Source organism: Myripristis murdjan, chromosome 5 (assembly GCF_902150065.1).
Source record: "Myripristis murdjan chromosome 5, fMyrMur1.1, whole genome shotgun sequence".
In the NCBI taxonomy this organism is placed as follows: domain Eukaryota; kingdom Metazoa; phylum Chordata; class Actinopteri; order Holocentriformes; family Holocentridae; genus Myripristis; species Myripristis murdjan.
The window spans coordinates 30,564,076-30,636,164 of NC_043984.1; the positions used below are offsets into that span (position 1 = coordinate 30,564,076).

At 41.1% G+C, this 72,089-nt stretch overlaps 3 protein-coding genes across 6 annotated transcripts in view; 2 read left to right on the forward strand and 1 right to left on the reverse strand.

Moving 5' to 3' along the window:
- Positions 1-1,692, reverse strand: part of barx1 (BARX homeobox 1) — a 3,949-nt gene extending 2,257 nt beyond the window's left edge. For both annotated transcript variants that reach the window (XM_030052111.1, XM_030052110.1), the window contains exon 1: positions 1,189-1,692. In XM_030052111.1, coding sequence (XP_029907971.1) covers positions 1,189-1,390 — 202 coding nt within the window. In that variant the 5' untranslated portion in view covers positions 1,391-1,692. The remainder of the gene's footprint in view (positions 1-1,188) is intronic.
- A 7,635-nt stretch (positions 1,693-9,327) lies between these two features.
- ptpdc1a (protein tyrosine phosphatase domain containing 1a) lies at positions 9,328-24,260 on the forward strand. Its single transcript, XM_030051661.1, has 10 exons — positions 9,328-9,534; positions 13,363-13,458; positions 16,449-16,620; positions 16,995-17,075; positions 17,310-17,428; positions 19,104-19,241; positions 19,341-20,512; positions 21,659-21,844; positions 22,790-22,897; positions 23,024-24,260. The coding sequence occupies exons 2-10, from the start codon at positions 13,371-13,373 to the stop codon at positions 23,135-23,137; spliced, it is 2,178 nt and encodes a 725-aa protein (XP_029907521.1). The 5' UTR covers positions 9,328-9,534; positions 13,363-13,370; the 3' UTR covers positions 23,138-24,260.
- A 1,351-nt stretch (positions 24,261-25,611) lies between these two features.
- wnt7aa (wingless-type MMTV integration site family, member 7Aa) lies at positions 25,612-46,336 on the forward strand. 3 transcript variants are annotated; one of them, XM_030051664.1, is made up of 4 exons: positions 25,612-25,805; positions 33,892-34,118; positions 37,744-38,015; positions 43,978-46,336. In XM_030051664.1, exons 1-4 carry the CDS (start codon positions 25,780-25,782, stop codon positions 44,455-44,457), a joined length of 1,005 nt encoding a protein of 334 aa, XP_029907524.1. In that variant the 5' UTR covers positions 25,612-25,779; the 3' UTR covers positions 44,458-46,336. The 3 variants fall into 3 exon arrangements, 2 of the variants coding, with proteins under 2 accessions (XP_029907524.1, XP_029907522.1); XM_030051662.1 differs by lacking the exon at positions 25,612-25,805 and adding an exon at positions 32,891-33,329; XR_003928241.1 differs by lacking the exons at positions 33,892-34,118; positions 37,744-38,015; positions 43,978-46,336 and adding exons at positions 27,621-27,769; positions 31,096-32,115.
- Positions 46,337-72,089: the final 25,753 nt, after the last annotated feature.

Below are 72,089 nucleotides of genomic sequence, written 5' to 3' on the forward strand. Positions count from 1 at the left end.
ACATCTCCTTGGGGGTTCTTGATATTAACAAGTATGGGATTTTAGCCAATCAGTAACATCCATAAATGTCTTCATAACAAATATGACAGTCCTGTTCGTGGTACAAAAGGTTTTATAATACAATAACAACAATAACAATGACGAGGCCTGGCAGGCTAAACAAGACGGGCAGGTTGGAACAAGATCATTTTATACTAACGCCTGACTGTTGTAAATATTTTAATATGCTTCGATAATTATGTCAGGTAGCCTAATCCTTTCCAATTATGTTTAATTATGTTATGAATTATGTTACCTACTTTGCCCCATAACATGGGATAGGGCCTAACCTGGGCCGCTTTATATAGAAATTGGGCGAGAAAAAAAATCTCATTAACACTGTATTAAATTATTCCTGTGATGAGACAGTCCACATTTTAACTTAAGTGTTTTTTCTAGCTTTGTTAATCCGAAAACTATGATGCGAGTTTTTGCACAATTCTCACAATGTTCGATTGGTTTCAGGGAAGACTTTACCCCAGAAAATAATTATATTTGACAGGATTAGGACATTTTAATTATCTCTCATCAACCTAATCAATAATTTAATCTGAAGAACACCTTGGGAACACTGGCGCGCCTAAACCAGACAGATTGCCATACAAATCTACCCAGAAAATATCTCACATTTATTTAAAAATTGTATTGAGCCTTAAAGTTCATTTTTTTAAACAAGAGGACTCCGCCAATGGGACGAGGTAATTCCACTTGTTTCCAGTACAAACCAACTTATTCCAAGAGTTTCCTTGGATTATGAGAGACATGTTCTTGGTACTGGAGGTGCGATCTGTCGCTCTGCCTTATTTCAAGGCATTACTTCTATACACTTCTGGTTTATTTCAGGATCGTAAAAAGTGCTAAAAAAATCTTCAACCTGCATGTGGACCAAGTGGAAATGTCTCACTTCAATTGGCAGACTTTTTTTCGCCCATGAGGGAAAATGACCTCGGACGCAATAGAAGAAGGATTTCTATTTTTGTAGATTTAAGTTCAAAATGCTCTTTTGTGCATGCATGCGTATAAATAACATTAACCTGCAACCGTGAATCTACTGAGATCCTACAAATTCCACAGCATGTGTTCACTTATGCCGACCTGTTGCTCATAACTTCCCATCGCCAGTTTTTGAGAGAAATCAGCGCCGCTTACCCAGGTGGCTGTGGAAAGGCCGGGCCGACAGGAGAGCTTGTACCCCGAATTTGAGGAGCTCTCCGGTCGGGGCAGACACCTTGTGCTCCGGGTGGTCGGTCAGGATCTCCTCTATCATGAAACTCCTGTACCGATGAGATCTGTGGTCGGGATGAGCCTCGGGAGGATAGTAATGCGCTCCCATGTCCAAGGGATGCTGCATTATCTGATTTCTGCTCACTGTAAAAGACACCAAGCGCTTATACAGATTGCCGCTCTCTCAGTGGCCCAAGTCGGCACTCATATTCCCTGTGCCTCTAGCAGTGCTGCAAAGAAGAACTATCCTCTGGTACTGGATCAAAAATAAATAAATACAAGTCCAGGTAAGTCTTGAATGCTCCGTCTGTGTGTCCTCGTCGGGTTTTGCGCTTGACAGGAGCCCAGATTTAGTTAAATGTGGAGATCAAACGTGGAGCCAAGTGTAAACGTTTGACCGAGAAGTCCACAGCCCAGCCTTGTTCATGCCCAGTGTCTGTGAGTGGTGGAGCTCTGAGCTATTTGTCAGTCGCTGAGCGCGTCACCTTGGCAGTGAATTGAGGAATAAGCTTTGGGTTTTATGAGTCTCCCCGTGTAGCTCCACCTCTTCTCAGGGTTTGTCTACTCGCTTCCCTTCCCAGACACAAAGTTTCATGCAAAGTTGCATTCCTCCTGCATGGATTTGCATGCAAAGTGGAAGGAAAGCAGGGGGACGTTTAAAATTCCCTGCTGGTGATACTGCAAGGGAGTGCAACCACGAGTCTCAGATCACCTCGGTGATGCTGATGAGTTGTTGCAATGCAAAACAGCGAGGGGTGAGAAGAGGCTAAAAATGAAACCTGATATTCTTTTAATTTTTCTCCTTAAGGTCATCAGCAAAGATTTGAAGCTTCACTGCTTCGCTGAATTTTTGTGTGATAACACCTATAGGCCACAGCACAGCCTCAGTCCTGCAAAACATGTAGGATTTCTCATTTAACATAAATACATATTTTCTTAAAAAAAAAAAAAAAAAGAAGAAGAAGAAACAAACATTATTCCACGCATTAGGAGGCGCAAAGCAACCTATTTTCTTCTTCTTCTTCTTCTTAATATTATTATTATTATTGTTGTTGTTGTTGAGGGAGGGAGCCTGAATGCAACAAAATGTAGGCCCACAGATTTGCGCGCTACTGCATAATGCTCAAATGACTGAATGAAAAAGGGGAAATGACATAAAGACTGATGGCTGTTTTGTAACATCCGAATAACATACCTAGGCGTAACACTTTTGATGATGTAGTTAATGCAAACAAAAAATGTCTGTAAGCCATTACAAAACCAAGCAAACATGTTCCACTGAAAACTGTGTGGCCTTTAGGGGAAATGCATCATGCTGGAGGTCACAGGACCAGGAGCACTTCTGCGGTTTTTCCCTTTTAGCTTATTTGGCCACGTCCTTGTGAAATATCTACCACAGCATATTTTCAGCATGTCGCAGGGGCTAATTGTGAAATCAACAATGGGGCAGAGATGTTAAATCTTTTTTTTTTTTTTTTTTTTTTTTACATTTTCTCTTTCTTTCCAACGAAGGGTTAAGAGAAGATTGTAAAAAAGGGATGTGACATGCACCAGCTGTCATGATGCCACCTTTAACCTGCTGAGCAACAGCACTCTTAAAGCTTTTATTTAATCATAAAAAATCATTTCTTACAATCCCAGATGAGCCCTGGATAAGTTACGAATTACACATCCATCTGAAAAAACAAAATCCAAGCTGATAAGAGCTGTATAAAGTATCAGCAACAACTAAATAGAGTATTTGTCCTTACAGGCTGTCAATAGCTTTAAGTCTTTCAAAGAGTTCAGGCTTTCCTTTGCAATTTCATGGCATGTCAGCTTGATTTGGTCATCAGCTGATGAGCATATGATGATAATGCCAAGTACAATATTGTTAAATAGTAGCATGTGTTGGCTGATTCAGGGACGGGAGCCAGAATCGTAAAAAAGTCAAAAAGCCCTTGAGGTTTTATGGGAGCGTATTTCCCCCCCATAAAAGGTTTTGAGAAAATTCTTTTAAATACTCCTACTATTATGACTTTGACTTATTACATTAACACAGCATGAAGGCCCTGGCTTTTAATCTCCAGGAACGCAATAAAAAACAAATTTGTTTTGGTTGCTTGAGCTGTTGACAAAACTGAGAATGTTAAATAATCTCAAGTGTTAAATGTGTTTTGAATCTGTAAAAGACATGCTCATGTATGCAAAACCACGATTCCTGTAAATAATAAGCAATTCAGATTCAGATGAAAGCTTAAATGGCAACTGAAGCTGTAAAACTAATTTGCCTGCAAACTTTCAGAGAATCTCTGTGCACCAGAAGTTAATGCAGTCCACTGAGAGAAAAAAAAATACAAAGGAACAGATTACAATGTTCAATGAAGCTCTTTCAATATCCACATGAGGCCTCTGTAGTCATGGATGAAAGATGAAATCAGTCCAGTGAATTGTTATCAGCTGCCAGTCACATTCTGTCCACTACTTTTTATTTTTTTTCTAGAAAGGACATCCCTTCTAATAATAAACTGCAAATGCAAAGGTAGAGGGAGGTGGCAGCTGTTGCCAGAGGTTTGCAGGCCTCAGTAGCTACTAAATTGGTGTTTCCTCTCCAACTGAGTTAAATGACATTGCTGGACCATATCTGCCTCTGCTGGTGACGCCTGAGACTGCAGGTAGGGTAATCATTCAAAACAGTGGTTCTCAACCCTTTTGGTGTCAAGGACCCCCAAATTAATACACATCAGGGTGCATCCTGTATTTGACAAGATGTTAAGGGATGTCTCAGGGATCCCCATCTGATAAGATTTGGTTATTCCACAAGTGTCTGTACTGTAGATTGGTAGATTAACAGTGAACAGTGTGAAGCCTTTACACATTCTTTCACTGGGATCACTTCTAGTCAGTGAAATAGTAGTGAAATTAAAACATTGCCCATTTTTGGGAACACCCTGGAACTCCCTTAAGGACCCCTGGGGGTCCCCGAAACCCAGATTGAGAAGCACTCCTTTACTATTACCAGATGATGCTAAATTGTCTCTGCCACTGCAATGCAATTGAAAGGAATATGCAAAGTTTAGGGTTAGGGTGATCAAAAATCAAAAAGTAATGTAGAAACCATGCAATTCTTGAAGCGCCTGCAAAGGATGAAATGCACCCCTATCTGCACTGCCAAGCAAATAGTGTTGGTGCACCTTTATTATTTGCACATATTTAAATTAGGTCATATGTATACATGTGGCACAACATTGGTCACTTTCTATGCAAATGAGCCTCACTGCAAAAACAGTACAATTCACAAAGACTGACACTAATATGCACATCCAGCTAAAATTAAATTATTAGCCTCATCAGACAGATGGTGGTAATTGAATTAAGGACATTTATGAGGGGTGTGATATCCAAACATCCTAGTGATCATAGCAGCAGTGATTGTGGCCTGACAAAGGCATCATCATGCCACATGTACTTGAGAGCGGATATTTTGAAGAAGAATGTCACTTTTTGGTTTAACTGAGACCAAAATTATTTACATATCGAAGTCAACATGTCAAACAATTCTTGTTATATTTGATGACATTGAGCCTACTACCCAAAGATGCCCCTCAGTAAGTCTCTGTATTTCACACTATCAAATATATTCTACGACGCAACAGTATTTTAATCAACAACCACCAGGCTGCACCAGAGGACTGAAAATAAAGATAATGCACACTGAACATGGTCTTTTTTATGCTCAGGATCTTTTATGTGCAGCTTAGGTAGACATATGTTGGTGGTAGTGCTGTCAGGGTTAGGGTTAGGCAGAGTTAGGTTTAGGAAAGGGGTCAGCAGACTGAGCAGTTGTCATCATATAGATCTGCAAGACAGCCTTTTCTTGCAATGTAAATTACATCTTAACATACACATACACATCATAATTGCACAAAGCAAACTGTACCTCCACTTGGTATTCACATATTTCTCCATATGGTATTTGGATATGATGAACAATGGAGGATCTAGAGGGTGGCATGGGATGGCAGGCACCACCCCTAAAAAAGTTCTCACTTTTACCACGTGTCGGTGTCACATGGGTAGATTTAGGCAAAAAAAAAAAAAAAAAAAAATAAGGTTAGGGAAAGGTCAGGTTTAGACACCAAAACCTGAAACTGGACACACATGGTCACACACAAATAGTCTTGCGTGAAAAAACCTATCTTGCTTCACTCACTACCTTCCTGCTGGAAGGTCCTGTCCTGTGCCTTATAAGCCCATCAACCACCCCAACCACCTCTCTAAACCCACTTTCTCACTCTTTATACTCCGTAACCACCCTCTGCATCTCACACTGATGCCACATTGTGCCATTGGCTTCTAATGGGTGCCTTAGGTTTCAGTATCACACACCAAAGTGTGCCACTGATGCCGGAATCAGACGCACAAAGGTGTGACAAAGCGTTAGTGTTTGGCATCCTGAGAATGAGAACAGGATGGTGGAAACCTGTGAAAAATTCAGGAGGGATGAGACTATGTGGTGCTGCACTTTTTCTTTGTTTCAGTCATCAGTGGCCTTGGTTGGGTTCTCTCTATATAGACTGTGCATGAACAGATACATTGTGCCATTAGAATGGAAACAAACATGAACTGATACATTTGTATACACACACACAATGGATCAGCTCATTCAAAGCCTATACAGTGAGAAGGTCCAGCTAAGACAGTAAAAAAAAAAAAAAACACACAATACCGTCCTTTGGACATTGAGGGCAGTGCTGAGCACTTGCTAAACAGACTAGAGTATATGGCAGTCAATCAATGCTAAAAAATGATCACCACATTTGCTATGATTTTTTAGCATTTGGCCTTGGCTTGACCACCATATAGTCTACTTTATTTAGCAAGTGCTCAGAGCTGCCCCCAGTGTCCAAAAGACTGTACTGCACTCTTTTTTCCCCTCTCTGCACTCTTTGTCTCTCTCAAATTTTATCCACAGGTTGTCACACCTCATGCTGTGTTCAGCTGACGTCAGACATCAGGGTTTTGGTATTGTAAATTTCACACCAGCAACAACATGTTTTTTTTTGTTTGTTTTTTGTTTTGCCCAAAACTGAGGTGGTAGCTGAGGTGGCAAGGCATTTTTTAGGGTGCCAGCTGCCAGCCCAAGCCACCCCCTTGATCCACCACTGAGTAAACCTCAGAAAGTTTCTTAGACATGACAGATCTAACCCTCTGATGGTCTGTTGTAAATAATGGAAACTCTGGCTCTTAGCTTGCATTGTAGGGGTTTCACTGAACTTGAGAACCTTTTGTGTTGTATTTTTTTTGTCTTCACACAGTTGTTTTCCATTGTTTTCTGTTTGTATCCATTTTGCATGAGTGAAAGTAGTTTTTGCAGCCTCTGACATTTCATCCAGGGTGTATTTAGGCAGCTGAATAAACTGCTTGTGGGCTATATTTACAAAAGCAGCTTCCAGATTCTCTTTTGTTGGGGTGTTTGTTGCACCCATGTAATCCAACAGGTCAAACAGCGCCTCATGTTCCTCACCAAGAAGATCCTCTTGCAAGGCCCTGGCACCAGATCTCTCTCTTGTTGACCGCTGTACAGGAGCAGTGTCTCAAATAGCAAATCAGATGACACTGACTGTTGGCCAAACACTCGTGTTAATGTGAAACCTGGAACAAGATGATAAAGGAAGTTGGCTTTTTCCAGAAAATCCTTGATCAGAATTTGGCCAACTTATCTCCATTGTTCCTCTCTCCATTTTAGAGAGAGTTCAATAATGACATTTGATTTGATATCTTGCCCTTGAGCTGCACAGTCCAAAAAATCTGTCCAAAATGCAGAGTAGACATGTCTGGAAACACCATCTGGATCTGCACCCATATCTACGAGTCTGTCATCTGTGAAACTGAATTTCAAAGGGAACAGTGTGTGAGCAATGCTGGATCTTTGAACTGTGTTATCGTTTCATCCAAAAGTTTTGTCCTGTGAGAGTTTTATGGCAACATGCACAGTTTTAGCATTTGCTGAAAATTACCATTTGTGAAGAAGCCATAGGGGATGCACTGAGATTTGAAGTAGACTCTATAGTGCTCTGCTTAGCAGTCAGAGGACGGTGGGACATTATTTGCACTGTCAGCTGGTTCATTTGTCTCCATTTGTTTGTCTGCTGTATTGATATTCTTTGTAGATTCAAGTTCTCCAGAGCCCTTTGTGCATAAATACATCAGATTGTGCTCCAACTGATGTCTTCATCTAATAAAATGTCTTCCTGATAACTCAAAATATCATGACTGAAGTCTTCCCATCTTCCTGTTTTGGACTGTTATCTTTAGTTACTTCAAAATAAATGAACTGAGTTGTAACCTCTGTTTCCTCCCAATATTTGCCATGGCCTACAAGCTGGTCATGACTATATAAAATGTGATTTTTCTTTGAGGTCTTTGGTAAATCAGTTGTCCGTCTTCGCCTGCTATTTTTCTTGCATCCTGACTCAGCCTTCCAAGTCTTTTTCTCTGCCATTTTGTTGTTCTTTACATTTTTACACATTGTTTTTAGCTGAAAGTGGTTCCTCCATGTCAGAATCTTGTAACTTTTTTTTTTTTTTTTTTTTTTTTTTTTATCAATGCCCATCTTTTCTTCTGAGTTGTTTTTTTTTTTTTTTTTTTTTTTTTGTATGTTTTGTACCTTTTCATTGGAGGTCAGCACAAAATTTTCTCACTGCACACCTGTCATCATATATATGAAGGTAGGTAGACAGGCTGTTGTTATGCATGCATTCTATTACTGTGTGATCAATCTGCAAACATGATTGGAATAACATTAGACAAATAAAAATGCCACTTTTAGACCAAACTCACATAATTTACTAATAATTACATGGATTGTATAATAGCCATTCTTGTAAACTGAGTGTCAGTGCTGCTGGTAGGGCTGGAGGGCAAGTCGGGGCGGTCCAGCACTGTGCAGGAGTATTCCAGTGTGATTCCAGTAGCATCCCAGTAGGACCCCCGAGGTCCTTACAGTATTTCAACCATAAGCATTCAGAAACACCTTTACTGAATTATGCAGTGTTTCAATAATGAGGCCTGAATATACAGAATGTGGGCTATAGAGAATGTAGAATCTTATTATGATTCATACTATGCTATCTGCACACCAAATAAACATGTATGGTGTTACTATTTATTTTCAACTCCCTGTTTTAATTTCAAATAAACCCCATTAAAGCCCCGTTAAAAACATGTGAGCAAATACTGCTGCAAAATAGGGGACGGGGAAGGAAAAAGTAAGAATGAATGAGTGAATGATCACTTCATGAATTTAAATAATGCAATAAGGTTACATTATATTTAATATGTATTGATTCAGATTTGTAGCAGAGATGTGGCACTAAAGGCAGAATTTCACAGTGAGGTGCAGGTTATACAAGGATACTAGGAAGTTTATTGGACATTATACAACAGGTTGTATAATGAAATTAAAATGTGGTTCCCTTTTGACTGATTAATTGATTGTATAAAAAATAAAATTATTAAACATGGAGGAGTGCAGATGGTGCATTTAGTAGTCTCACAGCCTGAGGGAAGAAGCTGCTCTGTAGCCTAGTCTGGTGGTTATTTTCCATAAATAACACCATTGTTTAGTTAGGTAGGTAGGTAGGTAGGTAGATACTTTATTCATCCCGCAGGAAATTCACATTTTTTTCCTGCAGTATCCACAGATTACAGATTAAGTAAAAAAAAAAAAAATAGAAATAAAGAATAAGATCTAAGTATAACAGAATAAAATCTGAGTACAACAGAATAACCTAAGTACAACCCAGTGTGCAAAAAGCAATATGCAACCAAAAAAAAAAAAAAAACAGAAAAAAACGTGTGCATGGGTGTATAAAATGTGCATAGAGGTAGGTCAATGTGAAAATTTAGAAGAAATATACAGTATACACAAGTTAGTTAAAGTGATTTTACTCTGGATTGGCATTTCTCACTGTAAAATAAACACATACGTAAAGACAAAATAAATGCACCGACTGTTAACAGTAGCAGCATTTATCCAGATTGGATAACTGGCCTACAATCTTAACCTCGGGCTGCGGTCACGTGACGCTGGTGCGCCGTTTGAAATGACAACATGTCAGGTTGCTAACTTAGCCAGTGAGCTAGCTTTTCCCAGCTGGCCAAATGATGTGGCTGGAGGAAAAATCTAGCTCGCTGCATGTCAAGCATAAAATGACGATAGCTTCAGCTAGATAAATTAGCCAGATAAACCCCCTACGGGCAGTACCGGACCCAGAGGAGAAGGCTACGGTAAGTTAGGCCTGCTGTACCCGACGAGCTAACGAGCTAACGTTAAGCTAACTAACCTGGATAGATAATGAGCTAACGCGTTAGCATGCAGCAGCATCAGCAGCAGCAGCCTCAGTCCCAGTTTGAGGCTACACTTCATACAGGAAGCAGTCAGTCTCTGCAGCAAGAGCCATCGTTGTGACAGCCGTGCATGTTGGCATCCTGTTAAACCGAACCCAAACCTAGTAAACAAACCGTGAGCTAAGATTACAGCTAAGCTAGGTTAGTTGGCCACTTAAATAACTAGTGCTAATTTAACGAGAGGGCTCACAGTGCGATGAGGGAAAAAAAAAATAAATAAATAAAAATCTGTTTGCAAGCTTAACAGACTGGCCAAATGTTGACTAGTACCTGCCTTTCACACCTGCAGGAAGGAAGTCGGAAAACTACGTAGCATATGTCAACAGCGTTATGAACAAATTGTCTTAGATACACACTGCCACAGATTCATTTGAAGACTGTGCTCTTGTCATCAGGTTTTAGCTTGGCTCATTTATAATTTAAGACAGTGGCATTTCAAGTATTACTGTAGCTCAGTGGCTATAATGCTATTTTGCTAATGATTCATTCATTGAATGGGAGGGGATGATAAAGGTGCAACCATATCCAGCACGAAGCCTCATTTGTTTCACCTGTCACCTCTCAGGGTAAAGCAGTGATTTACGTAACATCAAGTTAAAAGCAGTGAACAAGAAAAAAATATTATCCTATGCTATGGTCAATCTGTGCTTACAAGATCTTGGTTGATGAGTGTTATGATTTTGAATCCTAAAGTAATTGGATGCTGCATCAAGAGAATAAAATGCAGTGAGATTACAATGCGTAACATTGTGGATCTCAATCCTGGTTCTGGCCATCTAATCAGGGATTAAAAGTGAATGCAATTAACTTATTAGGTAGCTATCTTGTAGGAAAAGTAGGACAGGAAATACAGCAGGAAGTACAGCAGTACTATGAGGTCCTGAGGATTAGGCTCGACAACCTCTAGTCCAGTGAACTGCTGTTACTAAGGTGTAACAGCTCTTCAGCCTGTGGTTATCATTCGTCTATGGTTGAAGTTGATTCATTCATTCATTTTCCAAGCTGCTTATTGTAATTAGGGTCTAGAGGAAACTGGAGCTCTCGTTGGAAACCCACGCAGACATGGGGAGAACATGCAAACTCCCAGCTGATCCCTCGTGGCTGAAACCAGAGTTAGTGTCTCTTGGGTGTAAAGCCCTACAGTGCTGTCATGCCTGGTCATAGTGATAAACAGTTTTTGTTGTTGTTGTTGTGTGTGGCATATGGCAAACCTGTGGTCGTGTTAAGGCAGTCCGCTTTGCTGTTTTGCATGCCATCTAATTGGCCTCCCTTCAGACACAATATCATAGACTTCACAGACAAAACATGGTGTGAAAAGCGCCCTCTCATGGGGCATATTTCTTTATTAGCAAGCTCAGTGGAAACGGCTCCCACGCCCCACTCTCATGCTGACTCACTGGCAGCATCTCTGCAGCACAGCTCTCAACCTTCACACAGTCTCTCATATCCACTAACAGATTGACTTCCCAGTGGACACCAGCTTATGGTTCCACTGAGAATGTGTGAAGCATGCTTCTAGTTTGGTTGAGCTGAAGGGATAGTCTTAGTTTCATATTTTAGCCATATTAGTCTTGTTTTATACAGGTAATATTTTATGCCAGCTGGTCTAGAGCCTCCTATCAGCAATGCCAAGTGATGCTTGGCTACAGCTGCACAGACTGAATAGAATTAAATGGATGGTTTTCTTCTGGGTGGTAATGCTGGAGACATTTCAAGAAGTGTCATACTGTTAGTTGATGCCATACAATTTCAAAAGATAAGAGTGTAGATTCTGGTGTAAGTGCAATCAATTTCTGTATCTGTTTCACTCGGTTATACACATTAGACCTACACTCTGCAAGCGCATAACCCGTGCCTGCCTGCTGTCTGCAACACAGATGCCGACCCTTCATAACTATTGGAATAATGGTAATCTGAGCCCGATGGGATTCAGATTGAGACTCGTAAACTCTCAGTCATACAGGTTCCTTAGCCGGTGTGCTGTACGGGCAGACTGCTGTGTAATGGAGATCCAAAAACACTGCTGGAAAGCACACAGGGTCAACCTTTACACCATGAATTATACAAAGACTACAGGAGCCTTGGGTCTTAACTGGATTTGCATTCATTATGTTCTTGTCAGGGATGCATTCGGATTTGGATTCTTGACTCTTAATAGAAAATTAAAAATCAATAGACAAAACAAAACCTTAGGCAAAGTATCGAAAGCCTAGTGACATATAGATTGTGTTCCCTAAGTAATAGGAAACATCCTCCTCGCATGAAGCTACTACATTGTGTGTGCTACTTGATTTTTAGACAGTTATGAGTGTCTGATTATTCTTTTTTTTTTTTTTTTTTCATTTTAATAGATGTCTGAGTAAATGCACAATGAATCTAAGGCAGTGCGACTCTTCTCTCTGACTCTAAAGTCCAGTTACATTTTGATACTTGACAGTGCTGTTTTGTCCTGGCAGGGCTACAAGTGGTACACTGATAAACTAAAATATCCCCTTGCATACATGTACCACTATGCAATAGCAAATGTTGGCACAGCTCTTTAAGATGTAGGCTACAGTTTTTGGTCACTAAAATAGTGGCACTTCTAAGTGCAGTAGGAAAGAACAAATCACCATTATTACTGAAAGCATGAGTATTTGTTTTTTTTAGTTGATCTATTCTCGGTGTGCAAGCCAACTGAATCTTCCCAAGGAATCTAACAAGCTATTTGCCATGACTGAACTCTGTGGAGGCATGAAAATGAAAGTGAAGCTGTGCTGTGCTTGAGCTAGGAAATTGCTGTAAATAATATAACAGGATAAAGGAGGAGTTTGCAGAGGTTTTCTGAGGTAAAATGCATTCAGCCTGCAGATAATTGGCAGCAGTACTCGTATCTAATCAGCATGTGTAATCCTTGACCTTTACCCATCAAAAAAGTTGGCATGTGATGTAGAGTGTGCCTACTCAATTGTTAATGGATCGCTGTGAAGGTGCCGTGTTTCACTCGTCCAACACAGGTCGTACAACAGTGACGGGGTTTATTAGGGCTCTCGGTGTAATGTGAGAAACATTTGGTCCCTGGAGTTAAAATGACACTCATGCTGTGTGACGTCACCCTGATATCGGGCTACATAAACCAGATGTGTAAGTCAAGAAGTGTTTCTTTAAACCAGCACAATAGCCAGCAGATACTGTTGTCACATCAATAATTGATATAAGTAGGATCTTCCTCCTCAAAATGCAGGATGCAATGTCTCAGGTGCAGTTTGAGATACTCTTACTTGTTGTAGTTCACAAGATTAGTAGAGTGAGTGATTCTTCTGTGATTGGTAAAGCTGTTTTGATGTAAGCCCTTTTTAAATGCTCTTCAGTGGCGCCGTGTGAGTGATTTTGGAAATCATTGTGGTTTGTAACTCAGCTCCTTGGATCCTTGGATGCGCACCTGAGTCCCGCTGGGCTCTACAGGCCACGCCCACCTGATCCCAGAGGTGCGGCGGTCACTGACACATGAGCTGGTGACATGGTGGCTCAGTTTGCACATTTCCATCTCTCCCTTGTGTTATCCTGCCAGGCAACGCAGTTCCTGCTCCTCACAGCCTATTTATGTGCACCTTGTGACTGTTTGCTTTATCAGCAGTATCTAAGCTTGGGCTTGCTGGGTTGTATTTTTTTTTTTTTTTTTTTTTTGTATTGTCTGCCTTTGACACAATGTTTATTCACACCTTTCAGCCCCTGCCATGGCAGCTGGTGTTAGCCTGATTAGTGACCTGCCTTACTCCATCAGTGGAGCCTGCAGTGGAGACATCAGCACAGACATGGAGACAGGTGAGAGAGCTCTACAACACACCAACACTACAAGGAGAGCTGCTTGATTTTTACTTTGCAGAGCCAAAGCAGAGAACTGTTAACTCGCAATGATCTAACTCAGCCTGCTGATAGCTTGTCGAAGTCAGAAGTGAATTAGAAATCAGACAAGTTTTTTTTTTTTTTTTTATGTGGGCTTAGCGATTAGTCAGTATCAAGGTCATCTACAGCATCAGAAAATGAACTTGCATATTTTAGACCAGAATGTGTGTGTTTTTGTGTTGTGCTGAGGTTTAAAATGACTACAAAATGGAGTGTATGATGCACAAAAGGGATTTTTTTTTCTCAAGTTATCAGATATGCGTCTTTGCTAGTATATTTAATGATATTTAAAGCTAATCTTTTGAAAGTTAAGAAACAAGAGAAAAGGGTATAAAGTAAGCTTAATATGGAATTCTATTAATCATAGTCAGAACTAATTCCCTTAGCTGACCATCTTCAAAATTAATACTCAGTGAAGGCTAATAATAAAACATTCAGTAAATCTGCTTTCAGATGATTTATTATGTTCATTAATCTAATGTTAATGGATTATCATAACCATACACTATAAAATTGTTTAAAATATAATAGTGTCAGCCATTATTGCTCATAATTTATTGAACTGGGGATCATTGAAATCCGTGTCATTTGTCAACCCCTTTAAAAACGTCTGAAATAAAATTCAATATGTTTGAAGGATGTAAAGTGACCAAAACAAAAGTGGTGGGTAAAATTGTTAGGAAATTAACTGCACATAAATAATTGAGTATTTCACACCATGCTACAAAAGTAAAACACTTGGATGACATGTCCCTGTGACACAAACAGCTCGTGTTCCAGCTCATGTGGGCTTTGCTAAAATGTACCAACTGTGGTCTTCCCCTTGTGCTTATTTGTATCAACCACATCAAACTTAAGGTCAATAATGTGGAAGTTGAATGTGTGTATGAAAATAAATTTTTGGGTATTACAATTGATCATAAACTCAGCTGGAAACCACACATAAATATCTTGCAAACAAAAATATCCAAAGCAATTGCCATAATATATAAAATGAAATATTTCTTAAATAAAAATTCACTAGGCCTATATATTCTGTACTGCTCCCTCGTGCTTCCACACATCAATTACTGTGCGGAGGTATGGGGGAACACACATAGAACTAAAATAAATCCGATCTTCCTCTTACAGAAAAAGGCCATAAGAATTGAAAATCAAAAAGACTATTATGAACCAACAACGTTTCATGATAACCTGCTAACTGGGGCAGAACAGAGGTCAAATCATGAGTGTGACTGATTCCCCGTATTGTTGAGCAAACTTTCTTCATCAAGGGCCTTGTAGTCTTGCAGCCCTCGGTTAATCTCTCTATTAGACGCTCACATTCAGCCTGCCTGTCTGTCCCTCGTGCCAAGTGACCTTAGTTAGTCCACGGTATCAGTTCGCCTTTTGGCTTCAGTTTGATGGTGAACTCGGCACTGAATTGTTGAGCGGATTTTCAGGCCCGTACCAAACGATAGTATTACACTTACAAAGCCTTGTCTTATTTCTGTTCTAAGTGAGTGCAAGTCTTCCCATAGTGGTAGGTGATCTATTAGTGATATCTTTTAATCTTAAGGACAGGTATAGACAATATAATTTACATAACTTTGTAAGTATATGTTATTGTACCATGGTCTGGGGCTATAGCTGTTTCTGCTTTGCTTCATACAATTCACACAAAGGACATTAAGTTTTGAACCAACCTGTGTAACTATGGAAACAAAATGAATCTCAAACTAACTTGTTGGTCTTCATTAGCTACCAAACAATGGTCTGAGCCATTATATTATATTATTATATTCATTTTGCCCATTCTGGCAAATTACCAATGCGCAGTGCACTGGCTCACAGTTGGTAAGGTCTCTTATGTTATCTATACATTACTCCTTACATGACAACTGCAGTAGCAGTAGTTGTAGGCTAGTAAAATGTTAATTTGGGACATTTTTTTTCATATTAATACAGTTCTGTGTGGTATTTAGTTCTTAGAAGAAACGTATTTAAAGTTATAGTATATTTAAGTATGTTATATGTATATGTTTTACTGTCTTATAATTGAAATATTTTTCATTCTAGATCGCTCAGTTGTAGGTTCTAATTTAACCGTCACATCCCTGTGCTCTTTGTGTGATGAAAACCACACCACAAACTTGGCTGTTGTTGGTCATTTATGAAACATATGTGTGGCCTTAAAAGAAGAAATGTTATCATCTTTCAGGAACAAGCCATTGGCCTCAAAGTGCATGTGTGTGTGTCTGTGTCTGTGCCTGTGTCTGTGTGTATGTGTGTGTGTGCGTATTCACAATATTCGCCCCCACCCTCTTCCTACTGACGACTTTGGAGGTGGTTGTCATGGAGACACTTCAAATGCTGCTGATGAACTGATAGGTTGTGTTGGCCTCTCTTGTGCTCTTGTGGGTGATTGTTCTGCGATGATTCACCGTGGGCACAGAGCTGTTGAGCCCAGAGCCTCAGTTATTAGAGAGGTGCCAGCGCTGCAACTGATAACACATCTCAGACTGTAAGATGCACCGTCGAGGCCGGTACTCCCTAGCCGGGGAAATGACGGGCGGCGTCATGAAGCAGGACCGCAGGCACTCTGCCTCGGACATCCTGCTGAAGGTCCTGCAGCGCAGACGGAGCTCCGCCATGGAGATCCTCTCCTCCTCCTCCCAGAGGGTTATGGTGGCCATCAGCGTAAACCAAACTCACCCTCCCACTGAGCGCAAGACCAGGGGATGTAATGACAGCTTCAGCAGAGCTACTGATCGTTTACCACTGGCAAAATAGATAACATAGGGCGTTAAGGGTCTTGACAATGACTTCATTCACAAGACAAAATTATCCTGAAAGTTTTGGCAAAGAACTGATGTACTCTGTCATATTGTTTTGATGCTTAGTGTCCTGTTTTTCTCTCTTCTTCCCAGCCAACGAGAGGGTCCCTACAGCAAAGTACACCAAGATGGGGGAAACACTGAGGCATGTCATCCCTGGTCACATGCAGTGCTCCATGGCGTGCGGGGGCAAGGCCTGTAAATATGAGAACCCATCCCGTTGGAGTGATGAGGAGCAAGCCATCAAAGGAATCTACTCATCCTGGTAAGTTATGCTCTCTTCCCCCTTTTGTTACTTTTTTGTGTAGGGTATCTTTCCCCTCGGTGCTCTGTTAGTACTCACATAGTAGTATAGGCAGGTGGGGTCCTATAAAACTACATCAATACTAACTGCATGAAAAAGTCAATACGTTTGCCTGGCTTTTGGCAATGCCATCCCTTGTCTCGTTAAAATGGAAAAATTTAACAAATCACAAGTTTGTTAACTAGATTTTTTTTTTTTTTTTTTTGCTTGAATGTGTTTACACAACTGTTCTGGTATTTTTAACTTTTCAAGTTGTGGTTTTACTTGGTAATAAAGTAAAACCAATTATTCAAAGCCCTTTTGATGTTCTAACCTTAAATATTCTCCACTTACAGGATTACAGACAACTTGCTAGCTATGGCAAGGCCTTCCACCGACATTATAGAGAAATATAATATTATTGAACAATTTCAAAGGTATAGTAGTTTCTTTTTTTAAAAAAACTTGGATTTCATTGAATATTTATGCAATGGCTCAAAAACAGCTTGAAAAACAGTGAAATGAAGAAGAGTCATTGAATGATTTATTGAGCTCCAGGACTCTTGAATGTCTGTGTCAAAAAGAGCCTTGTGAGTGTTTGCATCCTGGTGTCTTGTGATCTGTCGTCTGGGTTGTTCTGCATGCTGACACGGGCATGTCGCTGTGCTCAGGTGTGGTTTGAGGACGATCATTAACCTGCAGCGCCCTGGAGAGCACGCCAGCTGCGGCAACTCACTGGAGCCAGAGAGTGGTTTCACTTACCGACCTGAAACCTTCATGGAAGCAGGCAGTGAGTGTCTCTCTATCAGCCTCCACCAGCACATGGTCAGACGCAACTATAAGGGGTGAAACACACCAACATGCAGACATGTACTGGTTGTGTGATTTACAGACTAGTGCCTTCTTCCATCTCAGTGAAAGGAGAAGTGCCTGCTTTGCTTTTGCTATCATATTGAGCAAGGTGAAGGATTTTCTAAAACAGAAAGGTTCAAGGCAATTCAAAGTGCTTTATATAAGGCTTGAGAAAACAAGATTTAAAAGACAAATAAATAAAAGAATGAAATTAATTAGATAAAAAAAACTAATAAATAAAAAACTATAGCACATTCCAGTTACGAGGCATAATTTAGTAAAAAGCAGAGGCAGACAGTAGCTTTAAGCTGGGATTTTAACAGAGCTGAGAGGATGAGCAGACCTCAGATCGTGGTGCATAGAAACTAAAAACGGCCTCACAATGTTTTGTTTTGACTCTTGGCACAGTAAGCAAACCTGTCCCAGACAACCTGAGAGGTTTGACCTATTTGTAACTTAGCAGCAAATCAGAAATGTACTTTGTATGAGAAGTGAATGAGGAGACCGGTGAGGGGAGCTGCTTGTCCTCTGGAAGATTCTGGGGCACTGAATCATCCTCCTCCTCTGTCTGAGACCACTGAAAGGAATTGATGGCAGTGTGCAGTGGCCCGATTGACAGATGGGTTTCAAAAGCAAACAGAAAATTTTTCCACTAGTATTATATCTCAGGACCTGTTGGGATGGTGACTATCTGCCCTGAATAGATGTCTCTTAAGTTATCATTGAGGTTTATCCCTCTGGAGCTGCAAGTTTTGGGGAGTCATGAATTCAGTTAGAAGACGATGACGCAGGGTGCAAAAAGATGCAGGATCTGATGGGACGTTAGCAGCTGACAATTTACAACAACTAGAATGAAAATGGAGAACGTAATGGTAGAAAAGTAGTTTTTATTAAATCCCCAAGAAACTCGAATTGCCGGTCAGTATGTTGTGCATCGGCTCTGTTGCTCTGTTTCTTGTAGGTGCCTGAGAGTTAAACTTAAGCATTGTAGCTCGTAGTTATGGAAACAGTATGTGCCATGTAGTCTTTTTCCCCTTTTAGTGATCAAGGCTGCAGTTAATAAAAAAAAACAAAAACAATAATTAAACACTTCATGTGCTTTAGATGTGAAGGCTGAGTGATTTTGAGATTAGCTTTGTAATGTCAAAATGTGCAGTCGTCTTCCATCTTCAACTTTTAAGATGAGATAGGACTCCATTCTGAAATCTTGCCTATTGGGCAACATCTATCAGGCAAAGTCATGAAATGTCTTATGGCACTGACATAATATTCCAGTATTTCTGCCTAGTTTTGTTTGTTTTCCTTGTTACATACCGAGGGATTACACACATTATGTCCTCTGAGGCTCTGAGGCTGGCGATGATTCCTCTTCCTAATAAGCACTCCTGAGATCCCCACCCAATCCGCATATTCAAAGCCTGAACTGCACTTTGAATAGTCTCGTCCTTCGTTTGACACCCAACAATAGGCCTGCAGTGTAAACACGGGGCTTTTTATTCAGCCTTAGGTATTCAGTGGACTGCGTGCACAGTTTTCAAGGTTAAATCCAACAAGCAGAGATCTCTAGGTAGGTAGACACTCAACATTTTTTTTTTTTTCTTTTTCAATTTCAGTTTACTTCTACAACTTTGGTTGGAAGGACTATGGTGTGGCATCTCTAACGACAATCCTTGACATGGTGAAAGTCATGTCATTTGCTGTCCAAGAGGGCAAAATGGCTGTCCACTGCCATGCTGGTCTTGGAAGAACAGGTTTGTAACTCTAGCAGTCATAATGGTTTGAGAATGTTTAATTTCCAAATTAGGTGTAGAAAAGCATCTGTTCCCTTTATTGCATTTTTCTACCTGCAGGTGTTTTGTTAGCTTGCTACTTGGTGTTCACATCCCGGATGAGTGCTGACCAGGCCATTCTGTTTGTGCGAGCCAAGAGACCCAACTCCATCCAGACTAGAGGTCAGCTACTCTGTGTGAGGGAGTTTGCCCAGTTTCTGATTCCTCTCAGGAACGTCTTCTCCTGCGCTGAACCCAAAGCGCATGCAGTCACCTTGTCCCAGTACCTCACCCGGCAGCGCCACCTGCTGCACGGCTACGAGGCAAGGCAGATGAAGAATGTGCCAAAGATCGTTCAGCTGGTGTGCAGGCTCCTCCTGGACATCGCCGCAAACCGGCAGGTGGTGGTCGAGGAGGAGTTCCTGGAGATCCCCGACCTCACAGCCGAGGTGGAGAAAACCGTGTCCCAGCAGGCCCTCCAGCAGCTGGGTAAGGAGATGAGAGGGAAGGGGATCCTTGTGGCTTCACCATGCTCATCTCGTCCTTTCAACCCACCCGCCCTGAAATCTAACACTCTTCACGATCAGCCTCTCGCCAGCGATAACGAGTTGGACCCGCTCTGGAGGCAGCAGAATTTAGATAGCCCTCCGAGATCTCTTTCTGAAAACAGGAGTCTCTGTTTCAGTGAGTCTGCCCTAAACAAGCTAGGACCATGGCGGGATCATTTAGGGAGTCTTCAGAGCAACAAACTACCAATCAAACATCCGATCAAACGCTCCCTATCTCATGACAACCTTGCAACCTTTAATCAACCCAGATGTTGTGACCTCCCTACTCAGGACGCTGTTAGCAGCATTCAGGACCCTCTCTTTGCAACTCCTGGCTCCGATGGCATGCCGAAAACAGAACCAAGCCAAAACACTGGATCCGCCTTCTCACAAAGGCAGCTACACAAGGGGCGCCGTAATTTTTCCTTAGATCTCTCAGAGCAGGGAAGAAAAGCTCACTGTAATGCCACACTACCAGCCTTCTCAGCGAAGATCAGTGTGGTAGCCAGCGAAGAGGACCCAGAAATCAACAAGTCGGTCGTGGGAGAGGCAGACAGAGGGGACAAAACAGAGGGACTCGGCAAGGTTCCCTTCATCACTCTCCAGTCAGAGCCCTCCCCAGAGGCCAGACGCCTGCTGGTGGCCAAAGCACTGGCCATGGACCTGGCTGACAAGGATCTCGGTTCCAAGGTCTCAATGTGGCAGGTATGGCTTCCTCAGTAGAACAAATTCAGGTCACATCTTGCAATATTGAAATGTCCAAACAGCATATATTATGGACTAAGACTCAGACATGATCAACTTAAAGGTGCTACGCGATGTGTAGCATTTTAAAAACAATAAATCCATACTGCATTATTTCTGAGACATTAGTGTAATTACTATAAACTAACCAGACCATCACCAGGGAGACAGGCAACCTCTACTACTCTCTGTGCTGTATTGTGCCACCATGTTGAATTTCTTTGGAAATTTGCTTATGAACACAGAACAGGAAAAGGGCACTGTTCTTCATGTGAAAATAAAGTTTTTTTTGTTGTGGCAGATTGTGAAAGGAGTTAAAGAAACATTAAAGGTAGATTACGACTAGTTTGACATTAGGGTTAGAGGATAGAGGCTAGCAAATGTTATTTATTTGTGGAAATTATACCAAGATATCACAAATGATTTGACTGATACATTGCTGTCTAAAAAAGCCACACACAATGCTTCACATGCTGCCATTCAAATAACAGTTTTTGCAACCTTCATACGGATTTTCTATTCAGATGTGTGACCTTATGGCTCACAAGAGATGGAAGGACTTCATCTCTTACATGGACAGAAATGAGCAACAGCAGAGATTATATTTTATTTGCTTAAATTTGAATTTGACATGTTTATTTTGAACCATTGAAATAACAGCACATATTCTTTGAGTAAATAAATTTTTAAAATTGAATGGCACAGTTTGAAATTAAATCCACTGTCTTGAATTTTAATGTGATTACGCTCATTATTGAATTTCATGCTTCAGTGCGAGTATGACAAATTGGATTTTATGCAGTCTTTGCTGCCACCAATCTCTTTCCATTAGTCCATGCTGTATGAGTGTTTTAGAGCTCCTAATTCTGCTTGCAATCGAAAAAAAAATAGAAAATTTTTGAAAATTCGAATAAAAAAAAAAATCTAACTTGAGACTCTTAGTAGAGCAGCTATTTAGACAATTTTTAACAAACCATATCAGACAGGGCCATAATCACAGCATATTTTTGGATCCCAGTTCAAGTTTTCAAGTTTTTTTTTTTTTTTTTCAATTGTTTGAATGTCAGCGATTGTCTCACTCAGTGTTGAGTTGTTTGTGATCCACAGACAGAGCTGAACTCCAGGGAAGGGGCGTGGGAGAGGATGTGCATGGAGCGAGATCCTCTGGTGCTATCCAGCCTCATGTGGTCGTGGCTCGAGCAGCTCAAAGACCCCATCATCAGCAGTGAGGACGTCAAAGGCCTCAGTGAGAAGAACTACAGCCCGCAGTGTGCCCTGAATTCTCTGGAAAAGGTAGTCTTGTTTTTACTGTCTCTTAATATTGTTGTGATCTTTCATTACAAATGTCAGATAGTAAATCATCTCTACTTTATGACTTTGAGGTGCAGCTACAACCGAAGGCAAACTGCACTGAATTGGCACTAGTTTCTCCAAATAAAACAGGATGATTTATTTTTTTTATTCAGATTCAGAGATTTTCTTCAGTCCATTTTTTCCCACTTTGCTTGTCACTTTGTTTTTATGTCTCTGCAAGGAAGTCAACATACACCGAGCAGACACACTGGGGAAAAAACACTCTAAAAAGTGTCAGCACGGGGATTAAAATAGGTTATGCAGCCTGATGCCACACCACTGTAAAAAATGATGTGTTAAACAGCCGTCGCTATTTCATACATCAGTGGACTAATCTAATCTCCATAGGTCTTTAGTGTGTGTGTGTGTATGTTGGTGTGTGAGTGAGGGAGAAAGAAAGAAAGAGGGAGACCTTTTTATAGTAGTGATATTAAATTTTACTATTTTAATTTGCGCTTTTAAAAAAACAAAACAAAACAAAAAAAAAACAGTTTCTACTGAAAGCCGCATGATGGCAAAGAGAATAATGTGTGTGATAAAGTGAAACGAGCACAGAGAAAACAAGAGCTAAACTCGAGTGGCTTTGGGACTTTATGGTATATTTCCAACACTGTAATCTATTGTATTTGAATAATACAGGAATTTAATTTTTAATTTGAAAAGCACTTGACAGGATAATTGGCTGCCGAGACTCTCCCAGGCTTTGCTCAGCACGGAGCCTATAGCCTTGACAAAAGAGAGACGCCTGGCGGAGATCTGCACTCTTCTAGTTTGATACTTAATCGATGTTTAAAAGACAGCCTTAAAATTAAAGTCATTATGCAAACTCTGAAAATACCGTGGGTGAATTTTACAGTGCCGTCCTGTCTTCACTCCTCTCCACAGGGCCACAGACTCACTCTGCTGTGTATCCTCGACTGTGCAGCTCACCTCGCAATACCTGCAGAAGTGGAGGCCACCTTTCTCAACCAAACAATAAAAGTGTTTACTAAGGTGAGTGCTTAAATACACATTAGGAAACGTCAAGAAACGTCTTCTGTAGGCGCTAAGGCTTTAAAGGCTGTCAGTCTTGAACTTTTTTTGTGTGTGCTTGTGTCTGATATTCCCTTTCCTCTCAAGATTCAGGCCGCCTCAGCCAACACGCAGGCTTTATTCAAGAATCTGAAAGCAATCCTGGCGCCAGTTCTGCATGAGTTGCGGAAGAAGGCCGTGGAGGAAAACGCGACCTCCTGATCCAGCCCCAAAAGGGTTGCACTTACAAGAGTTAAGAGTCGCAAACGAGGTCCCACTCTGATTTTTGGGCATTATGTTAAGCCAGTTCCTCGCATCAGATACTGCCGACCGTTAGTCCTGCAAAATAAACTGTAACACTCGGTGTAATTTGAAGGTCAAACATTTCGTCTTACTTTGAAGCTCTTCATAGACTGTTTTACTACGCACTGCCACTGTTTATGTTTATGTGCCACAATGCTCAGTTTGAAAGCGTTTATTTGTGTCCTGTTCTACTGTGCTATTTGTGAGGAATAATAATATATTGCTTTTATTATCTGTTGGTTACAAACGACTGAGAAACTTATCCTCATGAAGTGAATGCAATGTTGTTTCGCTTATGTAAATGTTTTGCCCAGCCGTCAAAGCTGTTTTGAAAACAAAAAAAGAGGGGAAAAAAATATTAGTTATTTAAACCAAAAGATGTTTTTTTTACACTGTGCAAATGCTACAATGTGTCTTATTTATTTAAATCTTCTCATTTGAAGTGGAGCAATTTGTATTATAACTGTAGTGTAGATGACAAAATACAAGGTTGGCCTGTTTTTAAATAAGAGTAGGATAAAACGTTTACCTGAGAATGAAGTATAAGCTGATGCTACTGTTGTGAGAAATTCGCGGCCCACAGTGTGTTTGCGTTTTTTGTTTAATTTTGTCCTTAAAACAACTACTTGTGCACCAAAAAAAAAAAAAAAAAAAAAATACAATATTTCTGTACTGTACTGTACATGGATTTGTATAACATCAACCTGCCTCCACTCTTGCATATGGCAAAGTGCTGTCTGCCTCAACTTTAATGGCCTATATCTGAACTTACTGTAATACACTGCTGCCTGTAAAGTAGGCCTGCCTGTGTTTATTTGTGTCGCTGTTGGGATGACTCAGTGGCTCTGACCTCATACTGTATGTCTCGTGGATGGACACACGTCGACCTGCTGACACATCGTTGAATGTGGAGCACTGGCAGGTAATCTGCTCAAATCTTTCAGTGGACATGAGACATTGTACTGTGGGGGATTTTCAACAAGCACTATTTTTTCATTGTTACATCGGGCTACTTCTTGAAGAATTAAATGAACTTAACACATGCTGTGTGGCTCGTTTTTTGATTTTTGACGATTGATTTTTCCTTTTGTTTTCCACTTACAGAGAAACATGAGCTGGCTTTAGATCGTCGTGAGACAGGTTTCTTTTGTTGCAACAGTAAATTTAGAAAGTAAAGGCTGAAGGCTACATGACATTTTGCTTTTCATTAGTTTCCCTCAATTTATCGGTGATTGAGTTTCCAGTGGGTGTATTAAACAGACCAGTTATTACCTTCAGCTGCTACTTTGAAACTCAGAAAGCAGGCATACAGCGCCCCCTGGTGATGGTGCAGCAATTCAACATCCAAATGATGACATTCACCAAAATAACTACAATAAATACCTGGTCTAACTAAAACACAACTGAAAGGTGTTCATATATAAATTTGTAGAAATTTGCAATGCTTGGGTAGACCTTTTGTTTGCATATTATTACCCCGTGCTTGAATTAATTTCCCTGCAGGGATTAATAAAGGATAACTTAAAATTAGAAAATGCTTACTAATGTTTCACAACAAGATTGACTTTAAAAATATCAAGGCTACAGGGTGTGCAGTCACAAGTGGAGTGGACATAAAGCAAGACACGTTGAGCAAAATATTAAAATTCTGTCTATCTCTGTGTGTGTATACACTCAGTGGCCACTTTATTAGTTACACCTGCTCAAACTAATCCAATCAAATACACCTGTTGTACCATAAAGTTTCCTTTTCTGCTGCCTATGATGCTCAGGTTTTTGTTTTTGTCACAGTAATAGAGGTTTTTATTCCGTTCTATGTTTGGCTTTGAGCTCATATTTAGTGCTGCTGTTGAACTGGACTGAATTTTACTGAGAGCTGTTTCCAATATTCTGTCCCCCCTAATGTATATAAATAGGGAGGACAAAAAATTAGAAACACTTCTCAATATAATGTAGTCCAGTACAAGACCTCTGCAAACTACAACCTCAATAATAAACACATAATTTGATTGACACATTCTCCACAATGTCAACAAAAACTGAACATTATAAACTTTATTAAAGGGTAGAATTTAGGGGGGAGCTGTTGCACTGAACTGCATTACATTGTACAGGTGGACCTGAGAGAGTGGCCACTGAGTGTACATCGTAAACATAAAAATGTGGATTGGCAAAAATACTCAAACAAAAAACATTTTGAATCTTACTGGGGGCCTGTGGCTCTTGTTAGGATAGATTATCTGTTGGTCTACATAACCGTGTCTTCCCTGATGCTGGGCTGGAAGATTGTGTTCAGGTGCATCCACTTAACCATTACACCGTGCGCTTTAATTACATCCTCTATTCAGTGAAAATGTCAGTAATTCTCTGCTGTGTTTTCCCTCAGTAAATTTGGGTTGCTAACTGGTTGGGACAGTGCTGTCAGATGCTGGGAGCTGCTGTTTCCATTACCTGGGAGCAGGGACAGTCCAGCAGCCCTGCGTCCATCTTACAAGAGCCCGCTGGGCTTCATCTCAGCTGGAGACACACTTTGTGACTCATGCATCCTCACTGCTGCTGTTATGGAAGTGACGGCAGGGCATCTGAGGTGAGGAGGGGTGATGAGATACTGAGACACAAGCGCTGTTATTCAGATTATGGCCTAGGATTTCACATAAATTCATGACGGTGACAAATCTGCAGTGCTTGAGTGTTGATTAATTTGATTTGAATTGTGCTTGAAATGACTCAAATCAACAATTCTCTGTAAAGTAAAAAAAAAAAAAAAAACTCTCTGGGGGTTATGCTTCCTCAGCTGCCCCCAGACCCTGGAGATGAGGCTGGCTGCTGGCAGGGTAATTATTATTAATATCATCAATAATTTATTTTCCCCCTTTTTTCCCCTGCTGCTGCTTCATTTCTAATGCAAAACAACAGCCAACATATATTACTTTGGTTTCATGGTGTAATTTTATGCCTGGCCCAAAGCACTTGTATGAACTGCATTTCAGACTGTGATCACAGGAGGAAGCCTTCACAATAAGGTGACAGTGTACAGAGCAGACTTATTATTGTGCTGTTAGTTTTTTAAAATTTTGTTTCATTTTTAATTTTTGTTTTCAGTTAAGTTTAGTTTCAGTTCCAGAGTGGGTTTGCTTGTTCCAGTTTAGTTTTGATTGTTTAAGAATGTCTACTTTTAGTTTAGTTTTTAATATTTTCAATATTAGTTTTAGTTCGTTTTTTTTTTTTTTTTTTTTTTTCTATGGGCGGTAAGATGAAGTTCAGAACAGGTATTTGCAGCCAGAACAGCTCCCATGCTTCTGGAGCTGCTTTGTGCACTGGGACTCAGTCATGCTGGAGCAGAAAAGGGCCTTCCCCAAACTGTTTCCACAAAGTTGGAAGCAGAGAATTGTCCAAAATGTCCGGGCAAGCTGAAGGCATGAAGATTTCCTTTCACTGGAACTAAGGAGCCGAGGCCATCCCCAGAAAAACAAGCCCATAGCCTAGCATTATCCCTCCTCCACCAAACCTTACAGCTCGTCCATCAGACCTCCAGATAGAAGTGTGATTGGTTGCTCCACAGAACAAGTTTCCAACGCTCCAGAGTCCAGCGGCGGCGTGCTTTACACCGCTCCATCCAACGCTTGGAGTTGTGCTCGGTGATGTAAGGCTTGCATGCGGTTGCTCGGCCATGGAAACCCATGCCATGAAGCTCCCGGCGCTCAGTTTCTGTGCTGATGTTAATGCCAGCTAGGAGGTTTGGAGTTCTGCAGTTATTCAAGGTTCAATTCATTGTTGTAACAAACATGTAAAAAACATGTTGGGAACAAAATCCGTTACCCAGGTCCAGCAGTCAATATTGAGTCAGAGCGTTTGTCACTTATATGCACAATGAGCCTCCACGCTCGGCGACCCGCTCTGTAACTTTACGTGCTCTGCCAATAAAACCACTTACAGCTGATGGTGGAATATCTAGGAGGGAAGAAACTTCACCAGCTGACTTGTTGCAGCGGTGGCATCCTATTACATTCCTATTACAGCACCACGCTGGAACTCAGTGAGCTCTTTAGAACGAGCCATTCTTTCACAAATGTTTGTAAAGGCAGACTGCATGGCTAGCTGCTGGATTTTATACACCTGTGTCAATGGGACTGAATCAAACACCTGAATTCAGTGCCTAAGACAGGGGTGTCAAACTCGTGCCATGGAGGGCCAAGAGGCTGCAGGTTTTCATTCCAACCAACAACTCCACCAGGTGATTTCACTGATCACCCTACCTCGAAACAGAGAGGCGGGACTAATCAGTGAAATCACCTGGTGGAGTTGTTGGTTGGAATGAAAACCTGCAGCCTCTTGGCCCTCCATGGCACGAGTTTGACACCCCTGGCCTAAGATGTGTAGCCCAATACTTTTGTCCATGCAGTGTGCCTCCAGCTACGTTTACAGGCAGCAGAACTCCCACCAGTAGGTGGCGGCAAAGGTCCTCGTCAATCGTTTGCGCCTCGACAGTTCAACCAAACGAGGAAGACGCAGCAGTCAGAGGGTGGAGAAGTGTTACGACATGGCAGACAGGTGGGTAGACAGCATTAGCCAACCAAATTCTAATAATATATCTTAACGCTTGGCCTTTTATTCATCAAAGCCTCATGTAAGAATACACGGTACTGTTGTGTATCAGCAGAGCCAGTTAGCAGACTTTTATCCGACGTTATCTTGCAACCACGCTGGAGCGTGTTGCTAGCTAGCCGCTAGCTAAATGTGTCTAGCTCGTTAACATCAGCCAGCTAGCTAACGCAAGTTGGAAGCAGTAGTTAACTAACAGAGATGGCAGCGTGACATGCAGCGAACCGAGTGGGCTCTGTGTTTCTCTGCAGCCTTAAAAAACAGGTTTCAGGGTGTTTCTCCCACCCAAACCACTCACTTTAATGATTAGTGCTCAGTCACGTTGGCTGGTGTAAAACCAGTGTTAGACTTAGCTAGCTGAGTTAGCTTGCTCTGCCTCCCCTGTTGGATCAGCCGTGTTGCGGAGCCGTCCTGCTCCGGGTTTGAAGCCAAATAGCTGACTTCACAGTGTTATTTACCACAGGTACAAGTACAATCTGTTATTTTTACCCTTGAGGTAGGTTAAACCTGTACCCAATTGCAATAACAGGGGAGCCACGCGGCTATAGCAAAGAAAATTGGTCATTTCTAACTGTGATTCAGCTGAGCAAGAATCATTATTGCTCTGGGCCGTTTGAAGGGCTGCATCGTTTCACCTGGACATCTAAATGTCATCTTCACTATCAGTAAGGTGTCTTATCCAGGGAGTCAAAGGAGATTTAGCCTCAGACAGACATGACTGTACAGTCCCACTGAACAGCAGACTTGTAGCCACCGAGAATGACTGCAGGCTTTACAAGGAGAGGGGTGCTGTCTCTCTGTCGCTTAGCCAGATCATTATTATTTTTCAATACAATATAACTGAAAATGACCAATAGCAGCTGCATTGCTTTCTCAAAACTATTCAAGAGCAGACATGTTCTTCTGATATACATTGTTTAGATCTAAGTCAAATTTTTTTGTCCTCAGTCAAGCAAAAAACCTAATTCTGTGGGGAAAAAAAAGATTGTAGCCCAGTGTAAGCTTAGTGAACTAACTAATCAAAAATGCAGCCTAATGAATTCATAAGTGCAAGAGTAGCAGCTTTTTGGAGCTTTAATTATTTTTGTGCAAATATTTGCCTTTATATCTAAGTACAGAATATGTTGCAGATGTAGCCTGTGCTCACAGCATGAATAAGCCAAGTAGGTGAAGTCAAGAGTTAACAACTTTATGACTAAAACTGTTAATCTGAAGCTCTGCCAATCAGCAATTAAGTGTTCACACTAGATTGACCCCTCAGCTGCCTTATTCCATCAGTCATCATATGGTTCAAACGTTATTAAATTTGTATATATTATAACTGAACCGTTTATATTACACTAATTCACAAAATTTCCATTGTCAGATAGGAATTGGTGTTTGTATCTTGGGCCCAAGTTAAAGCAGTCCTAAATTCATCTCTCAAAATGATCAGTGGGGTGTCGGTGAACATATTCCTGGAGTCAGCTGGTGTTCTCCAATCATGGGCCACTGAGAGCCACGAGTCTGTACATGGCCATTCAGAAACAAACTGCAGCTGGAGACTGGTTGCTCTTGAATGAGTAATTTATCTATTTTTAAATATGAAGTGGTGCTAATCATTTAAATCTGCTGGTGTTGAGATCAGTGGTGTAATGCTGCCGGCTGTTGTCCATGGTCCTGAAGCTGAAGTGAACAGAGAGCAGCCACGCCGGTTGGCACTGTGCCGGACAGTGGCCAAGCCGTTCACTAGGCATTTTCAAAAAGAAGAGGTCAAAAAAAAAAAAAAATACATTGGCTACTATTCATGCCAACATGACAGCTCACACAAGGGCACCTGTTTCACGATCAGACTGCAGTCCTAATGCAGTTGACAGTTGAACAGAAATAATATAGCATGATTAAGCAGTATTCAAAACAGGTAAAAAATATTGTTGCTAATTAAGTGCATTATCTAAGACACACAAGCATTACCTGGTGAAGAACTTTCTCAATTCAACTTGAGAAGCACCCAACCACTCATTTAAAAATAGGCTTTCTAGAAACAGTTTATTAAAACAAACAAACAAACAAAAAAAAATCTATAGTGATCATATGTAATGTTTAGAAAAATGTTCGCTGTACTTGTATCTTTCCATTTGTAGGTTTATCTATCAGACAACGAGATGGGAGTACAGTCTGCCATTTATTGGATGTTGGAGTTTTGTTTTCTCACTGTTGCAAGGTTATTTTTTCCCCCACATATCTGCTCATCTTAAATAATGATTTTATTTCTCCATCAAAATTGGCCCAAGCAAGATACTTTAGAAAAATGCTTCAGACCCAACTAAGACTGCACTACAAATCAGTTTTTTGAGCTTGTAAGAAATTTGGCGTATGTTGATCTAGTATGTGAAGGTTCTTCCTGCCGGCTACTTAACTGTCTTTGTGAGTGTTCTCGCTCATAACATGATGAAGTGAAATACAAGCAAGTTAAAAACATGATAATTGACTTCAGATGGTGGCGTTGGGCTGCGTGTTCGTTACAGTGGCGCAACACCAACTATGTTGTCGGCAGAAATATGAGCCTCAGACACAGCTGGATTGTGTGCAGTTCTAGTTAGCATCAGGATTCCTGTGCTGACAACGTCGTTTTCATGTTTCACATTCTTTGTCAGAAATATTGATGTTACAGGTGCGTTCACAACCAGTTTGTTTTGTTTGGTCTGAGCCGTAGTGGAAAGATTTGTTCATTTTTTTTTTTTTTTTTTTTTTTTTTGTACATAATTCTTTTAAAGTTCACGCTTTGCCATTACAAGCAAAGTGGACCAGTTATTGGACTGTTTTGGAGAGCTGTCATCCTGCCATGGTAGATATTTTAGCAGCAGGGAAGTCACAGTAAATCTGATTGAAGTCCCTCTAACTTAGGGTAAACATAATGGACTTGTCTCTCTTTGCTGTAATTGACCATTTCTGGTATTCCTACAATTTGTTGAATATAAGATTCAGTCTGCACCCTCCCATTGGTTCTTTTTGTTATACCAGACTTTCACACTCATCTTTATAGATTCATCGGCCCTTGCATGTTGGGGTCTTCTGCTGTAAATGATTTGAATTATGGACTGCAACATGCATTTTCAGGCGATTACACGCTGCCACATGAGCTTGAATGGCATTGTCCTCACCAAGCTAAATGCAGTGAAGTAAACACTCATGAAATTGAATAAATCACTGTAAACATGGTGTGAATGCATCCCCGTATTGTGGTTGTTTTAACGCCTGACTCCCAAGCGACTTATATCCACTTCTCTCTGCAGTGTGGGACCTCAGCAGCAGGTGCGAGGAGGTCGAGATTCGCAAAGTGGATTTTGTTTGGTCTTGAGGATTTTCTTCTCAACATGAAACTGGCAAAGGTCCGTTCTCTGACAGCGGCACGATTTTGCTTGCACTGTGGGATGAGGTAGTAGGTTGTATAGTTTTAGTGTCACACCCGCACTGGGAGATAACTATTCAACCTACTGTCTTTCTCAAAGTGACAAAGGACACGTCGTGAGCATCCCTGCTTGGTTTTGAAGGCCTGCTTACCGTCATTAACACTCGACTGGATCAAGGTTCCACATGTTTTGGTATTGATTACATGATTTTACTCAAATTGCTCATGCAGGATGAGGTAGTAGATTGTATAGTTGAAGGGTAGTGATTTTGCCCTGTTTGGAAGATAACTATACAATCTATTGCCTTCCCTGAGGAGTGGTATCTCTTCTGTTTCATTAAAATAATTTACATTTGGTTTTGGATCATTAGTTAACACTACTCTCAGATCAGAGGGGACCCAAAAGTCAGCAATAGATGGGCTTTAATTTTCTGAATTATGTTGTGTTTTTCTACCCCAGATCACTAGAGATATATTTTGGTGGATGAATGTGTCAGACGTGTTTCATAAAAAATGTCAGTGATCAGACCTTTTTTTAGTGGATATTATGATATTTATATTTTGTCTGTGTGAAAGTTGATGCATGCATTGTTTCTGTGAGCGTCATGCAGGAATCTGTTTACATTAAATCTGTTTACATTAAAAGCAAGTGTTGGCTCTCAACATCAGCATCATAATTTGCTTGTCACTTTCTGACCAACCATTTGAAATGTCCAATAATGTCATGATATTTTCCATGTCTGCTCATGCTATTCTCTGTCCTTATTAGCCATTGGGTTACCATGTTCTTGTCCCCTCGTGCTATGGAAGCCCTGAGAAATTGTGTGTTGCTGTAATGAGTTATATAGGAACAACGTGATAATGAATAAACGGTTAGTTAATAAATATTCTAAAAGAAATTGGATTTTTAAAGTTGTTTTGTATTTTGTCATACATACTTTTGTTTGCTTCAATTATAGTAGGCCCTAGAGTGTAACAGCAGAGCAGTCTCTTGAAATAAGAGCTCACCCATTTTTATTTCATTTCATTTTATTTCAATTTAATTATTGATGATAGTTGCACAGTTTTGACAGCAGATGGCATAATTGCAGTGCCTTTGCCATTTCGGCGGATAGACCACCCTGATCGCATATCATAAATAATAACACCAGTTGGATAAACATGATCTGGACCAAGTGTATTTGGGTGGTAAACAAAATATTTTGTGGTACACCGCATGGTGTGAAATAGTTTATTTCCAAAGCATTGCACTGAATTCCAATCCTTTTTTCTCTTCATTTTTCCAAGTTAATTACCAGGTTTTTATTGAGCGGTAATTGGCTGGGGATTGGGTGCATGTCGCATCACAGAAAACAGACTTTGTGAAGAAACGCAGCAGGTCCTCAATGTGTGGGAATGGGGGTGACAAGTAGGCTGAAATAATCAGGGTGGGAGGGGCGTTCAGTGTTGGAAAATAAATAAAAACTGCCGGTAGTTGTCAGACAGCTACTGTTCAGTCGCTGGGTGGACTTGTAAAATTAACACGGATGTCTCAGTCTCAGTGTGCAGCAGCATATACCTGAGAAACGAATTAGACCCAGTGCTGGGTTTGAAATTGGGTGTGATGCAACAAGTGCATGGACCTGAATAGTTTGAGGCCTTTTTTTTTTTTCTTTTGCTGGAGTTGTACTTAACAGCAGTGAGTGTTTGTCAGACCTACAGTAGCCTGTGTGAGGAGATGAGCCTGTACCTACAGGCTGTGTGCGAGCGGCTCAGAGGCAGACGCGCTGCAGAACACGCCCTGGTAGAAAAGGTGCAGAGGCTCACAGGCTGATCATCAGAGGAGCCACTCAGCTTACCTGGAAACAAGGGGTCCAATGCCGCAAGATCTGACACCCGAAACATACCAAATGAAATCAGGAGCAGTTTTACCAGAAACCTGCGTTCGTGCCGAGGAGCTATCCGCGTCTGCAGCTCAAAACACCTGGAGATCCTGCAAAACTTCATAAAATAAATAAATAAATAACCTGGTTGTTGCTACTGATCACAAACCCACCGGCTGAGCACCATGAGCAGGAAAACACGTCGGTGGATTTTCCATTTTTTCCTCTGCCTTGGAATTGTATATTTGAAAATCGGGTGAGTTTTCCAGGATGAGCTTTTTTTCTGCTAAACGCACTGTTTTGTATGAAAGTCCGGAATTAGATGCAGCCCGGTTTCTCATTTGGACTAAGCAAGAAATCTTAATTAGCCTACAACGCGCGCCTCTTATGCACAGTTATTCTATAAAATTTGCATAGATAACAGATTAGATAACAACAGTAGAGTTGTTTAAAGTGTCCCGAAACGATCCTTTCGGGGCTCCCAGGGATTTTCCCAAGAAAATAAGGAACTGTTTATTTCACAGTTTTATGAATTTGAAGTTTGAATGGTGAGGCAAACTCAGTGCCATCACCTCGTCTGCAGTGTATGGGCATTTACAGTTATTTAGGTTTGCACAAAGTCATATTAAACTCTAAAAACCTGAGATAGCCCTAGTCTGCAAGGGAAAAAAAATAATAAATGCGGGCTTTAATAGATTATAACTTCAAGTACAAACAATAGCAATCGCCACAACCTGTTCTAAGACATAATGCATGTCATTTTTTTTTATTTTTATTTTTTATTTTATTTTATTTTTTGCCTCTCATCTTCATCACAGGGGACTTTCTTCCGTCGTTGCATTGGGAGCAAGTATAATCTGTAATAAAATCCCCGGTTTGGCCCCCAGACAGAGGACTATCTGTCAGAGCCGACCGGACGCCATCATAGTGATCGGAGAGGGGGCTCAGATGGGGATCAATGAGTGTCAGTTTCAGTTCAAACACGGACGCTGGAACTGCTCGGCCCTGGGCGAGAGAACCGTGTTTGGAAAAGAACTGAAAGTGGGTATGTTACGCTTTTTATTTCATTTGATCACTTGCAAACCACACTGTACACCTGCAATAATAAGGTTATTGCTGCTGAAAAAACATCCACATGTTCTTGGAGTATTCCTGCAGGGACATGGTGTGTCTGTGGTAGGCTAATAAATACCTTGGCCTTATGCTACTGGTGGTATTTTTTTCAATTTCTGTACTATTCCTGTAAGGAGTTATATTGTCTGTGGTGCTCAGTGTCCAGTTTACAGTGACCTTGTTGCACTTGATGTTATTTTTTAATTCCCTGTAGGAGGGAAAGCCATAATATTCCTATTCAGATTCATACTTTTCTTGTGAAATGTGTTTATCAGCCTTATATATTGTACTCTATGGTTATTGCAGTTTTTCATAAGGGTGGTCGCTCATAATATTGGGTGCCCCATTTTACTGCAGAGGTATTCTTGCAGAGTGAAAAAAGAAAGGAACGGAGAAAAGGTATTGCTTAAACATGTCAGTACACCCTGGATCTTCATGATTGTCATGCTTTCATGTTTTTCCCCCTCACTGTTAAATTATTGATTAATGCAGGATGGGATATTTCATCTCTTTTTCTCAAAGGGGAAAGCAGTGTTTTCCTTTTCCCCTTTAATAGCTTTTTGTGCAAGTGCTGCATTGATACCTTGAATCCTTCCTCAACAACTCCCTGCTTGGCATAATCCCCATGCAAACACCATCTGACACAGTAGCATCTATGCAGAAAGGAATATGAAAAACCCTAATATCCCAGGCATAATGAGTATCTTCAAATGAAATGTTGCCTTTTACCTTATCACTTAATATACAGCTGGATTACGTTACAGCAACAGGCTGTTATTTCAGTGCTGTGTGCACCTTGAGAGCCAGCACTGCACAAATCCTTAAGCTATATATTTTCTTTAGTTTGTCTGCACTGTGGAAACAAATGCCTTCAATTAAGTAATAGAGCTGCATTCAAAGAGTTTTCAGCATTGCTATTAAATATTAAAAAAAAAAAAAAAAAAAAAAAGCAGTCCTCGTGAAAATTATCTCCCTAAATCTGATGTTTTTAGAGAATCCTCTGAGCTATTGGGCTTGTGACACTTTGACAAATGTTTGCAAGATTGAAGCTCTGAGAGTAAGTCAGCGCATCTGCTCTCATGTGGGAAAATGAGCCAGAGATTTTGGCCCGTTCATGGAATAAGGCTTGAGGCGATGGATGCTCAACTGACAGGACTGCGGAAATAAATGGGGGATCATATTTAACACATTGGTTTCCCAGTGCCTTGTTCATCAAATCCTCTCAGTCACCTCAGTACTCCCAAAGTTTGGTTAAGAGAGGGAGGCAGAGCTTGACAGTATTTTTTTAATTCAAGTTTCATGAGGGATCGTAGCTCACATTTTTTCCCCCCTGAAACATGACTTTGTAATTGCTGTGCTGAACACAAAGGCCATTATTTGCAGATCATAATGTTAGAAAATTGTGGTAGTAGCTATAGCAAAAATGACAAGTTTACAAGGTAGTTAATGGTAAGATGATTACTTTTATGTAGGAATGGTTAATACAAAAGGGAGCAGTTATTATAGCATCTTATTATTTGGTGAACTACAAGGATTAGGATCATTGGGATTAGACACCTAACTGAAACAGCTATATATTTTTATTCTCATGTTTTTCCATACTTTTTCAATTATGCATGTAAACAGTAACGGATATGCTTTGCTCTCCATTATGTTAGTATTTTTGATATTGTGGGATCAAGGCACACAGTACATGGTCTTTACCTCTGCTCAGCTAAACCACCTCTTGTACGCTCATAAAATACTTTTCCCTAAAAGACGAAAAGCTTCAAGTTCAGACAAGTGCTTTCTTCTAGGTTTATAAATTTAGCTCCAGGTTTTGCAGCTTTGGCAGGGGACGTTTAATGCAGAATCATTTTTAAGCCACTGCTTCAGGGAAGTGCTAAAACACTTTACATCTGTTATAGCTGTGCTCAGATTTCAGCCAACTGAGCAAGAGAAAGTTATTATCTCTAAATAATGAAGACATGGCAAACATTTCAGCATTCTCAAATACAAATATTTAGTCGCCAAACACCATCATCATATGCATTTGACCTACCAAAAAGGTGAAAATCTACAAAAGTTGTTCATTTTTGTGGGGGAAAGACTGAGTTACGAGATGTTTCGGTCAAGAGACAGCGGATCAGCTTGAGCACCGTTTGGGCCTACTTGCCTTGCACCAAGTCTGTCTGAATACATTGTTTTGTGTCAGCAGACTGGAACACTGATAACTGACAGAAAATTGAGTTTCTGTTGGCAGTGATGCAGTAATGTACAGTATTTTGGCATTAGGATCAAGTATTCTCATGCCTCAACTCTATACTTGATCAAAGCCCCCGGCCTCGATGCACATAAATTATTCATCAGTAACACAGACAAGTAAGAGTCCATTAAATGAAGGCATAAAAATGTAACGTCCTGAAAACACATCTGCAAGACACTGTCACATGTGATCAGTGTCCGTGCCAGAAATCATTATCATCAACATCATCATTAGCATCATTATTACATGCTTTGTTAATATGGTGGTACTCCAAAGCAGCATTTTATTTTTATCACCCACTAATGATCAATTTACCGAGATCACATGATGCTTTGGAAATCCTACTTCTGATTATGTGGACTGTATGTGTGAGAGTGTGTGAATGATGGTGTTTGGGAGGTTATTAATCCTTTTATGAATCATTTTTAGATGATGTGAGAGAAAAAGTGTGAGCACCGGTGCTCAGTGTTACTCATAGATGCTTCACATGTCCACTTGTTCCACATAAATTTCACTAGTTGAACTTGAATGATGAAAAAAATTACATGACAATAAACTTAGAGTACTATGGGGATTTAAATATTAAAGTTGATGGCTTTATTGCATATTTTCTGGCACAACTAATCATTTTTGGATTGTTTCAGCATGTGCTCCAAGAGGAATTATCTTCATTTTAATTAAAAATGCAGTTGACCTGAAGCAGTCTGATTTATGGAGTGGAAATCCATTCTGTTTGGCTGTCCATGTAGGGAGGTTCTGCATGCCTCTCACATTCACCTCCACAGGGTGGATCCCGCTTGTGACGGAAGCTGGGACAAGGGCCAGACTGATGCCTAAGCATATAATATTTCTTCTTTTGGATTGTCTCTAAAGCACAATCTTATCCTTTCTATGCATTAATTAGATTGACCATTCTCTGGTGAAATGGTGTGATAACACTCCTGGATTTAGAGACTGGTCGCAAGCCTAAAGATTCCTTTGACTGTCACTCAACTGGAAGACCGTGAAGGCATTTGCATACACAGAATTAATTGCGTTTAGCAGGGTTTTTCTCATGTTGCAAAAAAAAAACCCCAAGACTTTCCTGTATCGTCTAAAAGATTCCTGAAGCCACTTGTTTGCCCTCTTCTCCCTCCCGACATTTATCTGTTTAAAGAGAGCTTGATTAATGAATAAAACTTGGCTCAGCTCCTGTATTTTATGATTTGGTTTGAAGCAGCTATGCCAGGTATGTAAGGAGGCTTGACAGTGCCTGAAACAGTGAATCTTGATGTCAGCGATTGTGATTAAAATGCCTTTCTTTTTATCCCAGGCAGTAAGGAGGCTGCGTTCACCTATGCTATCATTGCTGCTGGGGTAGCCCATGCAATCACTGCAGCCTGCACCCAGGGTAACCTGAGCGGCTGTGGCTGTGACAAGGAGAAGCAGGGTTTCTACAATCAGGAGGAGGGCTGGAAATGGGGTGGCTGTTCTGCAGACATCCGCTATGGCTTGGGCTTCTCCAAGGTGTTTGTTGATGCCCGCGAGATCAAACAGAATGCCAGGACTCTCATGAATTTACATAACAACGAAGTTGGACGCAAGGTATGTTTGTATTCTGGTTTAGTTTGTCTTCATTTTATTTGAACAAATCCACAAATCCAATTCACCTAATAATCATCTGATAGTAATAATCAGCTCATTGTAAGTAATTTACAGCAAATGCTTAATGTCTTGTTCTTTGCCTGTGAGGATTATACACAGTTTAAGAACCTAATAATCTACTACTGCTAGTGCAACAATTAAAAATAATTGAATTATGAGTGAGCTTGTGCCTTATAAGCACCAGGGAAGTTAAGTGGAATAGAAAGTAAGTGTGACGCTGACTTAAAAAAACTCTTATTAGATTATAGTATTTTGGAAGTTTAATGTTATTGCAACTAAGAGAATCCGTGAGTCTCAGAGCAATGAGCAACAGCCTTAAAGAAGAGCTTTTGAGAAGCTAATAATTAGATTCAGAGTAAACTTTGTAGGATAACTACATACAACTAGAATACTGTAACTGCTACAGAAACTTAATTAATATGTTGGATAGGAAAGAATGGAAATGAAACTGTTTTCTAGCAGGTGAGAGTGTTTGTTAAGGTGCCTGTTGAATCTGAGCCCCTGATGTTCCAAAGGGAAGGAGCTACAATAGTTTTAAGACAAGTTTTAACATAACTGTAGAATGGGAAACCAGTAAATATTCAAATGGACCAGAGTGATACAATATTTAGAGCAGCTGTGAGTGAGCATATGCATGGCTGTCCTGGAGGTATTGTAGTTTGGAGTTGTTGCTATGGAGGAGGCTGTTGTACCAAAAACGTTTTCATGTGACTGTTTCATGAATATGAGAATCAGAGAGAGGGGCTAAGACAGCAGGCAGTTCTGTTTGTTATTTATTAGTTTCAATTAAGGTTCAAATAGGAAGGCAGGATTCAAAATAACCTCAATATTACAAATTATGGGGGGTGGGTCGACCCTGGAACCATCAATATGCATGTCTTGATTGGGCTGGGTGACTGAGTTTGGCCCAGTAAATATGAATTCTAGTTTGCCATAGTGTTTGAAAATATTTATTTGTATTTATTTACATCCTTTATTTCTATCAAGCAATTAAGGATAGAGGTGGCAGCAGAGATGGATTTAGTGGCAATGTAGAGCAAAGTGTCGTCAGCATATGAGTAGAAGTAAGGACGATGGTAGCAGATGATGAGAATGAATGAAACAAAGGAGACCCAGTACCAAACCTTGGGGGACACCATGAAAGATCAGCAGCTTCAGGTTTGCAGTTGTTGATGTTGATGTCTGCCAAAGAGATATGACTTGAATCAGGGGAAGACAGTTTCTGTGATGCAAAACTTATACCAGAGCAGTGTCAAAGCCTGAAATGTTGTTGAGAAGGATGAGGATGTGTTGGCTACTTTTTGGAGGATTTTCTGTGCTTGATAGTGATTGTAATACAAATGGATGATGTTCAAACAGGTTATTTAAGGATATTAATATTTACAGGTGGGTTGCAAACTTGAGATTAAACAGCATATTCTATTATTTTACAAAAAAGGGAACTGTTGCTAGTGCAGATTGAAAAGTCAGCTGCTGTGATGATGTATGGATGTACAGACCATAAACTGTGTATTCTTTCAAGAGACAGACAGTTGCATGTGTTGACAAATAGACTTAAGCTTTTTGCGTGACAAGGAGTGTGTATGTCAACGTGAACCAGTTTGTGAAGCATTTCTAGAAATTTTGTGGCTAATTTAAATGTAACAAGTTTAATATATACTGTATGTTTAAGTCACCCAAGAGCAGGATTCAGGGCAATCTGGGGCTATGATGTGTGAGGAGGGTATGATAGATGTAACCTGAGATTTGGGAACAGAGATTGTACAAGTCAGTTTAAATGAAGCTGGAGCTTTCATGGCCATTTGAGTGATTTTAATATCTTGCTAGATACTAGTTCAGTGTCACCAACATTAACATTTTGACATGGATTGTTCATAGTGCAGACATTGTGAGTATATTGAGTGCAAAACAGTTATTGTAGAGTTTTTCTGTTTCGCCAAACCTCAGTGATATGCATAATTTGTTTTCCATGATGAGTTTGATAAGAGGGGGACTTAATTGGTTAGTGACCAGGGGTTGAACACATATTGAAAAAGTGGAGGCCATCATTGTCATAGGACAAAATGCGGTCAAAACAAGATCCCAGTCTTTTCAAACATGCAGACAGCCCATGTGAATCCAGTGGAGTAGCACAGGACCACCATTGAGTGCTTTAGCTAAGCACTGATGTTTTTAACCTGTTAACAGAGGCAGGGAGCCAAATGGAGGATCGATAGACACCACAGTCCACAAAGTGGCACAGCAAGAAAGCAATCTACTGTGAGGCAACAGCAGACATATAGACAGATAGGTCCTTGGAAAGTCTGAGAAAAACAGTGACCTCGAAGACAACCGTGGACTACATGTGTCCACTAAAGCAGAGTATTTAGGTCCTGGTGTACTCAAAATGGTGTGGAAGCGTTGTTCCTTCATATGTTTTGGGGGTCTTGAGAAATATGAAAGATGATACTTGTTTCACTATTTCCCATCGTAACTGTGCTGCTAATCCCAGATGACTCAATACATAATGATTTTCTGCACATAATCCAAGATAATCATTATGTTTCATCGTGTAGTTATTGTTCAGTAGCAAAGTATAACAATGATTGCTACATGGATCAAGTTTAGTATTAGGCTTAGTGTTAACCCACACGGTGTAGCCATCCCTCTTTGTCCTGACAGTGGAGTGTGTAAGAGATACACTAACAGTGGCTTTGCCAGTTATTGTCTGGATAACAAGGCAAGTGAAACAGAAGATGTTTTGAAACTCTCAGATCCCCGACTCTGTTGAATACTACATTGACTGAGGGGTGTGCATTTTTTTTAGTTATGTTTTCATTTATTTTGCAAAGAAACCAATCAAAAATTGAACCTTTGAAATGTAACCCCAACTGGCCCATCATAGTTAAGCCACATGTTCTCCAGACTGTTTTTCAAATGGGGTTTATGGCATAATACATTTTAACTCAAAATATAGTTATAAATAAAGTTCCACACACTGTATTCATGTTTTGGTATCAAAGCCTGCCTCCATTTTGACTTGCCTCACTTAAGAATGGGAAAAAAAAATCCCTGTTACTATCAGTTGTTGACAAATTGGCCATTCTCTCTGGCCATAAAGGTTGCATTCTGGCAAGTTTTCCCTGTTTACATTGTTTCTGTATGCTCAGCTCCTAAACCTGAACATCACATGAGCTGACTGTTTGCAGATTTATGCGGCTAACAACATGGCACTGTTTTAGAGCTTTATCATGTGTTTCTAAATGTGTCAGCCTGTGTGTACATGTATCTGTCTGCAGCTAATCTCGTGTACTACTTGGCCCATCAGCCTGATATTTATTTTTATTATTTATTACAGTTATGACTGTATGATCAAGGACCTCTCATGGTTGTGGTGATTCAAAACCTTTGTAAACCTGTTTTATACCACAACTGAGTGCTAACTCCTCAGCTTGTGCCTCTATATCTTCATTTTCCCTCTGTGTTTTGTTTCTGTCCAGATTTGCATGCCAAAAAATCTGCAGTCTACTGAGTGCACAGTTGCAGTTTGTAAATCAAATAGCTCTTTTCCCTATCTTTCTGAAAGTGGTGTAATTCCCATTTTATCACTGGTTCATCATTATGAACTGACTCCATAAGAGTTTCAGAGTTGTACATGCTTATATACTGACATCAGCCCACCTGTAGAAACCATAGTCCTACCACCACCAGCAAAGTTTATTCCTGTGTTAGATATTTCATGAATTGTCTGTTTGAAGGCTCCAATAAGGTCAAATGTATCTTTAAATTCTTCTTGTCACAGTACTGCTATATAAGTAAAATAGTGATTTGAGGGAACACTGCATATAAAAACATGAGAATACTGGCATCAGAGTGATAGGTTGTCCCATTCTGCAGGGAATAAGAGGTTTCCTCAGTCCTCTGCACAGGAGGGGGAGGGGCCTCATACTTGAGGTTTTGCATCAGCTACAACTTGATATAGTGTATGGATCTCTAAATGCACACTTACATCACTGTTTGCCTCTGTAATTATTATAGGGGGCTTTTCATCTTTATTTTTAACCGATGTCAGTGTTTTGAGTGCCAGCCTGAAAATTTTCTTGAGAAGAATAAACAATGGTGTAAAAGGTGCCATCGGAGGCTTACAGGGGTTCTGCTAAACAAACAATGGCAGCTTCATTGGCATTTCACTTCAATGAACTCCATGAATTAAATGTTTGTCAGGTCTCAGGGCCATGACCACACTAAGCTGCATGCATCCAAGGCTTTTGACAATTACCCCAGGAGACTCCAGAAAGTCTGAGGGCACATGAGAGTGGAATAATTAAAAAGCTGGGTGAGGCTTCTCTAATGCCAGTAAGGGTTCCCACTCGGTGAGGAGGAAGGAGGGTTAGCTGATGTCATTCAGCCTGCAGGCGGAGAGAGAATGCCCGGTCTGCTTTGCCAGCCACACCGAAAGGTTCCACTCTAACCCTGAAAAGGCCATTTACCGCTGCCAATCTGCTCTCTATAGATGCTTCTCTCTGGAGACAACTAAATTGTCCCTTTAATCACCGCATGCACTCGTAAGTTAATCCAGCTTCTGTGTGAATTCACCACCTCATGCAAAGTTTTTACATCCCACATACGTTGAGAGGTTCACTGTGCACTGTGTCTGTTTTTCCCCTGTCTGTCAAGCAAGACGTCTTTGAAATTGGTATAGACAGGCATGAAACAAGAAAAAAAAAAAAAAAAAGATTGCTCTGTGGAGACAAGGGGATAGAAGGTCATTGAATCCATAACCTTGGAGCAGACAAGCTTAGGTGTTTGCAGCCTGGCAGGATATTGCATTATGTTGACTACATTATGTAACTTTTTGCTTACGTTATCTATTATTGAATTCTTTTTTTTTTTTTAACAACACAGCCTCACTTGCCTCTTTTCTTGTATGTTGTTGGTTGTACAAAGTGTGTAAAATACAATCATACTAAAATCTTACTCATTTATGAGCCATGTGGACACTCCTCCCTGTGTCTCACTTATTTTTGGCAGGTGTGCACTCACTAATACAGGTATTATTAACATGAAACAAAGAACATGCCCACTCATATCCATAACTGCTTTTAACCTGCTTTTGGAGAATACATATTTCATCTTTTGTGGCTGCTGTAGCTGATAGTATCACTCTTTACTTTTGGTTGATTGTAATGTTGGTGTTGTAGGACTTTGATATACACTGCTTACTACTTCTACTGCATCTTTCAATATGAGTCATTCTGGCTAAATTTGTCAGGTAAAAAAAAATATAAATATAAATATAAAAGCGCCTTCCAAGTTCAAGGATTTACACAGGTCCTTTTATAACACCTAACAACAAACCATGCAGCAAGTTAGGGAGACTGCTCGTGTTTTTGTAGGTCTTCCACCCGTGTGTTTTGGGGCTCATCCTGTCTTTTAAAAGAATGGCACATAGCTATGTGCCATATAGACACACAGCAGGTCTAAGATCTTTGGAATGTTTACGTTGAATTGGAATGCTAGAAAACTTTTGTCTCAACCTGTTGAACTATTCATGAAATATGTTACACACAAGTTTTTCTGTGAACCCACTGTGTGCCACGTGTTTCCTACCTCCTCATTATGAAAAAAAAAGAGATCATTAGAGACAATGTCAGAAATAGTGAGTGATGTGAGAGATTCTTGGTCATGAAATTCTCAGCTGCAAATTTAGACCATATAATTCAATGTACATTCAACAGGTCTGATGAAGGTCTAGTCTAATGAGTGGAACTGCATGGATTTGAATGTGGCAATCTCTTTCACTTGTAGCAAAGACTTCTACACACTTTTAATTTTAAAATTCATCCTAGTGTGTTAGATGAAATACCTGATATTTCTAGCTTAGAGGGCCTTGCTTGAACTAAATTTTGCCTCTCCATTGTAGCTCCTGGAGAAGAACATGCGTTTGGAGTGCAAGTGTCACGGGGTGTCGGGATCCTGCACCACCAAGACCTGCTGGACGACGCTGCCCAAGTTCCGCCAGCTGGGTTACATCCTGAAGGACAAGTACAACCACGCCGTGCACGTGGAGCCCGTTCGAGCCAGCCGAAACAAACGGCCCACCTTCCTCAAGATCAAGAAACCCCACTCCTACCGCAAACCCATGGACACAGACCTGGTCTACATTGAGCGGTCACCAAACTACTGTGAAGCAGACCCTCTGACGGGCAGCATGGGAACCCAGGGCCGCCTGTGCAACAAAACGGCTCAGCAGCCCAACAGCTGTGACCTGATGTGCTGCGGTCGGGGATACAACACGCACCAGTACTCACGCGTTTGGCAGTGCAACTGCAAGTTTCTATGGTGCTGCTACGTCAAATGCAACACCTGCAGCGAGAGGACAGAGGTGTACACCTGTAAATAGAAGTATTTATTGGATGAGTGTTCATGCACACAGCTAGATCTGGCTGGGTGCATGTGTGCGTGCATGTGTGTATGTCAGTCTGTGTGTGTGTGTGAGTGTGTGTGTTTGCGTCGCTAATGTATTTCAATTAAAAGTTTCTCTGTGATACACAAATGCACGGAAAAATGGCCGAGCTGCTAGCCTGTGAGCTTTTCCTGGCATGACACCAATCACAGAGAGCCTTGCCTTGAATATAGGCAAGGACAAATAGCCGGGACAGTTGGTTCCTCCAATTTGTGTTGATTATATTGATGCCAATGGACATCTGCCACAACACTGGACTCTTCGCCATTTCATTCCCTAAGCTTGACTTTTCTGCTGGAGATACCAGTGTGTGGGCATGAATCACCTCAACCAGTGATAGAAATGTTTGAATTTTTTCACATAGGAACTACACTAATCATAATTTATTAAATGAGAAAACTACTGATGTTCGTCAGATTTCACTGTTGACTAAATCTGGTAAGGTTTTCAGATGGTATAGATGTAAAACAAACAAAAAACAAACAAACAAAAAAAAGTTCAAGTGCACTTAAAAAGCATGAACCGTTTCATTGTTGCTATGTTTTTCTACAGACACTACTCAAACACTGGAGTTGTACGTACATCATGTAATACGAGTCAGTGAGCCCGCTCCCCAGAGTCTCAAATCATGCAGCAGGTCAGATTTTAACTTGACTGAATTAAGTATTTGGGACAATGCTGCTTCTGTGCGTAAGCCTGGCAGAAGAGCGCTTAACTACTGAAAAGTGGGCTCGGTATGATAGTGTTGTCTTCTCTTTGTTTCTGTCCCACTTCCCCTCCACTTTGCTGCTAGCCGTCTGGAAAATCATGGAGTTTGTGACTGAGCAGCCATATTGCCTCTTCAAGCTAAGTTGACACCACTAGGAGCAAACATGAGCGTCCAGACATAAATCGCCCTTAATGTCGGTTGATAGATTATATTTTGTAAGAGATTATTTTTATATGAATATTTTTTTTTTTAATTTATTTTCTACTTCATTCTGTGAGTCGAGGAAATGAAAGCGGAAATTGGAATAACCTTTGTACTATGTAGAAAATGTGCCTTGTTTCCTTAATCGGCAGAGCAGAATACAGTAATCTTGTACTGGAATGTGTAGTAGTGTGGTTTATAACCCGTTTCATGAGGAAAAAATCAAACTCTGATATGCTTTCTGCTCAACTATCAATAATCCAGACCTGCATATTTTGATGTCTTCTGTCAAGTTTATCACTAACACCCAGAGTCAGTCAGACAGAGCTACCTTGAAAAGGACACCAGAGGTTCATCATGATATCACTTTATGAATTATGTTGGATTATAGACAGACTAAACTGTAATCTGCCTTCATCAGAGGAGTGTGTACAACATGACCATGGTGGCAGAAACATTTCTATTCTGCAGCAAAATCAAAATTATCTCGGTGTATTGTGAGCTTAGAATCCTAAGGTTCTATCTAGACTCAAATTATGAGACAGTGAACATGAAATATTTCACATATCACCTTGAAAAACTGTCATATATGTCATCTTTTAACATATATAACAGCTATTTAATCTTTAAAAAATGAGCATAATGTAACGCTCAAAGATCATGAACATGTAGATGATTCTGAATAAAAAGCAAAAAGGCAGATAAAACATGATAATTCCAAGCTCACAATATGTTTATTTGATTGTCGATACAACAGTTTTATTAATCGAAGTGGGAATAAACACTGTCTCAGCACTCCAATGTTATACTTTCCTGTAAGACACTAAAATGATGAAATCATATCTTCCAACTGCTGTTAGTGCTCTCAGATCAGAGGGACTAAGTCATCGCTGACTTGTCAACATGTAAGCCACATTGTCTTTTCCATTCATTCTTTAGTTAATAAATGTTGGCTCAGAATTAACAGAAGGTGGTATTTTTTTATTATTATTATTTTTTTTTTAATCCGATGCATTTCAGCCTTGTGTTTGTTGTATGGCAGGACCAGAGCCGAGCGAGGTAGGTGTATCCGAGGAGCGGTGCTGAGCGTGTCACAGCACTGGTGTGTTCCTCAATGAGGACCGGGGAGCTCGGAGCTGCGGGCTGATGGATTACTCTGACATCTGCTTCATTCACTCCTCAGCAACGTTGCTACAACAACGACGCTGTGCCCCCCAAAAATGCTCCTCATCTCTCCGAGAGGCCAGACTGCCCATTTGCAAAATGGTAACCATGCAAAACCCAGATAACTTTTGGATGCTATTTATTTTGTGGCCAAGGCAAATGGGGAGAAAGGTGGGGGCGGGGGCGAGGGGCGGGGGAGGAGGGGGGGCTTTACAATTGCAAGGGATGATGTCAAGAAGGATTTCAATCTGAGCGATAGAAAAGGTCTTAACTCCCAGAATAACCGGCACAAAACATTCCCCGGCTAAACTTTGCCTCAATAGACTTGACACTTTGAAAAGGCAGCTGGCCAAACAGCCTTGGTTAGAGTAACGCCGAGCCTCTGTCAGTGAGAACCGAACGACATTATCTGAGTGTTTTCAGAGAGGATTGGGTGGTTACCCGCTTGTCTTTTCAGTTCACATCTCTAAGAATATGGCTAATATGAGGTATTCATTTTGTAAACATAAGCCAGCAAACAGGGAGACTTGATCACAGATGAGGGAAGTGACATCTAACCCCTCTCCAAGGACACTCAAAAGTTTTGACACCAGGGCTTTTATTTGTTAAAAAAAAAAAAACTGCCACCAGTGTGTTTGCAGGCTTAATGCAAATAAATGGAGAAAGAAAGGACTTTTCTAAACACTGCATACTCCCATAAACTTTACCAATTTTCATTTCCAAGACACCGATGGATGCACTTTTCCTGCATCTTGAATTAAACCATATTGATGCGAGCAGCACAAAATAGAGCGCCCACAAACTGACTGTACAGAAGTATGTTGACATCGAAGGACTGACTCATCCTCCACAGATCTCTGTTGAAATCCCAATGCCAAAAGGGGATACGCTAATTAACTGCTTCATGGTGTTTTTCCTATAAACATCACTGCGTCACTGCCAAGGTCCCCAGTGTTTAATGCCTCTGCTTACTCAAAGGGTCTGGCGCTGCTTTCGCTGCCAGCCTCTGTGTCTTTCTGCTTGGTGTGCACCTGTGGACACCTGCATTGAGGTGGTAGTCCAAGATTTACGACTGCCAATCTGTAGCGTGAGCAGGCTTTTATTGCTGCTGCTGGATGTGTGCCTTCCTGAGGCCGCTGGTGTGCGTAGCAGAGTCGCGTCCTGGCTCTGGAGCAAACCCTCCGAGTTGTAATCTCCAAGGAGTAGATATTTCATTTGTGCAGAGCTCATGGCTTTGATTTAAACCTCCGTTTGATGTTGCGTTCAGGCTCAGGGCCTCGCAGTATGAAAAAGCAAGTGAGTTCTTGCTCCATTGAGAACGGCGTTGGGTAACAAACGGGTGTCATGCTTTGCAAATTTGATTCTTTGTCTGAACTTTGTTTCTTCAAGATGGGGCCTGCTTACAACCATCATTATAGCAGTACCTTCATAACCATGGTTAATCAAAAGGGTCCAAACAGAAATCTTCATCTCTGTGAGCGATGACGGTGTAGCCCAGGTATGAGCCAGAGACACAGAGCACATAATTTGGGAACCCAAAGGGTGTTATGAAGCTTTATTCTAATTGTGGGATACATAAATCAAGAATTTCATGTCACATTTCTTTAAACGTTGCATCCATAATAAATCACAATTTGGCACCGAGGTGAATAATAGATGCGATGCTATTTGTTGGTTATAATAGACCATAGTTTGAGCATGCCACATAATGACAAATCTGTAGCCCTCAGGTCAGTGTCTGTGTGTTATCCATTTGTCTGGTTGTAAAATGTTAGCAGTGTTAGAGCGTCTGCAATTAAACTGTTGGTACTGGGACTGTGCCTGAAAGCACAAAGAGCTCTATTAAATTATTTTGCATTTTAGGGGATTTTAGAGGTTATATCTATCGTCTTTATCTTTTAATTTTTTTTTGCAGCTTTGAACGATGGTGGCCCAAAATGACATTCACTTGCTGTAATTTCAGTACTAATCTCACTTAAGCCCGGCGTCATACTACGAATATTTTCTCATGATATTCGTGACAAAAACACATTTTGTAAATACGGCATAGAACTCTATATTTAAAGGATTACATGGGTTTTAATATTGCACTCATGCCAGCCAGCTGCTTTTTTCGGTCCAGGTAAAGATGTTTTCCCCTCCATCAGCGAGTCCCTTCACCTGAGCAGGTACCGAACGTCTGCCACGGGCTCTTGTGTTGTTCGGCGCTCTGGGAGACGAAGCCATGCAGGAGGTCTCAAACCCCCTTTTGTTTGCCACGGTGACTGACAGTTGTCCTAATCCCGGAGAAGCCAAAGGAAATATCATCAAGATGCACTTAATTACACTTTTTTCTCCTGCAGGCCTTTCTACCACATGTGTGGCATGTATCTGAAATTACACTCCACGTATGAAAAGGCTTAGAAATGATTCTCGTGCTTGTGTTAGCTTGCAGTTCATACCAATTTGTGGAATATGTCGAAGAGTGTCACGCTGTTATTAGGGCTTGCAGCACAGATGGAGCAAAATTATGAGTTGTCCCTACAAAGGTTTACATCAGACGCTACGCCCTCCGCGCCCTCTTCCACTGGTAAAAAAACGTGTGAAGAATGCAGTAATGACACATGGTGTGCAACGTATGAGCTGGTATGCCGAGAGCGCACGGGAGGTATGTCCCTGTGGCCATGCTAACATGAAAACCAAATAAGCAAGCATGAATACATCAGCCACGCAAACGACTTCCTGCTTTACACCCGGCAAGCTATAATTTTTTGGCCCAAATAAAAGGATGTTAGAACGTTTTGAAGCGCACGGAGCGCTCGAATAATGAGAAAACTCCCATGTCTAATGCCTGAAGCAGAGTGTGGGTGGTGAGGTTGAATCAACAACTAATACATATCCTGTTGGCTGTTTTATTGCATGGAATCTTTACGTTCCTATATGAAACGCGGATTCTGATTGATTGTGCGCGGGGTTTTTCTTAATAGAGATGGAATGGACGCTATCGCCGTGTATGAATTCCTCTGTGCAATTTGCTTTTCTCGCCGGTTTCATCACCTCACACCATTCACAGTTGATTTAGGCTGAGGAATGCGGTGGATCATCCCAGTGAGGGCAGCTGGAGGAACCTGAAAACATGGCTGACAGTTGTGACAGTTGTGCTAAAATAAGTTTGAGTAATGAACAACCCGATGACAGACCAACGCTATATCAATGCGTCTAAAACAATTGGGCCCTCTTCAAATGGTTTTGAATGATGAATGAAAAGGATCTCATGCCTGACTCAGCGGGAGTGATTCTGATGTTCCCGTTGCTTATCAGCGCTGTTGCCATACATGGACAGTGACGGCTGCAAAGGATGCGCTCACCATCGCAAATGTTATGTTAGATGAGCGTGATTTACATCCTACAGTGTCCTTATCATCTCTTATTTTTTATCATAAATGGTGCATATTATTTATGGTAGTGTCTTGGTAACGTAGCAAACATTTACCTAACTTGTATTGCATCATCACCGCTTCAGCATTAAATTAATTCATTTGTGACGTTTCCATATTAAGACAAATGGACATATTGCTGTACACATCCAAACCCAAGTAGGGTTCAGGTGCAAGATAAATAAAGATAACTGCATACATCTTTCCCTTCTGGACGTTTCCATGTTAACAAATTTCACTTTTTTCACTACTCCCTATCACTGATTAATTTAACACAATTGGTGATTCAACCTATAGCCAACTTTTGCATTTGCTGCTCTAAAGCCTCATCATCTGGAATCTTTCCTTGGGAAAGTCCTTTGCTGCACAGGAAGGGATGTGTTTTACATTTCCAGTTTGCTTGGAATAAACAGGAGAACAAATAAATGAGCACCAGCTTCAAGAAGTTAAACTTTATCAAGAGAAAACTCGAGGATTAAAAGACAGTTCCACCCACACTGTTTGATTGACAGGTGATCTCTGAGACGTGCAGTGCAGAAACATAACAATGAGCGTTTGCACCAAAAATTTAACCAAAACAGCAAGAATTATGCAGAAATCATGCACTTTTAGAGCAATGAATGATTCTTCACCCCATGTCAAGGCTAAGAGCTTCATTGCAGAGCCACCAAACAACCACACCAGCCTCAGTCACATAAGACAGATGCAGCATCGAACTAAGATTGTACAGCCTCTTAGTCTTCAGTGGGTTTTTGCCGCCCCTCTCCTGTCGGCTCCGCACTCCTGAAACTGAAGAGCGCGCTGGAAACCTGAGCCTTGTTTTCCTCTTTGAGTTATGGCTGTGCTTACAGTACCTGTGCAGGACCTCTGCACACGTTATCTTTACGTCCAATCGCTTGTCTTTTTTCACACATGCATTGCCTCAGCCGGGAAACTATTTTGCTCGTATTCATCAAGCGCATTTCTTGATGAGGTTTATGAGAAATAACTGAGATAAGGCGAGTTGTAAATGTGTGTGAATCTGGGGTTTGCACTAAAAATGCATGCTTCAACAGCTTACTATGATAGAGCTCTTAATCACACTGGAAGCAATACAGATTTTTTTCTAAGCTTACTGGTATTATCTGTGTCAAAATGCCCAGGTGTTGAATGCAGAAGCAATCTTTTTTTCCCCCCCTCAACCTGCCGCGCATTAAAAAAAAGTCTTTTGATTCGTCAATTTTATAGTTCACAGTAAGGTCACTACAATGGCACGGCCTTATAAACTGTGGAAACTAGGAGATTAGTATAATAATGACTGCAAGGCTTAGTCATTTGCGCTGGCAACATTAGCCCAGGATTGGATCCGTGAACTCGAAGCTCTCCACCGTGTTGCTTTAAAACAACAAGTTTCAACAAGTGACAAGACATGGATTCTACAGGGAAAAAAAGACCTCAGCTCAATTCTGTGCCAAATGTCATGCTTTGGAAGTCGAGGCAGCACTGACTCGCAGTTGTCTGCACCCTATTAAGATTATGCAGTTCCTATGCAGGGCCATGTGACATATTAAAAGCCAGGGTCCATGTCAGCTGTCAGGGTAATGATACTGCAGAGAAAACAATAGCGACAACAGTACCTCTGGCTTTGGTGACCTTTCATCTCGCTGCAGCCCTCTGATGTTCAGACAAGTCTGGCAGAGGTAAAAAGGGAGACAGAGATCAAAACCTTTTGAAGACCCATAATGCAATTACATTGTGCAACTTTTTTCAGGTTGAAAGAGATTGTGCGGTAGTTTGCGCCTTTTGTTCTTGCAAACTGCATCTGACATTGTTGGGATGGGTTTGCTGCTTGTTATTGTTTGCAGAGCAATTATATTAATCTTTCAGGCAGGGCAGGAAACGAAGGCACTTTCACTGTTTAGCCAGCCAATTAGGTTTTTGGAATACAAAAAAGACACTCAAATGATAGCTGGTTACCTGCCAAAGAGGCTCACACACAAGACAAATTTAGCAACCAATAGTTAGAAGTTTAGTTGATGGTAAATTTTGTCCTGTGCTATTATGGGATTAGCTGTATTACATGTCAGACCATAATGAAAGTCAGATTATACCTCTTCAGCGCTTACAGTTGCACATCTAAGTTATATTTTTAGATTTTCAGACTCTTCTTGGCTGCTGTCAACACTGCACAGTTGCATATGTTAATGTGGGTTGTAAGAATGTGCACATGTAAACAATACGATGTTGTGAATGGGTGAAGCTCTGCACCTGGCAAACCCCAGAAGTTAAGCAAACACATGTGGGATCTAAGTTCATATTTCTCAGAATAAGGAAAATAAAGGCTATTTCTTTCTTCTGCTCTCTGCGTTGTGCATTCTCCTTTCCCATGGTTGCCTCATGTTGCTTGTTGCTGTCCCCCCTCTATCATTGTTTAGACAGCTTGAGGCCTCTTCAAGAAGGGAAAGTTGATATTTATGTTGAGGCTTTCTGACTGACCATAAGCAGGAGGAGATCATGTCTGTGCTCGGGCAGCCTGGCACCGATACAAGCTTTTCCACAGCTCTTTGGGGATAAATGGACAGGTTCAGACAATGGTCCATGTATTCAACAGGTGAGGATTTCTGCTTGTTCTCTCTCTCTCTCTCTCTCTCTCTCTCTCTCTCTCTCTCTCTCTCGCTAGCACAGGCAGGCTGCGTCACCAAGTGCTCCACTAACACACATTTTCCATGGAGATACTCTGGATGCTCCTCTTTTTCCAATTGATCTGGATAGACGTTCTGTCTCCATTTAGCCCTTGAGTGTGTTCCAGTGATAGCTAGCTGCAGGAGCCGATTCCCTCTGCCGCCTGATTGGCTGAGAGTGCAGTTCAGCATGAGGTCAGAGGTGTCCGTCTGTGTCATCCTCCACCCAGAAAAACACAGCTGGCCAGACCAGTGATGTCAGATGGAGGATGTTAATTAAATAACCAATGCCGCCAAGGCTGATTGACATGGAATTAATATTTTAAACACAAAGGTCCAACAAGAAGACGAACATGGACTGATTTGGTTAAGTCCTACCATGCATTTGTGGGAATGACACATACACCCACGTAATTATCAATTATTTGATTGGGACTTAAGCTCTCTGGCTTCCTCGCTGATTAACAGCCTTCATGTCTTCTATGGGCAACACAGCAAGTCTTATTTTCAAATAACATGGCAGGGTATGTGTTGTCTTATTATTATATAAAAAAAAATGGCAAACGCTAAATCACAACAGGAGAATTAATACCGCTCCCCTGTAATGTGATTTCACTGGAGCTCATTTGCATACACAGATGGACTTTGCAGCTAAAGTGTGAAGATTTATAGATAAAAGACACGAATACACGAATCAGCAGCCTTAGGGGTGAAGACTCAAGTAAGGAACTATTTCCTGCTCCTATATCCTTGCACAGATACATGCACGCTGTATGTATCTGAGTTCATACTCCTTCAGGGCACATAGATACAGCTTGCTGGTGTTCTTCGACAGGACATAGCTCCCGATGAAACTCTTCTCCCCCGCGGGCTTACCAGTGGAATCCGCTGGTAAATAATCCGGGTCATTGTTTTTGGAAAGCTATGTGACTGGTGAGTTTTTCACATGTTAGTTTTTGATGTTTTGAACTTCACAAACCCATCAGCGCCAATATCTTGGGGTGAAGGGAGACAGAGACGACTGTGGCCGACTTGAAACCTCCCCAAATCCCACAGAAACTATCTGGATGGATAGGCAGGGCTAGAGGTTAAATGGGAAAATAGCTTCTTTTTGCTATTTTGGGTGAACTGTCCCTTTAAGTTTTCACAAAAACTCAACTTTCACCTCATTTTATTAATGCTATCCTGCTCAGTAAAGGACACAGTTGGTTTATTCAAAGTCTCATCGCGCCCACAGGCACAGTTTCGAGAAGTGAAGCGTCTCACTTCTGCCTGTCCCGCCTGACTTTTGCTCTTGAGGACCGGTACCACACAGAGGACTGAGAGCGAGACGAGACTGTACTCCTATTGTGCACCGAGTTGAAACAGGACAACAGATCAAGTCCAGCTATTTACAAACTCGTCCCGAATTTCTGGGCCACATGATAGGCTGACCCAGCACCGTGGCATTGAGGGACACAATGGCTGTGGCTCCCCAGGAATAAAGCAGCGCTCCTCGGGAATGCCTAGCGGGTTCCTGGAGGCCATTCCCCATTCAGCAAACAATCACTGCCAGGTAATAAAAGAAGCATTTGTGTGATATGTCAGCAGTGTGTGCAAGGCTTAAAAGCAAAGAGATGGTGTGGCATGATTGCATTCACTTGCTCTCCCAGAGGGGAAAGCTATACTATTATTATTACCAGTAGCCATTGACACAGCTACCTCTTTGAAATAAAATGTGGCAAGGCACTGTCAGATGATACTTGTGCGATCACAACCGCCATAAATTGCAGTTCCCGAGGAGCGCTGATCTCTGGTTACAGCTGCAGGTACAACAAAGACTTATCCCCAGTCATAAAATCCCTCATGAATCTAACAAGAAAAATTATATAGGATTCCTCTGAAAATGTGACAGAATCAAACTGGAATCTTGTCTTGTTTTACAGAAACCAATCTTCCAGGATCCCAGTTGGACAGTCCAGCCATGAAAAAAGTCCCATAGGGGCAATTTTAAACACTAACATGACAGATTTGACCCCCATTTTTATTTTTTTATTTGGTTTTTATTTTGCACAGCATTGCCAGAGCAGAGTCTTGTCAATCAAACAGTGTCTCATCTTTTTCCTGTGATTTCCTATAATAGAGTTTGAGTTTGAGTGGATATTGCTTCTCATGCTAAAACTAGAAAAGTAAGTGAAGTAAGTCAATAAAGGTAAAGCTTTATTTACAGCCATAGGTTCAATCATGCTTAAAGTGAAGCTTAAGTTATATGAAAATGTCACAGATTATTACCCTGCAGGTATTTTATGATTTTTTTTTTTTTTTTTTTTTTTTTCATTAATGGCAAATAGGATACAGGAAGATGTTTTTTTCCACCTCCTGGAATTTCTCACTTACACACACATTAAGACAGGAATATCATTCATATTTTTTATCCATTCAATCTGCCCGTATTTGTTTGGAAATGCTCCCGATATGATAGACTTGAGATCAGTCCATCACACTTTGTCTCCAGCTGCTACAAGACAGGGTGCCACAGAGCCATAAAAGCTAGTCTGTACATGTGTGTTTTCTACATGCCTCTTAAAACACATGGAAACACACACATTTGTTTTGTCTCATCTGCCTGTGGTGTAACCCTGAGCTACAGACTTATTAAACCCATTCATCATTTCACCCAACGCAGACTGTCACAGCGCTGGTAGCTGGAGGACAGCACCAACAAAAGATGTGGTTTGTATCAATCAACTTTTGCGTGATCTTTTATTGCCACATATGATCTGAAACCGCAGTGTTTTGGCTGTCTGGGGCATGCAGCATCTTTACTATAGCTAAATGCATATTTGAGCGTGTTGAAATGTCAACAGTACAATTTTGCACACTGAAATTACAGCTTGCATGTAGTTGAAAAGGTCAGGCTTTCTTGTGGAGAAGAAGTTTTCATCTTTGTGATAACAAGAAAAACACACAGTTTTTAAACATATGAATCTGTCAATTTAATCACAATTCACCACCGAATCCTCACATCTGGACCCTCAGTAACTCTCAATTAACTACTGACCTCGTCATTCTGCTGGTACAGTTATGTGTTTGGCAAATCGAAGGGCACATGGTCATTGTCTGAATAACTAATTTGTGCTGTTCTTTATAATTAAGGCAGACAAAGCTGTGGTGAAGCCTGGTGTCAGTGGAGTTAAAAGCTACACCTTATCTTTGACACAGCCGGCATACGGCAGCATGTCAAAACATAAATCAAGCTTTTTCTATATATATTCTGACCGCATTTCCCACAGAAAGTTATAAAGAAGTTTACATCAAAGAGTTTATCAGTCAGTGAGTACATTTTTGTCCAGGGGAGACTGTTTTTGGTGATTTACGGTTAAGGGATTCTACATGAATGTATGCCCCTGCGACCGCTGGATTGTTAAAGTTAATCCTCTTAACTCCAACCCAGTGTTAAACTCTGACAGCGAGGCCCCATAATGTGGCTATCAGGAGCAATCTCATAGCCGTGGAGATGCTAAACAGCCTGGCGTGTTGGGTTAGGCCCCCAAAAAGCAGAATACGTCTTGAAAGAGGCAATATTTTTCAAATTGTCTGGCTAGTGAGCAACGATAAAGCTGCCTGTCACATTTTTCTCCCTGGCTACAGAGGCTCCCTTTCAGAGGAGCTCTCAGGCCCTCCGATGTGACACGCAAACCCCCTTCCGGCCTTGTTTGCATTCAAATGTGATAAAAACTAAAAGGTGACTTTCCCCCACAGCTGGGCAGAAAACGGATTAGGCTGAAGTGACAGGCATCTCGGGGAGCCTGCCTCAGCGGCGAGTCAGACCGGGGAAGAAAGGAGGCCTCACTAAGCTCAGCTTTGGAAGCCAATTGAGGGGTTTTACTATCCCTTTCACACTTCCAGTGTTCCCAATGGCAGCCAGCCAGCCATGGTGACCAGCTCACAGACAAGGTTACTCATTCAGCGGAGGTCCCTCCCAGTGCCATGGTGCAAACCCACCGCAACCTGGAGCTTGACCTGGGGTTTAATTTTACGTAATCTCAAAGTGCTGTCTGATTCTTCAAGGGAACGTGAGAAAAATCAAAAAAAGTGTTTTATCTGTAGCCTCACTCACTTGGTACTGAAACATGGTTTATTCTACAGCGTGAGCCATGCTGCAGTATGGTATTTATTTTCCACCAGACCTCCGCTGTATGGCTGCTGGCTCCAGATTACAACCAATTGACTGTCCCTCGAGCAGAGTTTGTTTAAAACTCAACTCCCTGTTGACTTTGGCTTAATCCACTGCAAGACACAGGATGCTTCTATTTGAAAACAAGCAAAGACAGTTCCATTTACATGCTATGGGACATGAGTTCACCTCACCAGATGACTCACAGAAGTTGCATGTTTGTTTTTAGATTTTTTTGTTTAGTATATCATTTTGGTAAAACATTTCACCAGAGACCAGTAATATTCTTCAGACCCAGCGGTGGTACAAACTAGGTTCGTTTTAATTAGAAACCCAGGATGCCTGTGTGCCCAAATTAGGGCTGCATGTTATTTCAAACTGCTTTTTATTAAGAAAGTTTGGGATTTGGAGGAGACCTGAGTCTGTGCCTGGCAGCTGCACGACCTCCTCAACACTCGTGCTGAATACCATGAGGCTCAGGAATTAGGGCGCCATCTGCAGGCTCCTCTCACTTTGAATGTCATTTGTGGGGCTCCTTGACCACACACACACACACACACACACATACACAGAGCTTGCTCACATTTGTATAAATTTACTAATCAGGCTCAGGCTATATTGTAGATGCTTAAATCCAAAACAATACAGCACCATGAACGCTTAAATATTTAAGTTTTTGATCAAATACAAAAAGTCTGATAGAACCTAATCACAAAGCTCCTCGTCCAGCAAACCTTTGGTAGGACCAAAACCAACAATATAACTTATGATAAATACATTATTTTCATAATTTTGGACCAAAACTCTGCATTCAAATTTGAACACTGCATGCATGCAAAACAGCAGGATTTGTGCAGGTGTGTCAAAGGGAATAATTCAAGTTTATTGTTTAGTCTATAAATATTTGTTGTTTTAGTTTAAAATCACAAGTAACCCAATTTGCTGGGTATTGCAAGTGGTACTAACACAAATGACAAATTTAACTGAAACAGTGTTGTTTAAGAGGCATCATTTATTTAATAATTTATCTGCACAAATTACAGCATTTTAATGCAGCATGGAAGGCACTGCAGTCACTCCAACACCATACCCACACTTTTCTCTTATACACACAATTTCACAAAAATGGTGTGCCTGAGAAACTGCACATTCCAACATCACAGCAGTATAACAAGAATATCCATACACCAAACACATTAAAAACAAACAAGTCACCAAATATATAAATACATAATACACAACCAAAACAAGTAGAAAAACAACAACCAATAAGAATGCAACTTTAAGAGCGTGGCTATGTAGTTAAAATACTTAAGCAAGCTCTATGAATTTAAATTTCATCTGATGAATTACTGTGATCACTGTCATTACAAAATGCATTTATTATTAATGATTTATTAGGCTGGTTATAAATACCTGGTTGGATTTCTCCATTGACTGATTCACAGAAAGGCTTTGGAAAAACCCATTTTGTCTATTCAATCAGCAGTTACTCATGCACCATTAGTTCTTAATCAAGCTATAACTCTTTATTTTCATAAACCCCAGCAGACCAACTTTAAGGGCTTGAGAGAAATGTTATCTATGCCAGAAAAACATGTTGCAGCCTCTTTACGTACGCTGGTTCAAAATGTGCTCGTTTTTAATATAATTAGACATTATCCTACTGTATTTTCAGGTCACTTATGTTATCTTAAGTTATTTCACCTTGATGTATGACTGATGAATTTTGCAAAGAGCTGTTCATACAAGAAATAAATCAGTTGCAATGTCAAAACAAAGGCTTTACAAACTCAGTAACAACTAAATAAATCAATTCTGTCACATTCAACCACATTAGGTGATTAATTTTGACGGTGTCTTGTTGATCATCATTCAAGGAGCCGGCACTGTGAATAAATATGGGAGGGATTTAGTTGTTCAGCTCCGTTGTTACGTGGCATGTTATATGTCATGGTCATGCAAACATGACCCCCTGTTCTTTCCGTGATTCTCTCCTCAGTCATCAAATGATTCAAGTCAGCAGCAGCACCTGAACAGACTGCATGTTAAACCTCAAGGTGAGTAAACTCATATTGAAACGCTTCGCTCCTCCTTCCTGGTGATCATTTTAATTTAATAAAGCTTTGAGCTCGCAGGGAAGCGAAATCTATTGTCCATTAACTTTTAAGAGCAGGGAAGCTTCAGTTGTTTTCATTATTGAGGAGGATATTATCTCATCTTTAATGAGAGGGCATATGACGGTGTTTCATAAGACAAGCCTCTTTGAAGAGGTTCAGACAGGATATCTGAAAGTGGATAAGATATCACCTCAAGGCTGGAGTGTCAAACCCCCAACGAGGCAGCTGTGTATATCCATGTCATCACTCACACATTACCTGTCTGCACCTCTTTCACACGCACACACACACACACACATGCACACACACTCTGAAAGTCAGTGTGGCAAATCTCCCTGATCCCTCTCAGATCACACTGTGTTCAATGTGACTTTACTGAACAGCCCCAGTCTGAAGGATCTGCATCTCTGCTGAACAGAGGAACAGAAAATCATTATGATAAGTCAGAGACAGACATTTGGAGGTGGCCGAGGTGTGTCCGCTGCAAAAATTCAAACATCACAGTCTACCAGCCGACTTAACAAATAATAAAAACTCTTACCTCAAGGTGATTGTCTGCGGTGAAAAATACAGCAGTAACAAAAAAGCTGCTCTGTGCAGAATGCTTACACAGCACAAAGATGGGCATAGCGTTTTTTAAAGAATTCAGAGCTGACAAAGGTTTAAGTCAACTTGATGTTCATAGCATACTGGAAAAAAAAGATAAACCTATGAATCAAAGTGACTAACATCAGCATAATTAAAGCAGGTAAAGTCAGAGGTGTGTGGTACATTCAGGGCGCTGTGGCAGCGTCCCTCCTGTAATTCCAGCTGTAAAATACATATTTTAATGACTAATTGTTAAATGTTCCCTGATCGGGTTATTTGCCACTGCAGCGACTACAGGAGATATGATGGTACTGGTGGTAATTGTAAAGTGAAATCAGCTGTTAAATTGCAACTAAAAGATACTTTTTTAAACTTTTAGGAACTGCTAGCCAAGGTGCTAACCACCAGCACAGCCAAAATACACACCGTTACCCAGGGCAACGCCGCGCCACTGGCTAAAATACTGTAAACTCAGTCTTACTGTGTGTTTTGTCTAGATGGTAACCTTAGTTCTCTTGCACAATCTCACGCATGCACACTTGCCTTAGCATAGTAGCATTTGACTCTGCCTTAACCTTAACCCTAACCTTAACCTAACCATAAACATAACCTAAACCTCAACCTTAACCCTAACCATACTTTCAGGAATTCAATCCCAGATTTACAAATCTAGGGTGACAGGCTTAAAGTGGGCTCGTAGTTACAGTTACACTAAAGGAACTAAAGGATCATTTTAACATTAAGAAGATGAGATGTTATTAAAACTAGTGAGGCCAAACAAGATCATTACCACGACATATGTCACTGCCGGCGGGAAATTGTTCTTTCACCACAAAAAGATAAAACTTTCAGAGTTTCTGGCATGGGCTGAAAGGTGAAAGGTTGATCACAACATGTTCATTTGGAAACTATTTTTGGCATTTCTGCTTTATTTGACAGCCCCAGTAGAGAGAAAGAGAGAGACAGACAGGAAGGGCAGGGGAGAGAGAGGGGATGACATGCAGCAAACTGCCTGAGGTCGAATTCAAACACAGGACACAGCGATCAGGGTTCAGCCTTAACATGTGCAACATGCTCTTATACAGTGAGCCACCGGGGTGCCCCGGGGAAACTCTTTTAATTACGGTACTGCTGACATATACGCTACCAACTGTCTCCAAGGTCCTGGGTTTGATTCCCGGCCGGCCAGACAGAGTCCCTCCTGTGTGGAGTCTCTATTTTCTCCCCGTGTCTGCTTGGGTTTCCGCTGGGAGCTCCGGTTTCCTCCCGCAGCCCAAAGACATGCAAGGTAGGTGAATTGGAGATACTAAATTGCCCCTGGGTGTAAATGTGTGTGTGACTGTGTCTGTCTGGGTGACGGACCAGCGATCCGTCCACGGTGTTCCCCTGCCTTCCACCCAGGTCTGGGATAGGCTCCAGCACCCCCGCAACCCTAACTAGGATAACTTTGGACAGTGATTGATTGATGATGTCGTCACCATGGGAACATTTTGTTAGGAGTAATTATACCAAGGTATCACTGCCACTTTGACATTTGTTTACTAATGTATGAAAATAATACACCGTACCTTTAAGCACTCCCGTGGATTACCCAACCAGGAAAATAGTGTCAGTCACCAGTCAAGATAAAATCCTGCACACAGACGATATGATCCACACTTCTCAGCTGCCAGCAACACTCTTCAGTTGGATAAGGTGTTTGTATTGCTACAACAAGTGATCTTGAGACTGTTGAAATATATTCTTCAAGTGGAGTGTCCTGGTAGCTCAAACTGGCTGAGACGAATACAGTCTGAGTTTGAATCCCACTTGGGGACCTCAACCTGTCTTTCTTCACCATTTTGAACTACCAAACATATACAAGTATTAATAAACATATTAACAATAACCTTAATGCATATGGCGATAGAGCACAATATGTTGTCTGATCCTTGAGGTGCAGATTTTGTTCTCTACAACATGCAAGGGCAAGAGGCAGAAAATTCACAAAGACCAGAGGAGAATCAGAGAGATGTATATTTCTTGTGACTGCCCAGAGCCTGTCAGACAGGTTTTCTGCTTTTACACCAAAATAGCTTCCAGGCCCCGGAGGCTTCCATATACATCTCTGAGAGGCACCGAGGAGCTGCAGGAGCCAGCAGGCACAGCAGCAGATAAAGATGACAAACCTCCCCAGTTTAACCCCTAAATCTGCCATTCAAAATCACTCTCTAGATCTGCAAAGACAGCTGCTTCCTCCCAAAGAAGCATGCAAATCTTTATCTTATCTACTCCTCATTCCTCTCCTGGTTGTATCTAAAGGGGATAAGTATGTTCACTGAATGTATTATGGATGAAAATAAATACAGCTGGTGCATCGGCAGCTTAAATCTAATGCCTTTTAATGCATAGGAAAACTGGGGGTAATGAAGTCAAGGGGGGGAAAAAAACTCCAAAGACAGCCATTATTGTCAAAAAAAATGTAGTTTGCCTCATGGAGTATTATCTGCCATAAGAAAATGGATGACATCTCCAATGCTTTTTGCATTTCCACTGCAGACTGTGAGACACCCAGCTCTTTTTGTATCTAAGCACACCCTCCAAACAAAACATTCACAGCCACAACCACTATGGTTTGATTTAATGATGATTAAGGAAGGCAGTCTAACCTAATTTTCCACACCAGCGACATGGATGGATGCCCTGTGTTCCCAAACTTAACCATTAATAAGACGCAACACGCTTGTGGTGTCAGGAAAGCATCACCTGGAGATATGTGCACAGTTTCACATGTCTGGGTATGAGCAAAACCTGCCAGGAGCTCTCTGGAAACAATCTTCCACAAGACATTATATCATCACCTCGTTTTATTGCACTATAATGGCATGATGGCAGCCCGGTCCATTTTGGCACTAATTACAAGAATGCATGTATTAAAACTGAATTTAAAAAAAGAGTCATCAGCAACACTGTAATCATCACCATCATCACCCACACCATCACTACCATCACCACCACTCCCATTCCCAGAAGCCGTTGTCAATTTTGCCATTTGTGTTATTAAATTGAAGATGTTATTTTTCACTCTGGCATTGGCTGACAGGGCTCTTCAGCAGTAACTGACAGAACATGTCATCTAAACATGCGCTCTCAGGCAGTTAAAGGTTTGTTAAAATTGGTGATGTAAACGCTGAGGCAAAACAGAGCTGCGTTTTGAATTATGACGGGCAATGAAAGCTGAAGAGAGTGTACGTTCCGCTTGCCGTGTGCACTTGAAAGTCTTCAAAATCAGTGGAGAACATTAACTAAAATTTAACTGCCCCAAGAAGTCCTTGAATTTTTATTTTTTTATTTATTTTTTTTTTTTGGTCATGTCTTCTTGGTTGAAAATTGATTGACAGACCAGACCATTTAGTTACATTTGGCCTCTTGCCTTTCGTCTGTGGATCACATACCAGAGGCCCTACCGGTGCTCTGTACTTAACCACCTGGCAAAGAAATTTTATCCTCGCACACATCAGGAAGAGACAAAGAGACTGAGATGGAAAGCAGTTTTAGGAGTGCAATTGTTTCTCTGCATATCATCAGGGAAAACCTTGTGATATGCAAAAGATTTGTGGCTTTCCTGTTAGAACTTCAGCTGAGAGAACATATGGTCCCATTAATTCAGTGTTTGAACTCAACTAAAAACAAATAAGGATGTAAGTTTCTATCTTGTCTTCCTTGGACAAAATCTTAGACAATTTTATGGCTGGTTTGAAAATGAAAATATACTAGGGAGGGTAGCGGACCGTCATGCAGCAGACGATGAAGGCCAGAGTTCACATCTGCACCTGGTGACCTTGACATAAATTATCTGCACGATAGAGCAATCAAGTGTTTTATCTGTTCCATCATCACTTTCATATAGCTGCTTTGTGTAGCTGAACTGATGTCTTTATATAATATGTGCCGAGAGAGGAGAAATTTTGCAGGTGAATACACTTGACTGGGAAGAATTCATGCAATAAAGTGTTTCCAAGCATTTTATCTCCAGCTGCATGCACCCAGCGTCTCCAACACCTGCTTTTAAGACTTTCCTCGTGCAAAAGTGAAATGTTTGTGGTTAGTGTCGCCGTACCAACTACGGCTTGCCCCTCGTCTGAAGGCAATGAGGCTAATTATGTCTTCACTGGCTCTGATGACTCCAGACAACAGGAAAATTACCGAGCTGTCCCCATCAGTCAAAGGGCCCGTCTGGGGAGGAACCGTAGATCACGGCAGACCAAGACAGATGTGAAGCCCAGGCCCTCCTCCTGTTTCCTGCCAGAGGGCCGATGAAAGAACTGTCACTTTCCTGAAGCCTATGGTAGCACAGTGGCTGAGAGATAAGCGATAACAAAGACAGTGAGATAGAGTGTGATGATACCCAGCCATAGATCACAGCTCCCCTCTACAGCTCACACAAACACCGGAGGAGGACAGGGCCAGGGGCTGATCTCAATCATCAGATATTTTAAGGCAGGCATCAGCTAGAGGTGCTCTTTATAACAACAAGCATGAAAGGCAGATACGAAGCCCCAGTTACTGAGAAGCGTGTAATACCAAAACTGGCATCAGATCAAGCGGTGGTTCACCACAAATTAGCACCTCCATGTTATGTTACCAAAATAGGTACAGGTGGATCCATACTGGCAATCAGTTAGTGTGAGTATACAGGAAAGCTAAACGACACAATTTTGCACACAGGTGGCGGCCTGAAGCAGCTGTGTCAGACTTTACGACTTCAAAATGTAGCAATTATTCAAGACAATGTCAGTAAACTGCACAAAGCGTACTCATGTTTATGTCTGTGGTAGTTTTACCACAGAACCCCAAAGGGACAAAAGAGCACTATTGCCAAAATGGCAAATTTTTCATTAGACTTCTCCTCCACACTCCCTTTGCACCTTTATTTTTCAAACGCAAGAGCAAATTAGATACAAATCTGGGAACAATGTTGACTCCCTGAACATGTAATGACATATCAGTATGGCTAATCCCAGTGCGTGCACATTTGCGCTGCTTGCTTTATCTAATCCCAAGAGGTCTGCTTGACAGCTCCTTCCTCTACTAACAAGAGCAGGGTTGGTGTAGCAAATACATTCAAATGCAAATTGGTACATAACATCATCTGATGGCTTGTAGCAGCTTGGGAAACAGTTGTAAACGCTGTGAGAGAGGCAAAAGAGCTGTTCAGGAGATTCATAAACCACAAACCTACATTGTGTAAATCTAATGGTAAAAAGCACACTACCAAAATTATCATCCACTACTAGCTGATCTTGACATTACCTGGAACAAAGATCGAGTGCCACAGATGTCAGGCTTTACAAATCATGGAGAAGTGTACATATTGAACACCACAATTTGATTTGGGGCAAAATCTACTGGGTCTAAGGCCTCGCTTTTTGATTTTGACCTCTAAGATGGGAGTATTCATGCACAGAAATCATGCACAGTGCTGTTTTATGGTAAGTACTTAAAGCCTCAGCCGTAGTTGTGACTTCGAGGAGGACAGGAGCGACCTGGCTGAGGTTTTTGGGGCTAATGAGAGGGAGGATGACAGCCTTTTCACAAGCATGCTGAATATCTGTGTTCAGGAAGTTCAACACCTGGTCTGCGGTGCTCATTGTCGCAGTGAGCGCATGCAGGTTTTCTCCTGAAATTATCATGTCTTCATGGACGCCCTCTCACTGATCTCACCTCCACATTAAGTTATTAAGTTCTCAACCTCTCCCCAAATCCATCTCCCGTGCAGGTTATTAATAGACATAATTTGGGCTTAATTACAGGTTTATAACTCACCGCTAATGATAGGAGGCACGGAGGCACTTCTCTTTGAAGAGAGAGATCCCAATCTTCTGGAAGATGGATAAGCACCGGTCCTGCAGATCAAGCTGATACCTTCACTTCAACAGCCTTGGGGATCTTAAGGAGAAAGGTTTAGTAATTTAAATTGCACTTAAACTGTAGCTTCAATTAGAAAGATTACACAGAGCAACACAGAAGCAAAATACAAGGCTTATGCACTGTCGTGGAAACAAATACAGCTGAGGTTCCACTGACCTTTGACTTCTCTTTAATGTGTGACTGTGATGTGTTTATGGGTCACTGGCTGAGGGATTAAAAGGGCTTACCTTTAAGTAAAACTTCAGATACACAAACCTGTGAGGAGGGTTGGTTCGGCTCGGCTGATGAATAATTCAAATTCTGAATTCGGTGTGTCCTCTGGCTTCAGAAAGCAAAATTTAATACGTTTTAAGACCCTTTCAGTGCCACCTGGAATCGAAGTTAAGACCAATTTGACAGTCAAAATACAGGAACAAAGTTGACAAAACAGCCTGTTTTTAGTGCATAAAGCTATTCAATTTTTTTTTTTTTTTTTTTTTTTTTTTTTTTAAAGTAAAGATTAAGAGAAAGAATGTCAGGAAATTAGTTCAATTGTGTTTAGTAAAGCTGACAATGTAAGTGTGAACAGACATCTGTCAATGTGTGGTGAAAAAAATAACCTCTAAACACACACACACACACACACACACACACACAACATTTTGATATTTTTAAGGCCTTAACTTTGCACGCTGTATTACAAGACATTTTCAGAATTTTCTTGACACGCTGGATTATTTACTGCCTCCTGACTCATTTAGAAACGCAGATATACAATATGCGCGGGTGATTCAGAAGTGGCCCGGTGCAAACAATGTTCCCTTTATGTGTCCCCTCTCGTGAGTGTCTGTCAGCTGCCCCCCTCCCTCCCTCCTCCTCCCCCCCGAGGTTTCCCAGCAGTCAGTCGGCTCCCAGGTCAGTCTCTCTCAGGTGAGTTTTACCTGCAGCTGAACTCTCCACCACCTCCTTCTGTAGCCGACAGCACCGGCAGCACTCCCTCTTATCCACTAAACAAACGGTGAATTCCAGCTTCGTACCCCAAGGCTGTGATACTTCCACCACACATCGCCCTAATATGTTTTTACATGAAGCTTCAAATCAAAAAAAAAAAAAAAAAAAAAAAGAGGAGGAGAGGATTTTCTCCTGTGCTGCAGCTAACATCTAAGTAGGGATTATGTAGCAGGTTGTCAGAACATTTTCAACTCAAAATGACATTTAAAATGCCATCAATTTGACTTTAAGGAGCATTGCTGCAACCTGCACACTGGCTCCATGTTTATTTTCCAACTTTGAGAGTGCTGTAGTCAGTGATGTATTACAGGGAGCTGAAGTTTACTCAACAATAATCTAACCATTACCGTTTAGTGTAAGCACTGTGAATGCTAAAAACTTTTCTTTTTTTTTTTTTTTTTTTTTTTGTTTTGTCTTTAGTATGGCATGAATACAGATAAGACACAATACAGATAAGACACACATAGAGGTTTCGGCTTGGCATGGCTTCAAATCTGTATAGCCACAGGAGCATAATATCAATTTACAGGCAACAGTATAAAACAAAACAGGATCATGCCAGACTCTGCCAGCGCTGAGTCCCGTGAACCCCGGTTTACCCGACGTGTCTTTGATCAGGACTCAGGCGAGGAATCCCCCTCTTTTGGCAGACAACAACAACAGGTCATGTTTTACAACAGATCTGTTTACTGAGTTTACAACAAAGCCTCTACATGCCCGCACTTTTTTCTGCTGGGGATAATTTGAACTTATGATATGTGTGTTTACAGATGAGGAGTGTAGAAAGTGGATTCCAGTGGTGCAGCTGTGCAGGAGTCAGGAGATGCATGGGGAGGAGTTGTCTGAGGACTGGTCAGAGGTCTATAAAATTAATATCTTGCTTTTTTTCCCCCCCTGTCTTTTTATAGTGCTGAAATATTTGGCAGCTATTCTGACCGATTTATCACTTCCATAGGTTTCGGCCTTGTCCAAAAATGTACGTTAAACCGAAAACCAATAAAATTACCACGTTTGATTAAAAAAAAAATCCATCAAGCATAGTAAATATTGCAACCTTCACTGGAATAAGAGGTTTTGAAAAAATGCACTACATTAAAAGGAGACTGGCCCATCGAGTGATGATAACATAGACACCAATTCATCCATGTGCCTCCAGTGCTAAATGCTGCCATTTTAGCATGTATTATATCAAACATGCATTATAACGACATGGCACAAGCATTATGACAGAAGAGTAGCTGCTATGTTTGTTTTATTATGTGTCATGTAGATTCATCGGCTTTAGAGACAAAATATTTTCAACCAGACTCTAACACAGTCCTAACAAACCTGATTCATCATGCTTGTCGTTCAGCTTCATTGCTGCTTTGAGTTCTCTTTTTTCTTTCGTTTTTACCTTTTGAGATGCTACCGGTCCATAGATCCTCATCACATACCCGATAGCCTGATTTTTGTTCATTTAAGGTGCATTACATTTTGGCTTTACATTGAATCCATAGCCGTAGTAAGTGTTTGGGACTTTTACCCATCATTTAATGATTCTAGATATGACATGAAGTGTTTTAAATGTATTTTGTTTCAATCTAAATTGGTTCATGGAGGAGAAATGAAACTATAAAAATGCTATTTGAGGACTAGGTGACATTTACATATATCGATGTAGCGTGCAGTGTATTACCCTGACATAATGCATGATATAGTTTATAGATAGAGCACCAAATGTCAAATGGAAATATTGTTCGTCTCTCAGCATATACCTGACACTCTTGACATAAGGAGCCTTTCATATTGATTCACTGTTACATATATTGTGTGGCGCACATGTTTAAATTGCTCAGCGGTGGCGTGGACATTAAAGCTTAGGGCTACACACTGTGGCAAGATTCATTGTATTTTCGTTTGGCAGGGCGGGATGAGGATGAATACAGTCTATGTGAATTATGGTTTTCTAATGCTTTTGTAATAAACTTTGCAAGCGATCAAGGTGGAGAGGAGATTTGGAGGAGATTATATGAACATGACTGACATTTAATGCAATCTTCTACACCGGGAATCTTTCTAGAGGGGAAAAAACGGCTCTTTCGAGAAAATCTGACCTTTACAAACACAGAGTTATCATCAATCCAACGCTGAATCGTTAAACCGCGTCTGCCTGCAAAGCATCCAGATTCTCGTAAACAACTCAAGCAGCTGCATGAATGCAGGAAGGTGTTGCTTTTTGCGCTGATGCACTCAGCCCGGGGAAGAACACCGAGAGATGTGTTTATGTGACAGGTGGAGAAAAAGAAAGCGCTCGTGCTTTGCAGCCTCCTACCACAGACAATTAAACACATGGCTGTTAGGGGCTGAGCACACAAGCAGGTTTTACTAGTGAGGACAGGACCGGGGTGGAATTCCTGAGGTGTGCACTAAGTCGGCAGTAAAAACACTCCATGTATCTATCCAGGACTCCCACACACAGGCAGCCCAGTGTAAAGTGGTCATGCATCCCGACGGATCTGTCACCAGATGCTTAGTGTGTCCCACAGTCGCTGACGGCTGTGGCCCGGCTCTTTGTCTGCCTGACTGCCGCACAACAGAACTGATTCACATTCCCAGATCCACAGTCACCACTCGGCCCACTCTCTGGGAGTATACTTTATGATGACCTGACACACATTTTCTCTCCTCAATTTGTCATCCTGTGAATGGATGTTCACTGGTCGTGGAGGGAGCTATTCCCAATCTGAAAAGCAGAAGCAGAGAGCATCTGGCCTTTGAGGTCCAGCCTCCTTCAGCCAGAGACTTGGAAACAAATGTAGCTGAGGACCTTGCTGGTCTGAACTGGGTCGGGCTGCATTTAACCTGCGCTATAAGCTCATTTAGAGCGGTTATCTCCCGGGCTGTCGCTGGGAGTGGGCGAGGAGTAAATCACCCTGAGAAGACAACAGCTTCCTCCTCTAATTCACAGGGAGTTGGACCCATCAGATGGACGTGTTGCAGCACAGGCTTGAATGAGACAAGATTCCACATTAAAGAGGAAAAATGCCTTTTGTAATAACAAATTCTTGACGCGAGCTCAATACTTCAGCGGCATTGTTTCTCTCGAGACGTGCTTCAACTCTTCATCATTATTAAACTCTGTCCATTACTCAGCTCTGGAAAATTTATTACCCTTAAATCCATTTACAACAGACAACATGCATTCCTAAGCTGATTTGTTACTCAGGGCCACAACAGCTCACTAGAAAGCATCGAGGAATGCCCAACGGAGGGGAGATGAGCTGAGGGGAGAGAGAGGAAGAGTGATTCTGTCGAGATAGAGATAGAGAGCGATAGAGAGAAAGAGAGGGGGGGAGGGAGTTTTAGTGATCTCAATAATCAATATGCCTGTATATGGTATTTATAATGCCATATGCAGGCATTATATTGGCATGTATTGAAGCATTTACTATATTATCAGAACATATGCAGAATGGTGTTATGCACATATAACAATATCATTACCATCTACAAATATAATCGGAAGGGTGAAATCCAAATTTTAGAGGGCATGCCATCTAATGTTCTCCAAGAAATGTGAATTAACTGTTTAGAAAAATCTCATGTGGAAATGTACTTTATTTTACCCTGTATAGTGGGTTAAAGTCAGGAGAAAGGTAAGGAGAGGTAAGGAGAAAAAAAATTCCCAGTAGTACTGACTACTCTAAGCAAAACCTGAACATCAGCACACACAGAAGAAGATACAGAGGAAATTCCTCTGGGAATAATATTTAGTTTGACTTGAGACCAAGACTGTGAAAAAAAATATATCCTTGTTACTCTGAGGTTGAGTCATGAGGTCTAAGAACTGATTCAAGCCAATGGGAATGTGTCTGGAGCCACACAAATGGCAGAGGGATATGCTTGCGTGTCAATAACGTCTCATATGCAATCAGAATGAAATGATTACATGTTTATAAATATGTTTCTATATATGTCAAAAGTGGCTGAAATCTCTTGATATATATTTTGGACATGGGAAACACATTGTCCTGCTATATGCTGTTGATAACATACTGTATATCTGCAAGTATTTCCAGAATGCACTTCTGCTGTTCAGTATCTATTTTGAATGAACATCGTCTACACGCATAAACACATTTTCATCTTTAGTATATTTTGCAAGAAATTTTAAAATATATTTCAAGGCATGCGTGAAAGAGTCCATGAAAGGGATCAACAGCTCTTGACTTTGAAAAACCATGACAAACCACACTGATTTTTTTTTTTTTTTTTTTTTTCATGATTCATGGGTCCAAAAATGCATTCGGAGTCTGTGAGTAACCACACTTGCCATTGCTTGCTGGTTGTACTTGTACATGTATGCACTTGGACAAAACCTGGCAAACATGATTCACTTCTATCCAGTCGAGTCTGGTGGAAGTTTTTTCATGGGGTAAATAAATCACCTTGAAACTGAGCTGATCTTGGCAGAGCCCAACAAGGAGCTTTGATTGAGGCCTAAAGTAATGTCGCAGTCTGTGAGCGTTTATGTGTGTGTGTGTGTGTGTGTGTGTGTGTGTGTGTGTGTGTGTGTCACAGCGGTAACACTGGGGCAGACTGCATGCCACACAGTGAGACAGCGCTGGGATCCGTCATCAGAACCATTATCCTTTGTTGCAGCCAGACCCACCTACGTCAGGCGATGAAAGTTCAGGTTAAAGTGCACTCGGCTGAGGAAAGCTCTCTGCACTCTGCTTTCTTTAATCCCCAAATTAATTTGGCTTGATAGGACGGAAATGTTTGCATCCCTTACACGGCTGCGTGACTCACAGCTCAATGACCTTTAACAGGAACTATTTAAAGAAGATGTCAGCGCCGGAGCTTTGGCTCAGTTTAGCTGTCAAGCGAAATCCTGCGCAAACTTTTGAAATGTCGCAAAAGCATTTCAATGCAAATAGGTGCGTTTGTTTTGGCTGGGTTGAGGTGAATTAAAAGGTTCCTTGAAGGTCAAAAAACACAATTTGCAAGAATAATGAGAGAAAGAATGAAATCAGAAACGGGTTATGAATAAGAAAATTGTTGGTGCTCTTCAGTGCCAGATAAAATTGGCAATGATTTGATCCAAGGACAAAACAAAGAAATACACTTTGTGATAATGTAATGTACCCTGTAATGGCCATGCAGTGACTTCATACATGGTTGGTTTGGCATTTCTGGGAAGAAACGGGAGAAATAAACTGCAAACAAGGCTGTTTGCATTCATATTTCAACTATAATCCACAAAAATGATCTTGATTGAATACAACTTCTATATCTAATGAAAAAGGCATCTTTGCACGCCTCCATCAAGCTCGACTCCATACGTTTTCTCTTATCTGTGTTTGGTGTTTTGCTATTTTTGTCTCATTCCAGCCATTAGCACACATTCCTTCCACGGAGAGGAGCTGAGACGGACAGGTGGAGGGTTTTTGGCGAGCAAAAGTGCAAAAGGACAAGAGCACACTACAGATTCGCAAACACCCACAATGCATTTTGCCCTGCCAGCCTTATAGAATAACCACAAGCACATGAGGCCACCCACAAAAATGTTTCTCATAACAGCTCCAATCTCCGCTGATAAGCCCAGAGCCAAGATAAATAAGAACACGCTCCTCTGCCAGCCTGCTGGTTTACACTGTAAATACTGCAGGA

Coding starts and splice junctions, on each gene's coding strand:
- ptpdc1a (XM_030051661.1), top strand. CDS start 13,371: ATGGCAGCTGGTGTTAGCCTGATTAGTGACCTGCCTTACTCCATCAGT. Junction 16,621..16,994: donor AAAGGAATCTACTCATCCTG/GTAAGTTATGCT, acceptor CTCCACTTACAG/GATTACAGACAACTTGCTAG. Junction 22,898..23,023: donor CAATAAAAGTGTTTACTAAG/GTGAGTGCTTAA, acceptor TTTCCTCTCAAG/ATTCAGGCCGCCTCAGCCAA.
- wnt7aa (XM_030051662.1), top strand. CDS start 33,259: ATGAGCAGGAAAACACGTCGGTGGATTTTCCATTTTTTCCTCTGCCTT. Junction 33,330..33,891: donor ATTGTATATTTGAAAATCGG/GTGAGTTTTCCA, acceptor TCTTCATCACAG/GGGACTTTCTTCCGTCGTTG. Junction 34,119..37,743: donor TGGAAAAGAACTGAAAGTGG/GTATGTTACGCT, acceptor TTTTTATCCCAG/GCAGTAAGGAGGCTGCGTTC.